We start from the raw sequence: 71,137 nt of genomic DNA on the forward strand, positions 1-71,137 counted from the left end.
CTCTGAGGTAAGGAAAAAAGGCAGAGCCACCTGCCAGAAAACATTACAGTAGCAATGAACTTTAAGACAGAGAAGGACATTCAGGGATGTTGGTTATCCATCCAGATAAAAGTGAGAAACATTATTCAAACACTGTTGCCCTAACTCCTATATCTTGGTGGTGTTTTGTTTCTGAATGATCCTTTCTCACATATGTTAGACACTGGAAAGCGTTCAGGCTGCTATGTGAAGAGGTGGCAGAGCCAAAATCCATGTGTGGACTTGTTTAGGGAGGTTGGGCTAAAGGTGGAATCCCAAAGTTCTGCCTAACTTCAGTTTGAACTGAAATTGTACACTGGCATTGAGAACTGATTCACCATGCAGGTGGAAGAACATGAAAAGGAAAGCTTCATCATGGTAAGACAAAGGAGGCTTCTTTTGGAAAAGATCCATCTCCTGTAAGTATGCTTTCCCTGAGGCCTGGGGGAAGCTAGCCTGTCCTAACTCCTAGTTTGGGCCTCTTCTGAAGCCATCTACTTGGGTTGTAGACCTGTCCTTGTCTCCAGCTCTACGGGTGCTGGGAAGATGCCAATGGGTCTGCAAAGTGTCACACCCAACCTGATCTCCAGTGGTCTATACCCACTCAAACATTGTGGATTCTCCTGTAGAAAGAAATGTTATGGAGTTCATTGCAACCAATCTGTTGCAATCATTGCAATCCATGTGAAACCAAGAAGCAGACCAAACATTTTGGTCTTACTGCTTCTGTTTTTCAGAAATACTTTTTTTTTTATTTTTAAGTCTGTGCTATGGGAAAAAGCAGCAAAACTTCTAAATAACTAATTTATCAGCTGTAAGTTTCTCTTGAAGATTGCTACAGGTTGTAAAGTCTAATGTTTTAAAGTGTCAGCCTTATATCACTGTGGTAGAGAGCTCATTCGCTAGAGGTTGCATTTCCGAAGCTTTGCTATGTTTACTCGATCAAAGGAATTGCTGCATTTTTAACACAGCATTATTTCTTTTTTTTTTTTTAGTACCTCATATTTGCAAAAAATATTTAATGTTACTTTCATGTAAACATTATCAGAATTGAATCTGGTTTGTTTTTATGATGTATATGTACAGAAGTTCAGTTAGTCAAGCAGGAGTTGACATAACTGAGGTCTGCAGATCTCAGGTATATGTTTAAGTGGTCTTTTGAACTGCAGCCCATGTTCTCTGTGAACATAACTTTTCAGAGCTCTTGTGATTCTCCTCCTTCCCAAGACTGTTGAATTGCAGTATAAGGTCAGGACTGTGGTCAGTCTCTTCTGACACTCGCAGGCTAGGTGTAAGTGCTTCTGAAATGGGGAATCACTTAGAGGGCTAATTCAGTATAGAGCTGTGTAAATTGTTTTGCTTATTTGGGTGGTTTCAAGAAATATGATCCATGTGTCTAAAACAGCAGATAAATCTCATCTGCTCAGAAATCTGACTTTGGCAATAGCTGCTAAATTCACCGTGTGCGGCTGTAGGCTTTGGTATGGCCTGATCCTGCCCTCCGTGTGGGGTTCTGACTGCCACGTGGCTTAATCACCCTCTTTTCTTTTTTGTTTTTGGTTTTTCTTCCTCCTGTCAGCTGAAAGATAAAATAAAAAAAACATATTAACCTCCCTGATGAAGCTTTGTAATTCCCAACACTGAAACATTAACCAACTCCTTAATTAAGAGAGACTGAAAGTAGAAGAATGCTTTTATGTCATTAGCTGGTTTTTGCTCCAGTCATCTGCCTCATTCAAGCATGGGATAATATGAAACCTCACGGGTCTGCTGAAGGCCTGACTTAAGTATATTGCAGGCTTCCTTTGCAATTTAATAAGGGCCGCACGTTGTTCTTAAGAAACTTGATTTTCTTTTGCTTGTGCTCAAGACTAGCAAAATAAAAGGAAGAGCAGCTAGACAGTGAGAGCCAGAGGTCTGAGCCCTATCCTTGCTTCAGCACATGGATGTTTTTCCTTCCTGTGGCCTCTTTCCTCCCACACCAGGAGTACCGGGAATTTGTACTACAGCAAAAGCTCTCCTGGGCAGAGAACAGCTGCTCTTTTATCTGCATTTCTGCAGTATTGAGCACAGTGACTTCCCAGTGCTGCCTGGACAGAGCGCACAGTAATGGAGTGGGCAATGTTAGTGATACCTAGTACCTCGGTGGCTGCAGGCATGGTCCTCCCCTGCTGGAGCTCTGCCTGTGCACTGTGCTGCAGAGGCTGGAGGTGCGGCAGCTGAGGCTGGATCCCTGTTCTGCTACTGCCTGGGTCAGTGTTCCCAGTTGCTCCCTGTGGCACCCGTTGTCTGTAAGCACTGTAACCCGCTGCTCCTCTGTGCGGTCACTGGGGACTAACAAATGGAAGCATGGTAAAATCTTTGTATGGTGTTTCCATCCCACTGGGTGAAGGAGGCTTGGAAGTTACTCAGAGCTGTGCTCGCTTGTTTGAAAGGACTGGCTGAACAGATCCAATGGAAAACCATTCAGCATAGTGCTTTGCCACACTACCTGAAGTGAGGGCCTTTATACTGGGATTCATCCCTTGTTAAGGCTATAAACCCCAAATCCATGTAGATATAATGTTAGGATTACAGCAAACTGCAGAACGTGTGTTTGGGAATGGAATGGAAAAGGTTTTGTTGTTCTTTGCATTATTTTTCTTCCCTTGTGTGACGCTCCCTCATGCGCGTGCACATGTGCAAATTTGCCTCTTGCTTTTCCCCTCCACCTCTTTTTCATCTCCAGTGACCACATCTCTCTCAATTCAAGTGTGAACAGCACTTCTTAAGAATGGTACCAAAGTCAACATCTGTTCCTTCAGTTTCTTCCCGTTTCACCCTTGGCATCCCAACAGTGACCTTGAGCTCCAGTGCACACAGACAAATACCTGCTGCTCGGTAGGTCTGTGCGTAGGTGAAGCTATAAGCAAAGCTCAGCATAGGACTCTACAGCTGCACACTCAGATCCTGAGGCTGTGGCTCTGTGTCCAAACTCTTCGGCCATGGGAGCAAAGGAATGGGCTCAAGGACCTTGGGTACAGTCAGAAACATGCAGACACACAACGCTTTGTTGGGAGGGAAAATAAAAATGGGTTAATTGAGTTAGAGTTCCTGTGGGTGCCGTGTGTACCATAGACTGGAAATGGGGTTTGTCGTGTTACGAGGTTGTAGGCATTTTTATCCTTATATGTGTGTATTACAGACAGAGGTACTGCGCTAATGAAAACAACTTTACGTCCCCAGACCTATCTATGCTCACAATGCAGCAGAGCCAGTTTGTTTGCTGATCTTTGTGGTGCTGTTTGTGGGGAGAAGAGCAGCTCCGTGTGCTGGCTGCCCACGGCCCCACCTGGGTTCTCAGTGTACGAGGTGTGCTTTGGGTGAGTGGGGAGGGCTGCCAACTGAGCAAGTGTAATCACAGCTGTCTTGACGTGGGGGAACGTGACGATGGGGAACTGGGGAGGTTCCCAAGAGGAGACGCAGCATTTTCTCCTCTGAAACTCACCAAACATGCTCTGTCTCCCCTGAAGGGGGACCAGCCTGAACAAGATACAAAAAAAGGCAGCACTGGGGGGGTGGGGGGAGAGGAGGAAGGAAATGGGGTAGGAATAAAAGCAAATAGATGAGCTGAGCTAATATCAGTTTCCTGATATATAAAGCCAAATGGACTAATGGATTGGCTCATGCATTGCCTAAGGAAACAAAAAGAAAATCTTCAATACTTCTGCACACGTTGAGGACGTGAACAATATAGGTCTTTACAAAGTAAAAAACCTAATTTGGGGGAATCAATTACTATTCCTTTTTCTTCCTCCCCCCCCCCCCCTGCACCCCCCTTTTCTTTTAACTGAAAGGAGGGTCATGCAGAGGTAAAATTTGGGTAACGTACAAGCCATAAGCCATGTGTCTCAGATGCTATAGTGATGGTCGATCTCAGTCTGCATCAGTCTTGCCCAGGCTCTTTTTAGCATTCCAGCTTCAGCTAATGGAAATCAAGCCCATTATGGTAAATGTAGGAAGCAAGTACATTAATAGTGGGCACTGACATTAATTCAAATGGTAAACAATTCAGAACCGTTCCCAGTACATACTAGATTATGTATCATCTTACTGGCTGCAGCAGAGGGCCATTTCTTTCACTGGTTTCTAAAGTACAGAAGATTGTCTGCCGCGCACTTTTCTGCTTTGATAAACAAAACTATTTGTGAATCCTGCTTTGCTGCCCATCACTCCTATGTACTTTGTGCCGTTGGGGTCTGGCTGCCACCACTGTGATGCAGAGCTGCTCCCTACTTTAAAATAAATTAAAAAAAAAAAAAAAAAAAAAAGGGAGGAAAGGGGGGAGAAGAGATTATTTTAGTGGAAGGAGATGTGGGGAACAGTCTGATGCAAAAGGTAGAAAGAAAATAGAGCTTATTTGTACAGTAACACGTGCGTTAGAGGAATGCCTCCCTCCCCGGCTGGGCGCTCCCCCATTTTCTCTCTCACACACGTATATACACACACACTTTAACTGTGCTTTTGTGTTTTGTCAGAATTAATGAGAAAAGTTCCCTTGCCCTAGGGGTAATTAGTGTCCTTGGAGTTAAATAAGCTAATACTTAGACACCTCTGGCACAGGCAATTATGTTTGTGTATTGAATAATTGATTCAAAGAGGGGGGGAAGGGGCTGCTAATCAGATCTGAGCATAATGAATTGATTTAATTAACAGGGGAATCTGAGGGTCCCTGGGAAATGTGTGCATTTATTCAGCAGTAGGAGAGAGCGCAGAGCACATAAATTGAGAGAGAGAGCGAGCGGGCGGGAGGCAGGCGGCAAGTGCCTCTGCTTTCCGTGATAGGTTCGCAGCTTTCCTCCCTCCCGCCCCCCCGCCTTTGAATATAATTTTAGATTTAGAGTGAAATCGAGAGAAAAGCACTTTAGAAGCCGGGAAAGCTCTCGCGGCCGCAGCAGCGAAGCGGGAAGAGGTTGCGAGCCGCCGCCTGCGACCGCACCGCGGCGATTTCTGACAGCGCGGGTTGCGAGAGGACGGAGCCGGGCCGCAGCGCTCCGCACCGAGCCCCACACCTAAGCTGGCCGCCGAGCCGCGCCGGCCCGCTTCTCTGGCCGCTCCCAGCGCGCGTCCCGGGGCAGCGCCCGCCGCCCGCGCCCTTCAGCCCGGCCCGGAGCCGCCCCGGAGCTCCCCAGCCAGCCGGAGCGGCGGCGGCCGCCCCCGGCGCCCGGACGATGGTGCTGGACAAGGAAGACGGTAGGTGGGCCGGGCCGCGGGGAGGGAGGCGGGAGGGAGCGGGCCGTCCCGCAGCCTCACGAAGGGCCCCGGGGCGGCCGGGTACCGCCGGGCGTTCGCCGGCTGCGGCGCGTCCCGGCCCCGCTGGCCGCGGGGGCGGCGGCCCCGGAGCGTCCCCGCCCGGCCGGGAAGCGGCTGTGCGCCGGGTGCGGGGCTCCAACTCGGCAAAAGTGAGTACGGGGCGGCGGGCGGGAGCGCCTTCGCTCGCGGTTCCTCCGCGGGTTTCCCTCTCTCTCCCGTTCTCCGCTTTGCTTTGGACGTGGAGTCTCTGCCTCGGGGAGGTTCGAGCCCGTCCGCCGCGGAGCCGCCGGCAACCGGGGAGCGGCCGCGGGCTCCAGCGCTTCCCGAGCCGCGGCCCCGCACCGCCCGGCCCCGGGAGCCGCTGCGGCCGCCCCTCGGAGCCTTCCGTGTACGGCCGCGGCGCTGCAGCCGAACGCGTGCGTGGAGCAGAAGAGGGAGCGAACTTCCCCGGCCCGGCAGAGCGCCGAAGGACCCTCTGGTCCAACCGCCCCGGGCGGAAGGTAAAAGGGGGAAGCGACGGCCGAGGAGGACGGCCGGGGTAATTCCTTGCAGCTGCTGAGCGGAGCTTGCCTCTCGGGGGTCACCCCGCTCAGAACGGAGCGATGCAAGTTTCGCTCGCATGTTGCGCGGAGTGTTGGGGGAGGGGGAAGGCTCTCATCCGTCACTGTCCCCTAACCGTAACGCTGAGCGGGGCGATGCCTTCGTGCCAGCTGTTTCCGTGCCTGCCATGCGCTGCGGGGGTACAGGTGGGCTGCAGGGAACGGGGAACTCTGCAGGAGCTCCTAGCGGGGCTCTAACGCTCTCGTTAAACACGAGGAGCTCGGGGTTGGCGCTGTGAGGAGACGAAAGCAAGCCTGCCGATTATCCAGACAGTTCTCAGCAGCCTCCTTTCAGGAGTCCTCGGAGCGGCTGCATAGAAGGGGGTAACGGTGGCAGAGCCAAAGAGGAAATGAGTGCAGGGTGCGCCTAAGGGAGTGCAGTGGGCAGCAAACCTCTGAAGGGAGGGATGTGGGATGGCAGCACTCAGGAACCCCCTGTGCTGTTGGCCGAGCAGTTGTGTTTCAGGAGAAAGGGTACTCACTTCTAAAAGTGCTGGGGAAACAAGTAGGAGATGAGGTGGAGAGGAGAAACTCTTTATGAAGAGCTCATTTTGCCGTATCGCATTTCTTCCTACTTGATTCAAACGGGCTCCGTGTGCCCATCTGTGAGTGTTAAAAGGGGATCTGCATTACTCCCATAACCACCTCTATGTCTTATCACAGAGCGGTCTGATTTCTGCCACCTAAAAATTCTGCTGCTGTGGCCAGCATCCAGTTCTCCCCTTGGTTTGGAGAGGGGTTTGCCATGTGGGGTTTTTGGGGGCTGTTTCTTATGTGGTCCTTACCAGCAAGGTGGGGTTCACAGCTGTCGCTCTGTGGAGAGGGCAGGCTGTCAGAGATGGTTTCCCAACCATGCTGGTACATCACAAGGATGCTGGCCGACTTGTTGGTGGGGTCTGTAGCACGCTGCGCTCCCAGCGCTGTACAGCAAGCTGTGCTGGGGCTCAGAGGCAGCTGCCCACTCACCCAGCCTCTGGGTCCCATTGTAGCAGTGCTTTTGGGGCCGTGCAAGCCCTCGTGTGACAGCCACATCACCCGTGGAGTCTGACAGCCGCTGTACAGCTGCGTGAGTGAAAGCCTACCTTGGTGCCAAGGGAGGCAGCGGAGGCACTAACACCTTGCTGTGATCTTCACAGTCATCACTGGGGGCAAAGGGACAGGCTGAAAAAATAACAGCAGTAATAATGTTTCGGACTCGATGTGTCGTGACATCATGTCAAGTTGTGTCAGGGAGGTAACGTCGCTCCGTGTGTTGGAAGTGACATGGTGTAACCTGACTGATACAGCACGACTCAATATTAGAAACTACAGCCTTACCGTTTGGCAAACATAGTCCCAAAATACGAGCTGGAGGGAGAGAGCTGGGGAAAGAACAGAAAGGTGGAAAGCAAAAAAGCTTCCCCAAGGTTTGCGTTGCAGTCGGTTCCCCTGCGTTCATCGCTGCTGGGTTTGCTATGGGCAAGCCAGCCTACGCACCGCGTTCAGGGAGCTCAAGATAATGAGAGTTAAGATACTTCTCAAACACATAAATGTTTTGATTGCAAAGCCCAGATTTCTGCTTAAAAAAGTAAACTGACATGAGGCATCGTGATTAATTCCGACAGATTGTGTTAATTGTCGTTGGCTTTAATTGCGGTACAAATGCGTTGGGGGTTAGGAAACTTTTTTATTGTTGGTGTGTTAAATGAGTAAGCAGAGAAAGCACTTAGAAATAACCATTTTCAAAGGGAGTAGTGCAGTTTCTGTGATGCTATGAAGCAGCAAAGGATGAACACGTATGGGATCTGCACCGCATCAGCATACCGGTCTGCATTCCGCCCGTCAGTTCGCTCTGCCACAGAACTCAGCTGCAGTAGGCAGTGGGTAACTTTATTTTTATCAGAAAACTGCCCTTTTTTTGCCATTACTCAACAGTGTGATTGTGAATATGCCGTATGTTGTAGAACCAGCGTGTCCTCTTTGAAGGCGATGGGATTGAAACCTATGCGGACAATGATGGAATGTTTTTGGAGTTCACGGATCTCTGATGAAGGCTGGTCGTAACTTCAGAAGTATTGAGACGCTTCAAATGTAGAACAGCCCATGTTCTTGTTAGCTTATGCCCAATGCTTTCAACCATTAGCCTTAAACTTCGGGTGAACCCTCCTTCTTTTTGGGCCGTGATACTTGTTGGGTTGGTGGGATCAAGTGTTTGGAATGAAAGGGAAGGAAATGCCACCTCATCTGGGGATAAGGGATCTAACTAGCATTAGTACTGCAAATACGTAGCCTGAGCCTGGAGTGCATTGTACGGGTTGCGAAGGGAAGGAAGTTAAAATAGGAATATAGTGCTTTCTGTATCAAAAGCTGACCGAGGTGGTGCGGCTGGTGGCAGCGGAGCTCCTGACCCGGCAGTTGTGAAGCGCGGTCGGGGTGAGGGCTGTTGCGAAGCACAGGATCCGCACTTGTTGCTTTACGTTCGGTCGGCGATGGCATCTCTGACAGGTGGGGCGGACCTGCGAGAGCCGAGCTGATACATCAACTGTAATAGCGACCTAGCGAAAGTGGAGCTACAGTCTCCGGAGCGAGAAAGTTGCGACCAGCGGGCTGCCGCCGGGTACCGCCTCAGCTCGCTCTCCGGCGAGCCCGTGCGCTGCGCTGCGCTGCGACAAGGGGAGCGGCGGCCCCGAGCCCCTCGGGCCGCTCTCCGGGAGGCGCCGGGCCGGGCCGAGGCGCGCGGTGCGTCCTGCAGGGGGCGCTGCCGCGCCGCATCCCGCTGCCGGGGGCGGGCGCCCGCCTTCCCCGCTGCGCTCGGGGCCGCGGGCCGGCCTGCCGGGGTGACGGGCGCTGGGTTCAGCCGAAGCCAAAGCGAGACGCTTCATAAAGCTGAGAGCCGGCTTCTTGCGGCGGCCGGGGTTACGGGCCGTCGGAAGCGATTGCATTAAAATAGGTTGTGCGCTGTAAATTGAGCCGTTGAGGAGGTGAGAACCAGAGGAGCCGCTCCGATCGTCCTTCTTTCTAAATTGCAGTTTTAGTTCCTCGCAGTTCTGCGGCGCAGAAGTAGGTGAGCCCGCAGTCGATCCCGCAGAGCGCTTTATCCCCCGAGAGCCGCTGTGCCGGAGCGCGGTCTGTGTTAAACGCCGGACGGGCGGCTGTCGGCGCCCCGCGCCGGCACGAGGACTCCCCCGCTCCGGAGGTCCGCGCTGCCCGAGCGCAGCCCCGCGATGATGGTGCTGGAGCAGGACGACGGTAGGTGGGCGAGCGGCGCCGGGACGCGGCCGGGAACTGCGTGCCCACGCGTGTCATCTCCTGTCGGCGCGACCCGAGGGTTTACCTCGAGCTCTGTGTGCAGAAGCGGCTTAATTTTTATTTTTATTGTTACGTCTGTTTAGATTTTTCCTCCTCGAACTCACTCTGATACATCCATTTTAGCCCGTTTATTTTAACAGCTCTCAATGTAAACCTGATGTTGAGATGTTTTCCTTCCCGTTGCGTGTCTTTTGGGTCTCCTTAATGTACGCCCTTAATATGTATTTCTCGCAGCTTTTCTCCGTAGCTCTAACCGTGCTGATGATGAGCTAATAAGCTGCTCCGGCAGAAAAGCGGTGCCTTCTTGCCGGCTCTAGATAGAGATTAGCTGGGAGGTGATTGAATGAATGAAGCAGAAGTAGGACCTGACTTAATTTAGGACTTTGCAAACACTCACTCCATTAGGAGCAGCCCTTGCTGCGGGTGGCTGAGGGCTGTGTGCTGATGCTGGCACGCAGTGCTCAGTGGTACCAAACCCAACTGCCCGCTCGCCTGCTGTGCCCAGGACAGATGCAGTAAGTCCCATGCAAGTTCTCAATGAGAATGAGATGCTGCTATGTTGCAGTTTGAAAATTTACTTACAACTTGCACACTGCGAGCAAAGAAAGATTGAAGCAGTGGGAGCCATCTGTAGCCATCCCAATGGACTTCCCACGCTGGCAGTGCCGCTTCGTGTAGCGAAGGCAAGAGCTGCATCGTAACGCCCAGCACACCGCTGTAGCCATCATCTCCTTGCTCCATCTCACCTTTGTAAGTGAATGAAGGGCTGTGCTGATGGCTCTGTTGCTGGATTCTCTGCTTTTATTGTCATAGAATTCTCTTTCTGTGGTTAGAAAATAAAAGTAACCAGCAAGTTTACTTGGAAGAAGGAGAAAACAGTGAATACTTGCAGGCTGTAGACAGGAAGCAGCTTTTCACAGGGATCCAAAGTGCTTGGAGAAAATGGAATGTTCTGGCAGTAGGGTGGATTTTACTCGAATGTATGTATTACTTTTAGAAACATTTGAGGAAAATAACTTGCAATTCAAACTCTCTTGCTTTCCTGTAATTGTGCATTGTGAGCAGTGCTGAAAGCTTCCCTGTTGATAGGTTGGAGCAACATAATTTCTTTTTCCCAAACACCTATCTATTTTCTGGTGTTTCAAAGCCAAATTAATTCTGCGCTGGACCACAATCAGAAAAGAATACTTGACCATAATGGAAGCACTCACTTTTAACCAGTCTTGGACTGAAGCTCCTCTCTCTCCCAGTGTGGCACCCCAAGAAGTACTAAGGGGAAATACTATGCTTTGCATCTAGTATTTTGAGATCCTTCATCTCCTGACACCTTTGATTTGTAAAGTGATGCAGTGCTGACGTGTGTAGAGTTTGAGTCTTGTTTCTGGGATGGAATGTGGATTTTTGTCTCATTCAGGTGTGAAGTGCTTGGGACAGCGGACAAAATGTGCGTGGGCTTGGATGTTACACACCCAACATTTGTGACCAAGCAGAAGTGTGTCGTTGTCAGTGTCCTCTTTAAGCAGATTCTGATCAAATGTTGACTCAGTGTGGGGTCTCAGCACCCACATGTAAGTTCTCTTGCCCTTCTGAAGGGATTCTGCTCAATGAAGTTGGCATTCTAAAACTGTGAAATAATCTGCAGGTCAAAACACATAAAATCCCTGTCTTGATTTCAGTTCAGATCTCATAAGTCCCTTTGTTAACGCAGGAGAACTCTGAAAAAAAAGAGGTAGATGTGAAGCATCTGTTACACATCTTCTAGATCAGCTTTGCAGTTGACTGGACTGCGGATAAAAGACACACTAAGTGGTTGAGCATTGCTTATGCTGGGAAAACAAATGGAGCTAACAGGGTTTCAAAGGCTTTGAAGCAGTGTCGCTCTCAGAGGTGTTCGCTTGTTTTCTTTGGCAATACAAGTTGAAGCGAGCTAGTTTACTTTATTAGAGGCGTAAGGCTACTCTTGTAACCTTCCTCTGACTAAGATGAATTTGGCTGGATGACCTTATTTCTTACTGGACCACACGTGTTATGCTAGGCTTTGTTATTTTTTGCTTCCCCCCCCCCTTCTTAAGGCTCATCTCTTAAAGGACGGCAGCATTTTCCATATTTTGTTAAATCTTCTTTTTCAATTTGTGTTTCCCTATAGAGTTGTGTTCTGCTATGATGGAGCAATGCAAATCAAGTAGAATAGCCCAAATTAATTCTTCACATTGGCGGCAGCATGGTTGCCTGCATGGAATCAATAATGTGTCGTGGAGGGATCAAATTTTTGAGTATAATGTGTGAATAATGCTTGACACAAAACAAAAATTCAGTCATCATAATAGCAATTAGGAAAAAGCTGCAGCTTATCCCAGCTGTAATCTCTGCTAACAATGAAGCACAGCCTAGTAATCAGCATGTATGGTATGAAATGCACTAATAGAAATCACGGTTCTTTGTTATGTGTGGGGAGGGTGAAAGTTTCCTTTTAGCTAACTTGTACTGTGTTAACTAGACATCGTATCCTTGAACCAAATTATTGACTCTGCGTGCACTTGTAAAAGCCCTGATCAGCTGTGCATTTGTCCCAGTGCTTGCACAGACGTTAGCACCCCAAATCACGGGTCCTTTGTGTTTTGAAGTAGAACTCTGATTAAATAGACTGCAAGAGTGAATGATATTGGAAGGGACGTGTGCCAATACACAAACCTTAGTTTTAATTAAAAAAAGAAAAAAGAAAAAAGAAAAGAAAAAATAAAATCCATAGCTCTTGAAAACTGAAAAGAAAAATATGAATACCCAGTGGTTGAGTGCACCAGGGTTGGAGAACCTCCCGAGGTTGATGGGAGGCATTTAGGGCAATGAACATTTGGTAATTTGAAGTTGGATGAGTGGCAGCAGTTGAGTTCCCTGTTGCGTAAGTGCCCATCTCACTCTGCTCAGGAGGAAAGAAACAGCATTTTGGAGTCGGAAAAGTGGTGAAATTGATTCCGTAATTGCAGGCCACAAGTGTGCCCTAGCCAAGGAGCATGGCTGCAGGGTGGCCCTGGGAGTACATTCATGAGCAGCTGTGTGTGTGCACATGGGCATGTGGGCATGGAGGGAGACCTGCTGCCAGCCAGATAGGCCCTATGATCTGCTTCTGTTGGTAACAATCATGACACGTGCAAAAGTGAGGCAAGTGCTGGCTGCCCAGAAGCCCCATGAAAGTAGCACTGCATTGGAAGGAGAGTTCTACGTGTAGCTGGTATCTTTTGTTTTCATTTTAAGGCACCTTTCTCACACCTACCTACTGAAGAACTGTGCAAAGGGAGAGGAGGAGAAATGGCAGGCTGGCTGCTTTTCCCTCCCGTAAGACGGAATTTAATTTTTCTGTTTCCAGATACTCCCGGATGTTTTTTTTGTTTCTGTCTTCTGCACCTGTCTAAGACTTTCCCTATGATCCCTCATTGTCTAACTATCCATTTACAAAGAAATACTGTGGATCTTCCCAGGCAGTGGCTTATTTGAAGAATGGTTGATGCAGGACACTAAAGACCCTGTATTTCCCTATTTATTTGGGTTACCCAGTGGTTTGTTGGGGCAGCAATCTTGGCACACGTGCTCTTGGTGTAATTCAGAGGTTTGGCCTGTCTAGTCTTGTGACTCAAATGCACAGCTCTGGATTCGTGTATTTACGAAGAAACAACAGAAGGTTGTAAAAGCAGGAATCTGAAGAAGACCAGAAAAAATTCTGAAATGCTTCACCAAATCTGATTAAGGGCAGAGCTGGAGGTAGCCTTCCACAGGTGCCCTCTGCACCTGGGCATGGTGTACAGAGGCGTGAGCAACTGGGAGACTGAATTGCTTAAACCTTTTCAAGAAATGAAAGGTGCTGTAATTGGAGCCCATTTAATAGATCTCTATTAAATGAAAATAGTTGCTGTTCCTATGAGAAGAAGATGGGTGAAAGGAGTTAGCAGTCCCGATAGGAGCACACTGCTTTGTGTAGCTGTATTGCTGCCAGGCAATCAAATACTTTTAGTATCTGCCTCGATGAGATAGCTGAAAGATTCGGGGTAGGCATCTTTATAGGGGATCATCGTTCTTCATTCCCAGATGCTGGTGAGACATGCTGGTTGTCTGGTTGACATAAGTGCTCAAATGGCCTATGAATGTTTTTCAGCCCGGGTAACATGGCAGAAGAGGAAGCCGATTCTTGAAAATTAGTAGCACTGTAATTTTGGTTTAATATAGTAGAAAGGATGCTTGATACCCTGGCAGCAGAAACATCATTTGTCTTCTTTGGAGTTAGTGTTAAATTTTATTATCTTTAATAGCTACAACGTGAACGTGTCAGCCTGTTTGTCATAGCCATCCTGAAAATACTCTCTTATGGTAGAATCTTCGGAAAAATTCCTTTTAAGAGCAGTGCATTATTAATAAAGTAATCCATTAGGTCTGGTGATAAAGGGTCACAGCAGAGTCTGAGATATGTTTCTTAAATGGTTAAGAAATTTATCATGGTTGGAGGATTAATTGATTTCATTTGGAGGCTTTCTTGAGGTTTTCAGGCTTTGTGTTCGGATACAGTTTTCTTCCATCCGCAAATGCGCTTGCTGCTCCAAGTTTTGCTTCCCTGTCATTGGCATGAGCCGTTCCGTTCCTGCTAAAGGCAATCTGTTCTTACAGCATTATGACCAATTGCATCCGTGAGAAGTCTTACTTAGGGAGAGAACATGAAAGTTTATGGCAAATAAGGTGTTTCAATTGAAATCAATTCGGAATCAGAATGATGGTATCAAGCATTAAGCGTTGCGATGGAAGAATAAAAAAGGCGCTGCAGATGCTGCTAAATGCTGAACTATAAAACTCTAATGGGTCCATATCTTTTTAAAATTGGACAGAACTGTCACCATTTAGAATACATAGACATTGCTTTAAGCTGCATAGAAGGCACTGCCCCCAACTTCAGTAATGTGCGTAACTGTTGCCAGGGAATGATTTATTCAGTGAATGTAGAGCCTATTCACTGAAGACTTGGGGGCGGACGGAAGGGCGACTTAAAATGAAAGTTGCTCACTATTAGATTAACATAATTAAACCTATGGATGGTCTGGGATCAATTCACTGCAGCTACTGTTTTTAATTCTGGGTGTGTAAGCGTGTGTGCCTGTTTTCTCTGTTCTCCAACAGGACGACTCCCGAGCCTAAGTTTCCAAGAGTGATGTTGGGTGCTATCTGTGCAAGCAGATGCTCGGCTCTCCTTTCCACTGGATGTTCTCGCAAACATGTTCCTTCACACATTGCACATCAAAGCAGATAATGAAGGCAGTTGTCCAAATTTAGAGGGTTTTTAAATTTTGTTGAATATTTGAATTCTTTTCTCCAGCGTTCAGAGTTTCTTGCATGCTAATCGAGCTCTGAAAGGGTGATTTGGGTGGTGGAAGTAATATTTGCCTTCTTTTTAAACTATTGATTTCGACAGTTGTGTTTTTTCTTAAAGAAGAAGTGGATGACTGTTGCATATTCATGACTGAACTGCGGAGAACTTGGACCAGAATTAAACAATTAACCCTCTCGCCAATATAAACATCCATTTGAGTGGAAGCCAGGGATGTTCCTACTCGTTTTATTATGGATCTGAGATACAGAAATGTATTCTGGAGGACTGTGTTTCTAATAAATAAAAAGGCATAATGAGAATGTAACTGGGAAGGAAGACAAAAGCAGCCATGCTTTAAATTGTTAATGATGGTGCCAGTGGCTGCAGCTTTACCACAGCTGTTTAAATTGATCAGCTAGTGAAAATGTTTTGTTTTGGCATTTTCCCTGCATGTGCAAATCTTTTGGAGGGACTTCTGGAAGCTTTTCAAAGGAGAATCATGATCTTTTTCAGACCAGACGTAGAGCAGCAGAGTTTCCAGTGCTTTGGAATCCAGTATGTAAGAGTGCAGTTCAGTTTTTCTTTTGTGAAATTCTTGCCTGATTGCTTCCCCTAGGTCCCCTTTACCCCTCTGTTCATTTCATTCCTCCTCCAAAAGCACTGCAGATTGCTCCCTGCCCCAGTAGAGGTGGCAGCAGCATGCTCCTTCCCCTCCTTTCCACCCATCTCCTCACTTCCTGCTGTTGCTGAGCTTGGTCAGAAGAGCAGCGAGGAGCATGTCAGTTTGCTACGCATCTTTTGGTCAAGCAACCAGTGTGAAATTGTTCTGCAAAAGGTGCTTTGTCAGAGGGCTCTTGCTCCTGATTTGCTTCCTGGTTGGCTCAACCTTGCACTGACGTGGGTTAACCAACATCTCTGCTATGCTCGTGTCGTTCCCTGCTGTTCCAGAGAAATGGGTATACGTTTCTAAAGGATGCAATCCTTTCAAGTCAGCTGTAGGGGAGGGCCTTACTTCCCATGCAGGCAGGTGGAGGACCGCCATGCTCTGCTGCTTGGGATGCTGTGTGCAGCCCCTCCCTGGCACGCTTGGCAGCAGGTGACTTGTGGACAGGCCGTGCCGAGGAGAATGTTGAGCAACTTGGGTTCTGCCTGCTGTGCTCGCTGTGGGGGTGGGTATCGAGCATTATTCAGAATCCATTATATGTTTGTCTTTATCCTCCTTTGTAGAAAATGATTTCTGTAAGTACCCTGTTATGGTTATGAAAGCCTGAACCAAGCATCAGTCTCAAACCCTTTGACCTGTCTGCGCAGAATGGAGATCTGTTTTGAAAAGGACTCCTTTATATCTGTTTTTACTCCGTGCCCTTCCATTCATTTGCCTATACAAAGCAATAAAGGGTAAAACTAAAGTAACATAAATTGGTCTGTCTTCCTGAATCCATGTCTCGCTAATGTACCCAGATTAACTCAACTGTAAATTGTCTCCTTTGGATGTCGTGTCTTGCTAAAAGTTTCCTATATGATTCATGATTTGGATTGCTTTTAACAGCTATTGGCTAAGCAATATGGTAAATGTACAAGGTGATGCAATTGGCATTAGTGAGAGGATGCACAGGAGCATGTAATGCAGTCAATACTACATTAACTACTGATGCCCAATTACAGAAACTGGAAGAGTGGCTTTTAGGAGCATTAGGACTTGCAGAAGAGCTGAGATCACCTGCCGCTCCTTGCCTAAAAGCTTCACCCTTTATGCGCTGGGATCAAAGCAAACATTTAGTTGCAATTTTGTCATGTATAACAACGAAGGTATTTTTCCCCTTTTCTTTCCCAAAAAGTGTCACAGCGCTGCTTTTAGCACATGTAAAATCCTGTCTCCGTCTTTCAAGATTCCCTTTCCCTCTCCTGGGGCAAGGCTTTATTAGAATAAAAACTCTGTATTCACCCCAGAAGCTTGCTCCTTCCTCCATTTTAATTCCAAAGAGGTTCTCACTGCAATTCAGGGTGTCCTATTGCAGTGTGTCAGATGAGGCTCCCCTTCGCTCCCCCAGCTCCTGGGGGACTGAGAGTTTCCTAATCTCAATGTGATTGTTTGTGACCTCAGCTGTCTTGAAGTCTCTAGGAAAAGTGTTTTAAAATACAACCAGATACCACAGAAAACAGGATATTTGAGTGTGTGACCTCTCTGCAGGCCATGCTCAGATTAAGCACACATTGTTTCCACCGCTGCTTTTAGAACCCATTTGCAGTGGATGGCGGAGGACCACGCTTCGCTGAGAGGCAGTGCGTACTTCTGGATTGAGCTGAGTGTGATCGCAGCTGCGTTACTCTGCAAGCTGTCCCAGGCCAAACGCCCTTGAACAACTCTGTGTTCAGGCATCGTTTCCTGTTTTGCTCTGACTGGATGGAGCGTGTTGGTGTGCACCGGGCCCTGTGCAAGACGGGAGATCTGGGTGCTGCCATCCTTCCTTCTCCCCGTTGTGTTTTTCCAAGGAACTGAAGCTGGAACGTAGGGAGCTCAGACTACGCAAGGGTTTGAGTCGGTCTCTCTCATTCCCTTATCTCTCTTTAATTTGGATCAAATAAAACACCAAAGCTTGCATAATAAGGCTCCCTTAAAAACCTGCGTGCGTGCATACAATCGATCCATCGACTGGTCTTTTTGGGGGCTTTTAGGCATTCAGTCTAAGTGGGCTGCTCAGTGAAATTTGTACATTCATAAAATAGCTGATTGAAAAGCAATATTTCAGATAAATACAAGCCAGCGATCTATCAGCAGTTGTAATAAAAGCTGGGCTTCAGGCTGTGATTTTATTTTGAAATAATAAGAATTGCTTTATTCTTTTTACTTGAGTTACCATGGTAATTCTGTCGTGTAGCGGTGTTATATTGATTTAGAAAGTGGACAGTAATATTTCTTTTGTGTTATTCTGTTTCTAGGGGTTGATTTCTAATTTCCACTTGGAGATTACTTTTATAAATTTCTTAAGTCCTTCCACTTTTTTCTCTAGCAGTGTAATTTTCCTCTCACACATTGCTATTTTCTGAGCTTATTGGTTTGCTCTTATTTTAAATTAAACTTGCTGGTTTCAAATATTGAAATGACATCTTTGTCTGTGTCTGTACTTGGGTTTAGCAAAATATTACAGTCTGGTGTTTTATGCTTAATAATTTAAGGGAAGCTTTATGTCTGCCATCGGCGCTGGTTGGTAACTTACGACTGAACCAACACAGGGCTTAAACCTCTGACGCTTTAATAACGTGTAATGGTGCTTCCACCCTGCACACCTCTTTGAATCCGCCCTGATGAGGTGATACCGCTCCTCCTCTGTGCAGCTGAGGAGCATCAGGTTCCGTGAGAGCAAAACTTGGGTGGGCAGACGTGTGTGCATGTGAATGGCAAAGGGCAAAAAGTAACGAGCCGCTCAGCTCCGTGCTACCTTCCTACAGAGAGCTGCTTGGGGGTTGTGGCTGCTTTAAGGAATGACAGCCTGAACAAGGTGCAACTGTGCCTTGTGGTATCAGTTTCTGTATTAAGAAGTGGCAGTTGAGAAGCTAAAACCAATGCCATGAGTTCTGCTGTCAGACAGAGCCTATCCCGTTAATGAACCTGTGGTGCTGGTTGACCTCAAAAGGCGGTGGGGTATGATAGCTGAGGAAAAGGAAAGGCAATCCCAGCATGGAGTGAATGAGGAACTGCCAGCAGGTGAAGGGAGGTGATACTCCTCCTCTATTCTGCCCTGATGAGGCCACATTTTGACTACTGTGCCCAGATCTGGGCTCCCCAGTTCAAAAAGGACAGGGATCTCCTAGAAAGAGTCTGGAGGAGGGCCACGAAGATGATGAGGGGCCTGGAGCATCTCCTGTACGAGGAAAGGCTGAGAGACCTGGGGCTGTTCAGTCTGGGGAAAAGAAGACTGAGAGGGGTTCTGATAAATGTTTATAAACATCTAAAGGGAGTTGGGAGGCAAATGGACAAGGCCAGGTGGTTCTTGGTGGTGCGTAGCAGTAGGACAAGGAGTAATGGCTTAAGGGTGACAGAGCACTGGAGCAGGTTGCTCAAATGGAGATATTCAGGACCTGTCTGGGTGCCTACCGGTGTGACCTGTTGTAGGGTACTGCTTTAGCAGGGGGTTGGACTCAATGATCTCTTGAGGTCCCTTCCAACCCCTGCAATACTGTGATATTCTGTGCATTGCCGATCATGATGACTACCAGTGCTGGAGTGGCTATCAGTGCTGGAGAATGCACAGGCAGACCTCTGTGTCTGTAAGGGGTAAGCCGCAGGTCAGCTGAGGACAGTGAGTGAGTGAGAAAAGAGAGCGTACTCCTGAAGGGAGAGGGGTCTGTGCATGGGCTGGTCTAACTCTGCAAAGCAGAGGCTGGCCGCTCTGCCCTGCCTGGGGCCACAGGGAGGGGAAGCATCAGGGAGGGAGGAAAAGAGACTTTTTGCTCCCTAAGGATTTTATTGTCATTACCATAAGTGTTTGTAAATGGTGAGAATATTTCTAGGCTAGAAACAGGAAAGCTTCTAGTCTTCAGAAGGAATTTAGTGTTTAGGTCATCTCTCCCTGGGGAGCAGTGGAGGTGTGGGGCTGAACCGCTCTGGTTAGAGATTGAGGTGGTGTGGCAGCCTATGGCTGCAGGATGTGGGACTCACCCGTCCCTCCAGGTCCGCAGTCCATGTGGAGGCATTATATCACGTTGTATGAAGTTCTGTCAGTGTTTCCATATAAAATCCATATTTTCCTCAATGTTCCTTTATGGTGGAAGTCTGCACATAAGATCCTGCCCGAGGATACCTTTTTCTTTTCTATTAAAATTTTATAAACCCGTCACTTGGCTGGGATTTTTACTCCTCTGCGAAAGTAAAATAAAAGGGGGGCCCCAATGGAGAAGCAGGGAGAGGAGAGGGACATTCTCTTTCTTGATACTCCTTTAAAAAATAAGAAGAAAGAAAAAAGCCCATACTTACAGGTGAACTCCTTGGTAGGAATGGCAAATGCCACGTCTGCAGTTTCTGAACTTCCAGGGATCTGATGTGGCTTAATCTGAGTGTTAAAATCCATAAGCATCTGCTGTGGCAGAAGTGTTCCCTTGCTTTCCTGAAGATGTGTTGATGTGCAGGTGTTGCCCATGCTGCTCGGTGTGAGAGCAATGATCCACAAACCTTAAAACCTTCACACAGGTCTTGTCTTGTGAGGCTGTAATGGCCCTTGGAGCCTTCATGGCCCATCAGGTGATGTCTGTTACACATTACCCTGTAGTAGCTCCAGAATAAAGTACTTAATTCTTTTTTTTTTTTTTTAAGTCAGTAATTATATTTCTCTGCCATAGAGTGTGATGGTTCCTAATGCTAAAATGCAGTTTTAAAGTAATGCAACAAGAGACTGCTTAATATCTCTGGCAGTTTCTGGGCTGAGCAAAAGTCCTCTGCTCTTTCTCCAGCATTTTCTTTCTCGTGGCAAACTCAAATTACAGTATACTCCTGTTTCAGGAGCTGACATTTCTCCTGGGGTTCTCTGTGTTGCAGCAAACCCTTATTTGATATTATGGGTCTCCTCAAAATAATGCTTTGGTCTGTCCCCATCACACTTGCTTTTCAGGAAGAGCTTCAGCTGATAATTTGCACTCATCTTAGTAGGGCTCTGCACTCAAGAGAGCAATCTTGCCCTGGAAGGAGAAAGGACTGGGTGATTTAATACTTTTTTTTATAAGCTTTTCTCTCTCTACCTGATCTTTCCACAGGATGACTGCATCCTAAGTTGGGATTTGGGTTTGCTACCCCCTACCTAAAATATATTTTCTTTCCCTATGGTTCATTCAATTATAACTGTAGGATATATCTTCTGGGACTGAGTAATTGGCTAGGTCAGAAGTAATCTTTATTTTCACTAGAGAGATGTTTACAAACTGATGCTGCAGTATCTCTTTAAAACCCACTGAGAATCTGATTAAAGGCCTGAGGATCTTCTGCAAAGATTGCCTGCTCCCAGTTGACTTGAAAGGGTCAGCATGCTGTCACAGATTCGACTACTAAGAATTAACTTAAGGCTGATTCAGATGCCTCTCTCTATGCGTAGCATTGATTGGACTGCTTTCAGATGGGCAGAGGTAACTTTATACTGCAGCATGTGTGAACTCCATTTAGTTAAATAGGAAAGCTGAATGAATATAGTCGCTTGTGACATGGGAGCTCAAAGGTGAACGCATATTACCCCTTTGGCCCTGAATTAAGTACGTAGGGGAAAGTAGGAGAGAAACATAATTCCCGTGGTGGCTTACTTGGGATGCTGGCTGGTGCAGCTGTTCTTCACCAAGCGCAGCTCCTGGATTTTGTAGCATCTTTTCTGCTCCTTGTCCCCCACGCACACTGTGCCCTGAGATGAAATTGCTCATAGTGGAAACAGCAGCAGAGTGCTCTTTTGAATGGAGGAAAAAACAACCATCAGCAACAAAACAGGCCCAATAAAATGAGTCCCGATGACTTGCCTCCTGCAGTGCCTGGAAAACTAAAGGCCTTTCTGCTGATAAAGTCACAGCACCTGCACCCACAGGGGGGGCTTCAGAGATGCATCAGTGTCACCCACAAGTGAACAGCCTCAAAGATTTGGTGTATCTATATTAAACAATTTGGATTTCCTTGGGGACATTTTGTGGGGATTTGCCCTAGTGTTGTCTCAGAGTGAGGGTGACATACCTATAGACTGAGTTCTTAGGCTGACCTGAAGACTTGCTGTGTTTTTTGTTTTATTTTTATTTTTTATTTTCTCACCTGTTGTTGTTTTGGAACTGTTGTAGTAATTCCTGGTGAAAGACCTGCTGGAAACGCTGACAGCTCTGAGTAAGAGCAGCCAGAGGGGCCCTGCTATAGTAATGCACTGCTCAGCTCTAACTGTGCCCAGCGCAATTCCTGTGCTCCCTGTGGGCAGTTACTGCGCAGCGCTCTGGCGTGGTGGCTGCATTATGTCCGGAGTTGCAATTTGCCAGTGGTCACTCTCAGAAGAAAAATGTGTCCTAGCAGGATCCTGAGTGGGCTGAAGGCAATAACAACTGTGTGCTGGCCAAGATAGAGGGAAGGAGAACAGTTTTGATGTCTCCTTGTAGGTGTCCAACCAGAAGTTAGAGAGTTTTCTGTCTGCAAGACTTGAAAAACGACACGGGGGATTGATAGTCTCATCTCTTCTTCCTCTGTCTCATCTCCCAGGCTGGAGGAACCACTGCCCTGTGGTCCCCAAGGGGTATTTCACTGTACACAATTGAGTCCATTTTCTGTATGATAAACAAATTTCCGATTGCCTCCTATGCCAAATGCTATGACAGTATTTGTTGTTATAAATGTTTTCTTGCATGAAACAGAGCACTGAACTGAGAAGCTGTGGCCATGTTGCAGTAGCCCTTGTGCTACGCTGGATGGATGCTCAGTGTTTGCTTTTTTCTGTCTGGTTGTCTTTTTGCTTGGGATGGTTGGCTACTTCCCAATCACTGAGCAAGCTCTGTATGTCTGTCTCAAGCGATGCCTCATTCTGCCCCTCTGCACCCAACAAGGACCCAGATAAAAAACTGAGCTCAACAAAATCATTTCCAAATCCTGATGGGTACTCAGGTTCTCTCAGCATGTGTTCTATTATCTTGTAAACTTACAGTGGTGACTCTTTGAAGAGCATTCCTTGGTGATGCATTATCAAAGAAAACAAATGTTTCTTGGCTTGGCTTGAGTTTCCATTCAACCTAAAGAACAAGCAGGTTATGGACGTTATTGTGCTGGTTTCAGCTGCAGGACAGCCATGTGAGTTAGTCAACAGTACCAGCTGAGGACTGTGTGACAAGTCTCATTTTGTTTCAATTAAATTAATACTCTTAGAATGGTATTACACTAGCTTAAAATTTTGCTTATCAAGGCAAAATGCTTAAAACAAGCCGGTTAAGTGCATATTACTGTTTGAAGTTGTATGAGAACGCAAGAGGAGTTGCTAATTTTTCCTCTGCATATCACGATCAAGCGCTCAAGGCAACTTGAGCATCCAAGTGAGTTTGTCATTAAAGGAGCAGTGTTCATAGCAGGGCTGTGTTTACTCAGCATTTCCCTCTAAGCTCTCTGAGAGCTCCTTCCATGTAGGTGTTTACCTTGAGTTTAACAGGGATGCCTACCCCGTGAAGGTAAGGTCTTACACATCCTGTGGGTGCTGATTGACAGTGTGAATACTGAAGATGGTTTCTGTGTCCTGGAAGAATTTACTAAGACGTCACGTAAGAGAAATAAATAATAATAAAATAAAAATACATGACCCTATTTGTACTTATATTTATTTGGTGCTGTACTGTGTAAGGCAGTGTATGCATACAGAAGGGGAACAAATAATCACTGTATATTCCAATTTTTGAATTTTGAACTGAGCATCTGAAAAAAAAGTTGAGAAAGACAAAGAAAATCAATTAAGTTTCCCAAAATAGCACCATTTTGGTAACCTGTACTGAGGGTGCAATTCTGTTCTTCAAGTCTCAGGCCTGAACACTATATGCTGAATCGCAAGTAACATGTAAGTTCTTGTGATTCTTGTTTCAATACCATACCCAAGGGCAGATCAGCATGGGTGTTGGCTGTTTCCAGTTTGAGAGTGAAATTCTGTGTTTTACTGCTGTGTCAAATGTTAATCCGGCTACGGCTTTCTGTCTTGCTTACACAATTTAATATATGTCATCTTCATTTTCTTCCTCATTGGCTTCGCTGTTCTATGTAGCATGTACTGTGGGTTTTCCTCTGAACTACAGATACACAGTTTGGGAACGATGCGTGAACTTAGTAAAACATCTGCTCTACTGGAAGATCCCTGGAAATGCTGAAGAAAAGGGTGGACATCGCACCGAGGGACGTGATCTAGAGCAATCCAGGCATGGGTTGATGGTTGGACAGGATGATCTCAGTGGTCTCTCCAACCTCAATGATTCTTTGATTCTAAGATAGGTTGAAATCAAAGTTTTAAAGATATTAGCAGGGAGATTGCAAAATAAAACACATATGTATTTTTGGAAACATAAAATTTAAGAAACTCATCTTAAAATTAAGAACTCATTTAAGCAAACTGAGTCTTGTGTATGTATGGGAGGAGATGAGGTTTGGTCACCCAGTATGGTAAGAGGAGGAGAATGGTGCATATGGATTGGAAGAAAGACTCCTGCTTTGTGTGAGGTGGTGGGCATGGAGGCTGTGCTTCGCTCCTGCTTGGGAGCATGTGGCCAGGAGGCCTGCTTCAATGTGTGGGAACGAAGAGAGACGAAGGGGAAGTGGAGATTGGCCCAGGTGCTGTGGCAGAACCCTCCTTCCCTTTGCCCCCATGCTGGCTGCAGCAGCAGCCCCATCATCAACCATGCAACCGTTTGCCTCCTGCCCTGAGAAGCACATCCTGCTTAATACCTCCATCTTCACAGCTTCTTTCAGGCGTCCGCGTGGCTCTGCATTCATCCTGCCTCTTCAAAGATAGAAATCTTCATTTCTCCCTCCATTTTTGAAGAACTGAGATTCCTGAGTCCTTGAATCATTTGGCTTGCCCTTAGCTATGCTGCCTTTGCAGCATCCCTTTTATATAATCGCTGCTGCTCACAGTATTCTGTAATACATCCCCACTCCTCTCTCTAATAGACTGCTATGATGTCCATGACTTACATCCCTGAATTTTCATTACTGCTGCAAAGACTTTTATGCACTTTAAAAGGGAACAGATGGATTCTTCCCTATTTTGGAAGAGATCATTCGTGCCTGTCCACCTTCTCAAGTTCACCTATTTTCATTACTTTAACTTAAATGATTTGTGGAGTCTTCTGAGCTCTCAAAATTAAACTGAAGCCTGAATAAGATTTGAACCTAGATTTTCCTCATCTAGGCTAAAGTAGATGATAGCTTCAAGGGTGGACCTAGAGAATAGTTCATTTTGGTTATAGTTCAAAACAGTAGTCAGTCTGTGCTTTCCCACTGTGCTCTTTCAAAGTTTCACCAAGGAAGCTCACAAAGAGCCATTCTGAGATTGAAGTGGGAACAAAGTGTTAATTGTTAAATTATCTTTTGGCCCCTAAAAACCTAAGGGAATCCATCTGAAGGATGATAGTTGCATACAGAGTATCCTTGTCTCCGTCCACTGCTAAGTAGTCTGTTTTTTTAGAAACTGTTTTAGAAACCCTTTATGTTCTGTCCTTGACAGTCCTCAATGGGCTTTTGCGCTCAAACAATATGGACCCTAGCAGGTGGCATTTTTGGCAAATGACCTCTTCTCAATAGCAGGATGTTCAGAAGTTGGCCTTTCTCATCTTTTTTCAGAACTATTGAAATAGGAGGTGAGGGGCAGATGTACCGCTAATAGCATGAAGATGCACTGAGATCTTAGGCAGGAAGAAAAATCAAAATATCAGTTTCCAAAGAATTCGGTAACTGGTGAAGAGCGTGGCTTAGCAGCTGAGCAAGGTAACCAGCAGCACTTCTCTCTGGAAACAAACGATGTAAACTTCCAAGAGCGGGTCCTCTGCTGTGGCAGAGGTTAATGATACGAGTGGTTCTGCGACTTGCAGCTTTTTTCTCCTGTGCTCCGCTCACATTTGCCTCTCAGACGTGAACCGCAGTAATATGCACCATTTATGTGTCTCTGTCTGATTTTGGATAATTGTAGTAGTAATTACTAATTTCCAACCCTTGACCCGCTTTTTTAATCGCGTTTTTTAAAGCAATCTTTTGGTGCCGTTTTAAAATTTGATGTTTGGTTTTTAATTTAGATAAATTAAACCGAAGTGTTCTTGAGGGAGCTGCACGCTGAGGTCAGAAGCTTCATCTGCACAGTGCCCGTTTTCTTTAACCTATTTTAATAATTGCAGCTGCCTTCTTTAATGGCTGGCTTTTGTCTGAACAATGCTGAATTTGTCCTGTTTAGGCCATGCTGCTAGGGTTGAAGCAAAGCGCTGTGGGGTGGCACTGGGACTTAGGGATCAGCTTCTGGTTGGGTAGGTTCTGGGGCCAGGTTCCCTCCCTGCCCAGCAGTCTGGTCCTGGAGCTCCCCAAACTTGTTCCTTTGAAAAAGGCTGTTAGGCTTTGGCATTCGTTGGCCACACCGCCTTCGGCATCACAGCATCAGCTTTGGCTGGTTCTGGTAAACGGTGCCAGTTTTTAGGCTGGTCTTCTTACCTTCCTCTCCTCCTGTTCCTTCTCCTTTTGCTTTCAACTGGGAAAGCTTAATGGGGCGTGATGTTTTCGAACACGGAAACAGGTATTAAAGAGCAATTAGGTGGCCAACCTGAGTGGATAAAACAGAGAAAGTTTGCCAGAGATCTTCATGTCTTCAAACGTTTGTACAAATCTCTTGTCAAGTACAGAAATAATTGCCTTTTCCTCCCCTTCTTCTCCTTTCCCCTCAACCACTTTCAATCCCGCGTCTGGTTCAATATAACGGCTGTTTGCATGAATGGCTTAGTTAGCCAGGGTGGTAATAAAACACTTTAAATTTATTGTGACATTTGGATTTAATTAAAAAGTACACACTTAGAAAAGTAAAACATAATGTGGAGAGGGAGTGAGGAAGGTTTTTCTCCTTTTCTTCCAAAAAGCTAATTAGAGTTGTATTTTAAATTGTTTATGTGCTGCTAATCATTGTAATAAATCATTTATACTGGGAAAGACACACTCTAATGTGCTTGTGTAACTGTTTATGCTCTCAAGTTTCTATCACGAACAAATTGATCTGGAAGTGGATTTATTAACCACTAGGGAAGAAATCATTAGTGCTTTCTCTAAATATTCCCCAGGTACACTTTTATTATAGTAGTTTACTGTTTTAACTAAAAGTAACTTTATAGAGCCTCGGTTGTAATTATAATGCAAATTGACTTTCTATCACTTAAAAAGAAGGAAAACTGCCTTTTCTCTGGGAATATATAGCTCGCTGCTTCCAAAGACTTTGCCGAAAAGGAAATGTAAACTGCTTCTAGAGAAACACATCACAGGGACTTTATGGAAGTTCTAAAGTAAGCTAGCGGGAAGTTCCATCTCTTAAATCTACCTGGCCTTTGGCAGATGATTTTAAGCCAGGATAAATTTAGGTGATTACGTTAATTCTGCCGCACCCGGCAGCATGCTCACAAAATGACCTGGCGCATTCAGAGTGCTGGGGACCACTCCGAACCTGTATCAGATGATTGGTATTGCTGTTCCCCTGGGACTGGTGAAGACACCGATGCTCAGATTTGCACGCAGAAGATTGGCAGCAGAAGTGATAATACGAGCCCTTCTGGTCTGCGGCGCCGTCCTTAATCACAGCTGGGGAGCTGCTGGTGTCCCAGCCTTCGCCAGGCGTTTTGGAGGTGAGCTCGTCCTGGAAGTGCAGAGCAGGGTGCTGGGCTGAGTGCAAGGGGATTTGCAGCCCTGTGCTGGGCCTGAGGCCGAGCAGCAACTTTCATGCTCCAAGATGCTGCTGAATTAGCGCTCAACACACGTCCTTTCCCGTGATAGTAAATTGCTTTTCCCACCCTCCCTGTGAAACCAAATCCGAAAATCGAAAACTCCAGCAAACACCGGTAGGTTTTGTGGGTGCCTTTTAAATTTAGCTGCTCTTATTTGATGACTGAATTATTTATTTACAGGTCTAATGTAAGGCAACCAGATGGGAATACCTGCAGCATGTTGATTTATACAGTTGAGTAGATGGTTAGACGCTTTTATTTGAAGTCCTCGAAACAGTGAACTGCGGTGCAACTTGATGGGGAGGCTTCATCTTATACGGGATATTCTTAATTAAAAAACAAAAATACCAACTAAGCAGTGTCCAAATTAGTGGAAAACCCAAAGGCTGCTCGCTATTCACTTTCTCAGAAACCTCCTGTACATTGTTCTGCCACATTAGGCTTCCCTAATCCGTGGGACGATACAACCAAGATGTATGACATCCTCCATGCAATAGGCTGGGGACGTCTCCCATTCCATGCAGGTGCTGCAGTAGCTGTTCACTTTGCTGTCTGCAAATGTTCATGTCGATGTTAGGAGAGCCTTGCTGCACTAACCGGCTCTCAGAACTGTAAGGAATCAAAGGATGGCTTGTGTCTTCTACAAAATGTGGGTTTTTTTTTTTGTGTTCTTTAGATCCTTTTATGGCCGTTTTCAGAGTGAAATAAGAGGCCTTCAGTCACTTCATATTCTGCTGAATCTGACACTTAGAAATGTAAACGTGTCTATCAGTATGCCATTAATTGAGAATAATAAATGTCCCTTTATATGCAAAGTCTTTATATAGAGGTGACTCCTGCTGCGATTCCTGAAGGCATTTTTCTTTCAAAGCACAAAAATATCAGCACTTAAAGCAGCATTTGATATTGCCTCGCTGTTCCTGCAGCCCGAGCTCTGAGTTGCCAGGGCTTATTTCTCTTCTCTTGGCACTTCATAAGGTATGTCGTGTCCAAATGGGGACCTGCTCTGCAGAAGTCTAATGGGACTGTGAAAGAGCCAGTGGCAGTTGTATGGAAAGGGACAGAATTCCAAATTGGCATGTCTCGTGCCAAAGAGAGTAAAAGGGAAGGGACAAACACAGCCCCATAAATGCAGTCAGTGGAAGCAAAGCTGGTGCCCTCAGTGGGGGTGATGAGGATGAGCTGTTCTTTGTGTGCAGAAACTCCGCTCATAGAGTTCTGGGTTTGCAAGAAAGGATGAAAACATCACGAATGCTGCTACAAGCTGAAATATGTAGCTTGGAATACCAGGTCTGTAGGTGTTAGAGCTCTGCTGAAATTTCAGATTCAGGGCACATAATGACCTGGTAAGGTTTGGTACCTCATGTTTTAGCTACATTTTGTCCCTTGCTTTTACCTTCTTACCTTCTGGGGAGGGTGGCATGCAGTTATGCACACTACCTTGGACCATAGCAACATGGGATGTCATATTGCAGCCTAGTGGTAAAGCCACTCAGTGGAGCTGTGATGAATTTACCCATGAATTGCGTTCTGTAGCATTTATAATGCAGAGCATCTGCCTCAAATGCTAACTTCCAAAATGTTTATGTACACTGATAATGTGACACTAACCGTGGGATGCAAGTTTGTCATTTTCTACACAAATAGGAGCCTAGGTGGACTGGTACGATAGTGTGTTGGCATAAAGTATACTTTTTCCCTGTAAAAATAGACATTTCTCCCACCACAACTGGAGAATGGAGAGAGGATATTGTCTGCGGAGCTTTGCATATTGTACTGCAAGTGTATTTTGACACTAGAAACTGAAGAAATGGGAAACTAGATACGCCTGGGGAGTAACTACTGATCCAAGTGTCAGGTTTGATACTGGCAGACTCTGTGGAACCAGTAGCTCAGATCTCAGGAGGGCTGGCGGAGTCCTTGACCTTCGTAGCTGATGAACTGTTGTTACTGCTGTGGGCTGTCTTCAAAGAGAGGGATGGGCAAATCGTAAATACAGCAGTGGTGCCCATTCTGCAGAGATACAGGACGTCCTGGAGCGCTAATACAGGGGAAGTATTTTTCCTGATTTAAACTGTCTGTGTGACGTCTGTTGGCTTTGCTGCTCACTGGAGATGGAAGTGTGTCAGCCCTCCAGCTGTTTGTGGTTGCAATATGGAGAGGTTTCTAGGCAAAAGAAGCGTGATACCAGCATTGAAAGCACATTTTAAAAAATAAAAATTTCAGATTGCCCAGGCTCTAGGGATAGTTTGTGGTGGAGCTCATAAGAGAGTGGAGCAGGAGCTTGAGTTTGGGGACTCTTATTGGTCTTCCCCAGACTGATGAAGGAATTTGTGCCAGGAATTCCATTGGGAAAATAGCCTTCATCCCAGGTAGCTGTCAGCGGAGGTGAGACAGGGAATGGATGATGCCGCTGCAGTCATTGCCACACTGGGAGGAGAAACATGCTTTCAGCTTCCTGGGCCATGTTGGCTTTTGGTGCAGATATGCAGCTCCTCTTGCTCTGCCTTTTGTGGCTGGGGTCAGACTTACCTGTGTTGAGTTTGCGACTGAAGTGAAAATAAAGCTGAGCCTGCACAGAAAGTGAGAAGTCTCTGGGAAGTCTTCCTGCTGGTTAATTCTCTGAAAGGAGGGTGACAATTCCACACTCCACAGTTGCTGTAAATTTGCTGCTACAGATAACGGAGATGGGATACATGTACTTGGACTGTCAGGTGGTGGGATGCAGACGTCTATTCTTTTTCACCCGGTTCCTGTTGTAAGTGCTCAAAGACTCAGGATGGATCTTGTGTCTCACAAATTCTCCTTCATATGTTTCCATGAGGCTTGGATCAGGGGCAGATGTTGGTTTTTCTTTTTTCAGAGTTTTGGTTCTCTGTGAATCAGTATAACTACAATAACCGTATATAAAGATGAAGCAAAATGAATTAAGATATCTGTGTGTACTTTACCACTTCAAATGCCATTGGTATGCAGAAAGAAAAAAAAAAAAGGACCATGCAGCTCTAGAAACAACAGATTATTCATCTTAAACTCTGCTTGCTTTCCTCATCATGGCTCGCTTTAAAGTTGCTTTCCTTTCCCTGACTTAGGTAATGTAGGCACTCCTCTGAAAAGAGGCACCACGCGGAGTGCGGTAGAGTCGAAGTAAATTTGAGAAAAGGATTACATTTTCTATGTGGAAGCAATGAATGTAGGCTGCAGATAAACGACATGGGTTTAGAGCGATCATTGTTGCTACAGCTTGATTATTTTTCTCAGGGCCAGGCGCTAGCTTCCTCCTTTGAAGAACTACTGTACTCCTGCCTGTACTGTATTTTATATAACATTTGTGCTGTCTTCTCTTCTTCTATTTGCTGCTTGCTTCTCTTTCTCACCCAAAAATAGAATGCTGCAATCACGTAACTTCTGAGTTAGTGGCAACTGACTGCTACGAGAGGTTTGGACAAGAGCACCCCGTGGCCTGTGAATATCCCCATTGTGTACTTATGCGTCTGTAAGCATCTGCTCCAGAGCTTTAAAAATGAGAGCTGCAGAGAGGATGACATGATCTTGGGAGTGATCAGAGCTAGGAATAATGCAGGGCTGCCGAGAAGCTCTCTAGGTCAATAAGCAAATGTTTGTAGCTGTCTCTGCAGAAAGGTGTGCGGAGAGCAAGCTGCACATGGCAGGGCTGGCGGTGTGCTCTGGGAAACCTCTGCTGTCTGGTTCCCTCCCAGCTGGACGCCCAGTCGGAGCATATTCCTTGAGGACTACATCTGCTTTATGAAAAGAAGAGGCAGAGAAAGAAGGAATCTACTATATTTTGGAAGTAATAAGGTGAGTTTTGCACAGCCCTGTCCTTAACTACTAAGATTGCAGGAAACAAATGGATGAAGCCAGGCTCTTCTCGATAGGACAAGGAGTAATGATCTAAAACTTGAGCACAGGAATTTCCATACTAACATGCAGAAAAACTTCTTTATGGTAAGGGTGATGGAGCACTGGAGCAGGTTGCCCAGAGAGGTGGTGGAGTCTCCTTCTATGGAGATATTCAGGACCTGTCTGGATGCCTACCTGTGTGACCTGTTGTAGGGTACTGCTTTAGGGGGTTGGACTCAGTGATCTCTTGAGGTCCCTTCCAACCCCTGCAATTCTGTGATATTCTCACAAACCTGGCTTCCAGATACTTATAGTCTGTACACATCTTGAAATATCAAAATAATTGTGGCTTTTTTATTTCTTTCTTTAGGAGGGGGAATAAATTACCTGATCTTGTTTGATACCAGTGCACAAGTTGATAAAGAGCACATTTTCTTTAGTTTCAGTTTCTTGAACTCACAGGAGAATTGTGTAGCGCTGAAATGCCTGGAATGAATTCAAACAGCCAGTATGGGGTGAAGATGCACCCTCCACTCTCATGGGCAGTGGGGAAAAGCAGCTCTCCGGCTGCTCCCCAGCCCTGTGGCAGCCCAAATTCATTCCTTGGCCTTGGGGAAATGCGCCCTGAAGCGCTCAAAGTCCTAAAAGGAAATTAGGGTCTCTGAGGTTTCTGCACTGCTTGTGTTCATCTGAAGAACAAATCCTTAAATAAAGGATTTTTTTCAAGTTTTCCTAATTGCCACACGTTCTCTCTCTCCTGCCCTTTCAGTGGCTTTGGACAATTGCAGAACTTTGGCTTTAAATTTGTCTAATCTCTTGAGATATCTGGGAAGGAAAACTATTGTAACTGAAAATGGCTCCTTTTCTTTTTTTTCCTTTTTCTTCCATTTTAATAGATATGTTTAGTCTACTTTAAAAGCTTTCTGGAGAACCTTTTATAAATGGCTAATTTAAGCTTGTCAGGTTTTAATTATAATCTCTCTATACACAAGTTAAGATGCTTAATGCTAGTGAAAAGTTCTGAACACAAAGCAAACCTGTGTCAAGTTGCGGGGCACTCTCACCCGTCTTAATTGCTTTTGGTCTGAACTTTAACCTCAGCTCTCCCATCTGTCTTACACGCTCCCTTCTCTCATCACAACAACTTTCTTTCTGCAGAGTGCTGAGGCTCCGCCTTAATTCCACAGGGTTTCTGCTGTGGCAAAGTCCTGCTGTCCACCTGTGGATGTTTGACTCGTTCATCTTTCCCCTGCAGCAGTGCACATTCACGGAAAAGTGCCCTGGGTCCCAAATATAATGACAACTTCTGGTCTCAGTTAAAAATCTCTTCCCAGTGGTTTTTTATCTGCAGTTTTATGGATGTTGCCTTAGGTAGTTTATTCCTTTGCAGCACCGTTCTCTAATTTTTGAGCTGTGACCCAGCCTTTGTAGCAAGGGTTAGCGGTGTTTTTTTCCTTAGATAACAATGAGCTTTATTCAAGCTTAGAAAATTAGTCTTGAAAATACTCACTCAGTGCAGATTCTTTCTGGAGAGTGCATTTAAAAGTTTAAATCCAAAATTGATTTGGAAGTGCTCTAATCTAAAATAACCCTGATGTTAGCATTGTTGTCTGCCGCTCCTGCTAGCCCCGGTGTTCCACTACAGTGCATTGGCACACAGTTCCCTGATGCTGTGAAATTGAGTCTCATCTGGAGGTACAGGCTTTTCTGAAAAGGATTGCAAAGCACTTCAGACTCCTTATTTCATTAGTTCGGTGAAGGAGTTCATTTCAGCAGTCAGGAATCTCGCGGTGGGGTGGAGGACAACCAAGCCAACCAAGCAAGAGTCCCACCAAAACGGGGTGGAGGACAGGCTGCTAAGTCAGCTTCCTGGCCAGCAGGTTAGGATTTTAAAGCCATAAGTTGGTGATTTGGGAGTTCTCTTTAGCTTGAGGTTTGAGGCAAATCATAGGAAACCCGTCAGGAAGCCCTTGGTTCTGCATGCTGGACTAGGCCATGTGATTTTTTTCACTCTTTTAAACCAAGTGTGACCATCAGTTCTTCATGTATGTTGGTGAGAGTTAAATGGAGCATAGGTAAGTGCACTGAGGAGCAGAACTTCCACTTTAAGAGAATCAGTTGCTGCATGGAGCGGTGGTAATGATCCAGGGGAGCAGGAAAAGAGTAGTGCGAGTGCTATCCAAGGTGCAGGCAGCAGGTCATAAATTCTTGTAGTGGTGGTGGTCTGAAATTCAAGGAATAGGATTAGAGAGCTACTGCAGGTTAATGAAAATGACTCCCTTAGGATCAGCTTGAATGCAACTCAGCGGTCAGCCATAAGAGGAGGAATGCCTTGTGCAATTCCAGCTTCTCATCCATATTCTGAATACTGCGATGCCGGGCTCCTGAATGCTTAATAGAGTAGAATATGCTCTGTTACGCTATATTTCATATGACTTCTAAGATGCTTTAGCGCAAACTAAATGTCATGCTGACTTGCCCCAAACCCTTTAGAGCTCACTTTACTCTGGAATATATGGTGAATTGCAGCTGGGTTTTCCAAGCCTTTCTGGGGCATTTCACAAAAGGAGAGATGTTGTGCAGTCTTTTCCCCTTACGTGGGTCTCTTCTGTTGTTCAGGGTAATAGTGCTCAGCTCCCGTTTGTACATCACCACCAAGTGTACAATGTCTGAAGCCAAGGAAGCACTTTTAATTCTTATCAGTGTAGTTCCTTGTAAAGAAGGGTAATGTTAATAACAGCTGTGGATTGTAAGGTCTGACTTGGTTGGTTGTGACCAACAAAAATTGGTTGGAGACATATAGGAATGGCCAACTTAAGCTTTACAAATGTTTAATGAACAGCACTGTACTGGGATCTGCATACTTTTTCCTGTGAATGAAAGGAGAATGGCCAAGTAGCAGAGTTTCTCCGTCTTAGTTGTATTAGTGAAATGGGGTAGATTAAAAGCTGTTGGTGGGAGCAAGCTGTGACTCAGTAAGGCTAAATCCAGACCTCAATAACGAGAAGAACAGCAGCACTGTAAGCATTTAGCCTCTGCTTCTGCTGTCTTCTCTGTCTTCATGGCATTAGGAAAGATGGACAGAAGCTGTGGTTGGGCAGAACACACCCTTGTCCCCGTTCTGGCTGTGCTGGAGAGGGAAGTCAGAGGCAAGTCAGAGTGCTGTCCCTCTTGAACTCTGCCATGAGCACACAGGGAGTCTGGGGGGGTGGAGTGCAACCTTTAGGACCTTGTGCTAGGACTGCCAGGGTAAATTCAGGCTCCTGAAGATTGGCTGGACGTTGCTGTGACGGCTGCAGGTGTCATCCAGATAAATTCAGTGCTCTCTGTGCAGGTCTGAATGGTGTTTGACACCCATTCTGGTCTTACATTGCAGGAAAGGCATGCTGCTTCGAAATACTGGGGGAGGAAGGATGTTCTCTGCTACTTGGTTTTCCTCCACTGCTATCATGAGAAAAAATTCCAGTCTGCTTTATTTTTTAAGACAGCAAACTGATTATATATTGTAAAAGATCAGTGTTTTCGTGGGTGAGTAGTAATTACTGAGTAATGGCTTAAAACATTTCCTGAAGGAACATAAAGCTGTTTTTAAAAGTCAAGAGTACATTAAAAGGATTACCATGTAGATTTGATTTTTAGATAACACTAAAATGGATCCCAAATGGACTTATGAAAAGGGATGCTATCTCTTTAATGGAAAGTGCATGGTCTGACAGCTCAGCATGCAAATGGTCCTGGAAAAGGCTGTGTGTTGTGTTTTTTCCTTTCAACAAGAAGAGAAGGAAATAGCTTTCCTTCCTGCCCTGCTCCTTTCAACTTTTAATAGCAGACGGGTCGGTCCGCTGTCGGTAGGAAAGGGAGAGGAGCCCATGTTTCCAGGATAACTGCATCTTTCTGAGTCATTAGGGAGGTGTATTTCATGATTTCCCGAAGGTCGTCAGCAATTGTCTCCCTGACTTGGACTGCATTAAATGCAGGGATCCTCTCTGCGTTCCTTGCAGGTGAATCTTTCATCATCTCCTGGAATTGAAGAAAACATGCCAATAAATGTTTAGTCCTGGTGCATTTGTAGAGGTAAAGGTGCAGCTGTGCTAATGTTGTGCAGGGCATATAAGCATAAATGTTTCGCTTTGTGGTGAGTTTGGGTGGGAGACCAGTGCTTTCATATAGAATAACTTGCAGTCACCACAGCATTTGCTAGTTCAGAGTTGCCAGCACAACTTTCTAGTGATTGATGATGTAAAATATGCTTTTGGCCTGAGAATGGCTTCTTCTAGAAACATTCAAAGGAGTATATTCATATTTCATTAAATACGGAGCAGCAGGATTCCAAATTCTTTTGTGGTATTGCACAAATGATTATAGGCTCCAAAAGTCTTGAGAAATTTCTCTAAGCCTGCGAAAGCTTTAGATTGGGTAGTCATCATTGCCTGCATTAAGGGCTGTGACAGATTGCTTCATCAGTGTACACAGAGCAGAACATCAAATGGCCATTTGGCAGTGGGCACTGAAATTCTATTAAGGTTGCCGAAAGCTTAGGTTGACATTGTATATGTCTGCAAAGAGGCAGAAGAAAAGATGATGATGATTGTGCAATGATATAGTTCCATTCTCCTTAAAATATTCACAACTACAGTGTACTGAATCTCTCAGGGTGATGTTAATGTCTCCCTGCTAAGCCTCAGCTCTGCTACATTGCACGTCTTTGCATATCTACTGGAACCTCGATAGCAATTCGTTAAGCAGTGTGTTTTACCCAGGAGGTCAGAACTGTGGGGTGTTACATGTCTGCATGGAAATAATTGACTTGAGTTTTTGCTTCTCAAACACTCTTTGGGATTTTAAGTTGATACAAGGCTTTTCTATTTGATTTGTTTTCTTTTTTGGAAATGGGCAGGGAAGGGGACACCAGACTCTGCATTTAGCATTCACATATAGACATTCCTAAATGAGCTGAAAAGTGAGGGATGAGTTCTCACCTTTATGATCATTTGGCTCTGAGACTTGTCTTCTGCTGGTTTGCTTTGACTAAACTCTGTGAAGAGAAATTCTGGGACATCAGTGTCTCCTCAATGGTCTCTTGCAAAGCAGTGGAGTACTGAGGAGTATGGGAAGAGTTCCAGGCTCATCATCCCAAGTGAACACATCATCTGTGATATTACTCTTCCCCTGGGTGGATGGTTTGTGGGTACTCTCTCTGTTGCCAGACTTCATTCTACTACAGAAACTGAGTGAGGGAGCTGGCCACCAAAAATCAGGACCTTTGCTAGACTGTAGAGTGCTAAATGCTGAAGGTTTAAGGTACAAGAAATCTGCACATTCTTTTTTTTTTTTTACTGTTCCCAGGGCTTCAAACAGTAAAAATAAATTTTACTGAAACATTACATGTGCTAACAATAAGCTTTGGGCACATGCCAATTATGAAAAATTAAAGCTCAAACAGGTGTGTTTTGCGAGCACAGGGAAAATGTTGCTTACAAGAATGATTTATAGAAACTTTTGCAACAGTAGTTGCGTTCAGCCTGGTGCCTTGTATTCCCTTACAGCGACAGGCTGTCCTCAGGTGAGAGCAACTCTGCAATGAAGAGACTTAAACCAAGCACTGGAAGTCTCAGAACTCTGGGGGAAAATGGAAATTTAGATCCTAACTCTGAGCCTCGTGTCCTGAATCTGGGATCTGCTTTGGTACAGATTTCAGTGATGTGAATGGTCATTTGGGATATTGCTGAGCAAAGGACATGAAAACAGGGTCTGTCCATAGTGAGGTTGAAGCAGGAGGTAAGCCCTTGAGGAAAGCTGCTGTAGGAAATGAGAGTCTACAGTGCGCTTCACTCAGGCTCATTCAGAACTGGAGAGCCCCAAAGTTGCGATGCTACTAGGAGGAAGATTATAGCATAGTTAAAACAAAAATCCTGATCAAAACGTTGCTTCTCCTATTAAGCACACTCTCCAACTGTTTGGTTTTTGGTTGTTTTTTTCTTGCCTTGCTTGGGGAATTTATTTAGTAATGACACAGAAGAAAGAATACCACAAATGAATACTACGCCACTGTAGAAATCACCTACTATGTATTGCACCATGAAACTGAAAGTGAAAAAAGATTGTGGTTATTCATTGAATAATTTTGATGAATGGTCGAAGGCTCATTTGTGAGTGGTTAGTTGCAAGTACTCGGTGTTCCAAAGGTAACATTTTAATTGGATATACTGATGAAATGATGAGCTTCACCTTGCTGGCCATCATCCGTCAATGAAGGCGTCCTGGACAGCGTGCTCAGTTCAGGGGAAGTGCATGGTTTGCCTTCTTTCACAGGGCCTAATATTCATAGAAGGTGAGTAATACAACACTGGGAACACAAAGGGAGCTTCTTTTTAAGGGAATGAAAATTCACTGCATCTTTTTGGCAGCGGCTGTCTGCATTTACTTAAATGGGTGATGCAGGGCTCTAAAGCTTTTAAATGATACCAGATCCTCTGATAAAAGGCACAAGACTGCAGCTTATTTATTGCGATGAGACAGGAGTTAATAAGATTACTCCTACTCTTCAGTTACTTTTTCATCTTTTGCAGCCAAATGCTCTTTTTTTTTTTTTTTTTTTTTTTTTTGTTAGTAGGCAAAACGAGGTCAGCTCATTTACAGGGTGTTGTGCTAGAAATAAACATTTTTCCCTCAAGTGGAACTCTGAAACCTAGGCTTAAGTGCCCAGCTCCTGAAACACCGGTCTTGGAACCAGAAATGATCTTAGTGCTGGCATGCTGCATCCCTGTAAGGATAACTCCTGCAAGTTCTGTTAATTGTTAGTTCTCTGCTTTGTTTTTGAGCAGTCTTTTATGGGAAAGGTAGCTAATGAGAAGGAAACTTTAAACAACAAACAAACAAACAAAAACCCAAACCAGAACAAAGGAGAGAAAACTTGCTGAGGGAAAGAGTTAAAGCCATCTGCCGAAAGCATTGTGTGAAACTTGCACACAGTGTTGGGGAAATAAGCCAATTATGTGTGCTTCACAGGAGGTGGGGGACTGACCTTTGTGTATAATTAGTTCTTTTATTTAAAGCAAAGATTTGGAATAGAATAACTAATTAGCTGTCATAAATGGCAAATGGAGGACTCGGCCGACTCCCGGGGGAGCTGGGGGAGGTCCTCCTGCAGCTGAACTCCTGGGCTCTGCTCACTGGGTGCTCCTTTCTCCATCCCATCCCACAGAGGCGGTGGTGGCAGTGCTTCCTGCAGCCCCTTGGTACCAAAGTGGGCTGAGAAGTCCTGCTGGTGTCACCTGCTCTGCTCTTGCTTGCAGAAAGAACAGCAAGGCTGCAAAGCCTCCAGGTGCCTATCGTTAGCCAGCGGTCCCACATCGCTCTTCCAGACTAATTAACCTTTAGAGTTGCAATAAAGAAATCAGGTGGCGAGCTTCCATGCATTCAGAGGGACCAGTCACTTTCATGGAGATCAGAGCACTACAGAGATGTATGCCTTAGGACTATTGCAGATAACTGTTATTTAGAAGGTCCACCATTTATAAAAAAAGTTGCGGGGCTGTCTTGAAAACAAGGCTTTATGAGCAGTGCCCTTAGAGGAGTTGCAGCAGATTGCCGTGTTGAATAGAAACGTCAGTAAAACGGGCTAGAAAAACTTGGAGGTGTGCTTAGTGGGCGCTCATCTTACAAAGCCAGCAGAATGATTTTACAGGAAGACCCCAGCTGAGAAGATACGGGCTGATTACAGCTGGTTCACCCGCCTGTGAATGGAAGAAAGTTTAGATTACTGAATGCAGTAACTGCCTCTTTAGACACAGCCATAAATTTAAGTATGTCCAGAGGTGGCATCTATAATTTTTTAATGTGCATTGGAGCTCTGAGCACTCAGAATAGGTTTTGTTTTGTATTAACCAGCAGCAAGTCTATTAAGTTGTAAAGGGCAAAGAAGGGAGCGTAGGCAGCCAAGAATAGATTCATCCACCACTCTTAAGAAAAGATAGTGATGGAGGATGAGTGCCATGGACTTCAACTGATGGTCCTTTTAGAATGTAGTGACCGGCCAGCATTCCCCATCATCGTGTATGTCAGTGGATAAATGCCTGTCTGTCTCCCTAGCTCTGCACTGCTGCTCTTTGCCTTCTGAGTGCACATGGCTGGAGTGAGCCCTTCTTCCACGTTAGGGCACCCTGTTACCTCACTGGATGGGGGATCTTGATGGAAAAAAACAGCACAGAGGAACAAAGCAGCATTGTGGTTTTGCAGTGGGGAAATTTCCAGAAAGGAAGAGCAGCTCTGCAGGTGGTGGCTTCTTCCTGCAAAGTCTGGCTTGTTCGGGGTTTGCTGGGAGGAGGAAACGGGTTCAGCGCTGGCCGTGCCCTCTCTCCACACACCTCCAACTGCGAAAGGGGTTAAGCTTCTGAGATGCTGCTCTCTTGTTGCTTGGAAATGACATGGCAGGCATGCGAGGAGGCTGTGCTGATGGAGTTTGGCAGTTTTTGAAATTTTGTTTCACGCCTTGCCTGCTGTGTCAGCTCACCAGCTAATTGCAGCCGCCGCTTGGCCCGGTGTGTGTGCTCCGCGGCGCTGGGCCGGCGGAGGGAACCTCACAGACCAGGATGTAATTTCAAAACACTGAACCTGACCAGCAGAGGCTGACCTTGCTCGTTATTATCTGAGTGGGAATAGCAGCTTTGAACATCATATGATCTCTGAAATGGTACCTTTTTTTCATTAGAAAGCCCCCTGCTGAAAGCTGACCAAATACATTGCTTTTTTCCTTGCTTAAGGTACTGTTTAAAAATATATATATCTGTTCCTTTGCTAGTTATTAGAAAAAAATCAAAGTGGTACATTCCCCTTCTTGGCGGAAGCCTCTCGTAAGACAATGGAGTGCTTGGAGGAGCAGGGAACCGAAATGGCGGAGAGACAGGAGGGCTCAATGGTTCCAGTTATCCAGAACCAGCGTTTTGAAACCCCCATTTGTGTCATCCTGGCTTGCACGTCTGCTGCTCAAAAACAGGTTTAAGTTTTCATTTCATTATTGCATATTTGCCACTGACATCAGAAATTTGGCGGTGTTGACTTAGCCGGTGCTGCAGCGTCGAGCAGCAGGGCTCTATAAGTCTGGAGAGTTCTCCAATGTTACTTGACCCATCTCCGTGCTGCTGGGACCACTTTGATAACAACCAGATCGATGCCTCGCTGTTGGCGCGGAGGTGTCTTAAGTGCTATTGTCGTCTGCTCGCGGCTCTGACAAAGCAATTATTACCGTACGAGCAGTGGGTTTTACATGGGCTGCGCATTAGCCACCACCACCGGGTCAGCCTGGCTTTTAAGGAAAGCAGCAAATGTCACTTACTGCAATAGCACTGGCTTGTTCCATTCGGGCCAAGGGACTGTTAATAATTCCATTATCAAGCTGTTATTTTCTGGGACATCCAGCTTGCTACTGGAGCTGGCCTAACTTCAGGTAAGGGCATACAATCAGTGATGCTGTTACCCCAGTCACAACGTCTCATCTGCTTTGCGTTGGTTAAACCTGTGTCTCCAGTGGGGATTACAAAGGAGGAGAACCAGTGGCATGCCCCAGCTTTACACCCACACCTCTCCTTTCCTCGCAGCTGTATCTAGGCAAGGTGTTGAATGGGGCAGGGCAGGGATGCACACGTTTGGCCCTTCTGATTATTGCAATTGCAGCAGGTTGGTTCTGCTGCAAAATGTTGATAAATAATAATTTAAAAAAAAAAAAAAAACAACTTTTTTTTTGTGTCAGCCCTATCCTTGGGAAAAAACCCACATTCCTGCAGGTGTCACGTTCCTACCTACCCTGCAGCAGCAAATGAAGTTCCTCTGGCCACCACCTTCTTGCAGCATGAGCTCCTTGCAGTGGGAGCAGCAGCAGAATTTGCTCACGGATTGCACTGCTGCTCCCAGCGCTGCCCCAAGTGCAGGAAACCTGCTCAAGCTGTCTGAATGCCCTGTAACCCCGCTGTTTGGTTGTATTGCAGGTGTGCCGATGTTATCCGTCCAACCCAAGGGGAAGCAGAAGGGCTGTGCTGGCTGCAACCGGAAGATCAAGGACCGGTACCTGCTGAAGGCCCTGGATAAGTACTGGCACGAAGACTGCCTGAAGTGCGCCTGCTGCGACTGCCGTCTTGGAGAGGTTGGATCAACCCTTTACACAAAAGCAAATCTCATCCTTTGCCGCAGAGATTACCTGAGGTAAATAGAGGAATGTAGCATGGGCTCTTCCCAAGCGCCTCAGTTCGCTGCCAGCTGTTTGCCTTTCTAGCCCCTGCTGTGAAAATGTGTACGTGTGCACGATTGGGCCTGACCCAGAGGGGCTGGAGGTTCTTCCCTAACTGAGCATAGCCTTTGGTTTGCAGTTCATGTATTGCATAGTCAGGGAGGTATCATCCTATTTTTAGGTCAAGTTAGGAAGAGGACACGTCTTAACTCTACTGTTTTACCCCAACAAGAGCAAAAAGATCTTTCAGAGAAAGTAAAGAGGAGACTGTTAATTCTTCTTGAGTATCTATGATGTTATGCTCCTGCACAATGGCCGACATGCTATGATTCTGTGATCTGACCAAGCTTTTACCTTTTCCTTTTCGCTTTCAGCACTGGCTTTTAGATAGACTTTTGGTGCTTGTTTTCAGTGAGGCTCCTCCCGTGGGACTCCTGTCTCTTCGCTAAGTAAACAGAGCAAAACACTCCAAAATTACAAATCAACTTCAGAAATTTTCTTGTTCGTGAGGAAGTCTGCAGAGACCAACTCTTGAGCTGGAGCTACCCTGTCAGTATGTGTCTGCAATATGTAACAACAGAGCATTTTTTTGCCTGGTGTGTATGTTTTTTTTTTTTTACAAACTACTTCTGATAAACACAAATGAATTTTAAAAAGGCAGCAGCCCTAATGCAAACATTCTTATGAGGGTTGCACTGCAAAACACTCCAAGTTTTGCTTTGTTTTTCATCTGGAAGAGTGTACTTGATCTCTAGCCAATATGTTGTGTTTTTTTCGTAAAGGACTGATAACATTTCTTGAGCAAACTCAGCGAGAACAACACATACCACCACACTGGTTTCAGAAATGGAGGTGCATTGCTGGCTAACCTTCGGTGTGCAGAGGGTGCTTAGGTAGTCAGGTCCTTCACATATTCCTGAAAATCTTTCATAAATGTTTTCTCGGTAAAAGTTTTACAAGCGAGTTTCTCTCTCTAAAACAAGAAACTGAGCCAAATAGAAGACAGATATCTAATAGCTGCCATTTGGGAGCTGCCACCTTCACTTTCTTTGAGGCAATGTAAGAAACATCCTTCTCACACAAGGACTTTTGCTCACAGTTGGAATGCGTTCACAGGGACCCCCTAAGTCTTTCAGAAGAGCTTCTTCTAGAAATAGTTTTCCTTCCACAAGATACAGGCTGCGTTAGTTTCTGGAGTGTTTCTTTATAGATGGTTTTATTAAAACACTTATCTTGTTTGCACCCAGCCTGCCAAGCAGTCCTGGTCTCTCCATCAGTCATCCTCCTCTTCATTATTTATCACTTCTCCAGACTTTGTTGTAAATGTACTTGATAAACAATGTTGTTTTTTTTTTTAATCTGACCTGAAAGATAGATACTCAGTGTTGCTCTACGAATACTACTAGAAATTCTTCAGCTGGATGGTGATTCCATTTACATTTGCTTTCCAAGACCCACAGGCTACTCTGTGTCTCATCCATTTAATGAGCACCATATTGATTTTGGTTTTCTCTAGTTTCATAACAAAAATAATATGTATCATCAAATCAGACGCATTAGAGTGCCAAAATAGAGCACTATTGATGCTGTTAAACTTAGAAGAACTTTTTTATCACTGCAGTTGTGGGGCATCTTTCTTTTCTTGGTTTATCCTGAGAATACTGCTTGGAATTTAATCCGTGATCTTCTCTCTGGGCCATGGATGGCATGACTTCTTGGGACAAACCAGAATTCTGCGTTCAAGGTAGGAAAGAAGCCAGGATTGCAGACCCCAAGAGACATCCCACGTCCTGCTCTAAGTATTTTTCCCCTATCTGAATGCAATCTGTTAGAGCACTTTTGGCTGCTAGAAGTATTTTACTTTTGCTGTTGCTGCTGGGAGATGCGCTGTAATTGTTATAACCTAGGAAATTTAACCAAGATTTGGGTCGGAAGGAAGAGCATCAGTTCTGCAACACAGTAATTGGCTTGCATTCAGTGATTTGGCCAGCTTTACAGCTGTGATGGTTTGTGTTCTTGCTAATGAGCAAACTCAAGAGTGCTCACTTTGGAGGTTTCTTGTGCACCACTAGGTTCTGTCCTGCTTCTGTGGAACACATTCAGCAACAAGGGTCAATGCCATACAGTCCCACATTTTATCAAAGTATAAAACAGTTTTTTTAACTTAAAACATCTCCCGTTGTCTTCCACACATAGTGTTTCTTTCTCTATCAATTTAACTATTAGTTCTATTAATAGAAGGAACTAAAGTTGCTGTCATCATTCTCTTTACTGTCAGTTCACGGCTGGAAATTTGAATTTTTCTTCTTGGAGAATTACCCACTTCCATCATATTTAATTTCTTCCCTTTAATAGTTTTAGAGCATCAGCCCACATCTTTTTCACCTCACTAAACAACTCAAGATATTTGTTCTACTCGTCAAATTTTAGCAGAACTCATTGCTAAAAATAAGGTTTTGTTCTTCACACTGCACTCACTCCAAGAAGCAAGTACTTTGGAGGACAGCCAAAGGAACTGACTTCCTCTCCATCTCTTTGAATAATAGTGGTGTCACAGACTATGCTGCTGATTAGTATGTTGACCGTCACATGAAAAATAAATGGTTGGATTGATTTGGAGTCCATAAATGTAAACAGCTGCATCTTTCTTATCTGAAGTCCGAAAGGAGTTGTGTAATGGCCAGGAGAATGTTGGTGCTTCTTAGTCTCTTTGTAGACCAGTGTCTTTGCATTTGCCCATCAGCTAAGCATGCAGTTCAGGATCACGAGCTTTGCTATGCACAGAACATGCTTTCCCCACCCCGTGCTGGGGCTTGGCCTACACACCTGCAGCAGGCCAGCTCCTGCCCATGCCGTGACCCCCCAGCACAGGGCAGCACATCCCTTTCTTCAGCGCAGGGGCACCGAGGTGTAGGCACTCACACACAGGAATGCCTGGGCACATGTCCGAGCAGTGAGGGCATGCAGGCTTCTGGGAGAAGCCTGCCTGCTGTACTTCAGGAGTCGCTAGCAAAGTATGGCCTGATCATTTGTTTCAAAAGATAAACTGTCGTCATTGCTTGCGAAGGAACATTTGTTAACCTTCACATTTCATAAAACACTTTCTTGCTCATTTTTTAATCATGAAAGATGAAATTGGATCTCGAGTTGTTATCCTTGCGGTATCACCTCAGTCTCCAGCTGTGCCGAGATGTAGCTTTCGATACATTTCATCTGAGCAAATAGATTTACCATTTGTTTCATAATCACAGTTCCAGCATTCCTACCTCTAATTATTTCTGATAAGCAAATGCTGTCGAGGAGGCTGCTCTGGGACATGGTGTCACGTGCAGCTCAGGGGCTCCATGCATCTCTCTCTGGTTGCTGCTTCTGGTGCAATTCAGCACTCCCCAGCTCCACTCTGGGAGGTGTCAGTGCAGCGTGGTGAACGCGTGCTGTCTGCCCAGAGCCCACAGTGCTGCTAAACTGAAGTGCTGCTCTTGCATCACAACAGGGAGTGACTTACATGCTACATAGGGCACCCTCACTTGTGTGCCTGGTGTCTGTACAGATTAAGGAGAATTAATTAGGCTCAAAATACAATGTGTCTTGGCAGCATTGCTCTGCTTTGTGATGTTAAAGCACAGATTTTTATTTTTATTTTTCCGAGGTAGCTGGTCCAGGAGTTTCTCATAGCCCATGCTTTTCAGAATAAACAAGAAATGCTTGGTTTGTTTGCTTGCTTTTTTTTTTCCTTCCCCCTCCACAACCTGTCAGGGAGGTGAAAAGCTTATGGGGAATATTACTTCCCAGCTGTGGAACGCTGACGTGCCTCTTGGGCTTTGAAACTTGCAGATTGCTGATTGCTGCTTTCAAACTCCCCTACGAGGATGCTGTACCCCAGGTGTTCAGCAGTATAGGGGCAGACAAGATGGATTTTAGGGTGAGGGCATCAGTTTTAATATAAGAAGACAAGGACTTCTACCTGTTAGCTGTCCCGGTTAGTATGGTTACGAGAATACAGAGGAAGAGACAAAAGGAGGAAAAATAAGTGAACATCTATCTGCATTCTTCAGCTGGAAACATACACTCTTGAGCAACCTTGAAGTTTATGCCCAGTGATCTCAGAACTAGGGCGGTCACACAGCCAGAGGGCTGTGATACTGAGTGGTTCAGGTCCTCCCATTACGATGTCCATGAATGACAAACGCTTGGGCATGCAAGATGGAAGTTCCTTGAGGCTGAACTTGAAGGCATCACAGGAGGACAACTTGACCAGCTTCATTAGTATCAAAATGCACCTCCTCTGCCCCCTCTGCCATGACCTTCCACTGAGGCACTGGCAGCAATGTCCTGGAGAGGAGAGTGCCCCAGCTTATGGTATGTACTGTGCTGAAGTGCCCATTGTGAGAGCTTTTGCTGAGTGTTACACAAATTCTGATTACAGGAAAGTTGGAATCCTCACGTTTGAAGCTGCTTTTAAGGTTCATCTTTTTTATCTTGTCAAGTGATGTTCAGGCTTCCCTGCAATTACTGGTATATTCAGTACTCTGGTTAAATCAGGCTTCTTGCTCAGCATATTTTCAGTATCCTCAGACAAGAAAAATATTAATTGCAAGCTGCTAATGGCTATTTGTTGGTCTGTTTCAAATTGTAAGGTGGGAAATCCTCTTTTTCTAGCACTGAGTTTTGGGTCAGCCTTTTTCTTAGGTAACTTTGATAGGAAAAGAGGGAATGACGTCAGGTTGCACCAAAGGAGGTTCAAGCTGAATATTAGGAAAAATTTCTTCTCCAAAAGAGTGGTGAGGCACTGGCACAGCTGCCCAGGGAGGTGGTGGAGTCACCATCCCTGGAGGTGTTCAGGAAACGCGGAGCTGTGGCCCTGAGGGACATGGATAGTGGGCATGGTGGGTTTGGGTTGGTGGTTAGAATGGATGATCTTAGTGGTCTTTTCCTATCTTAGTGATTCTATAATACTTACATGTAAAAAATGAAAGGTACTTCTTTGTAGATAAGTGTTTAGACCTTTTTCAGTTCGTAATCGTTAGCTTTTTTGTTGACAAAGCCTATTGTTTTGGGGGAATTCTCAGTCTCAACTCAGCAGTTTAATTTTGAACTTGTGTTGCTTAAGAAAGAAATGTAAAAAAAATGGAAACCCCCAACACATCCATTGTGTACCATCCATTATTTACATTTGCCTGTCCTCATTCCTGTTTTTTTGTTTCCTTTATTGAAGTCACCAGCTCCAACATTTTCTCTCTGCACCGAGGGAAAATGTTCTCCCTCTTTCTTGATGGACTAGGTAGCAGCCACCAGGCCAGAGGGAAGATAAGGAGCAGGGACTCCCTCCTTGTAGCACAGATTGCTGTTTCTAGAGCTTCAGAAGTAGATAACAGAGTTCTTAGTTCAGCGTAGTGGCACAATTTGGCTTGAGAAGGAAGAAAGTCTGTAAAGAGGTGCCAAACTTAAAGTCATCTCATGAGGCATATTTTCCCATTTTTCTGCAATATGGAGTCTTTGCCATTCTGTTCTCCCCCCAAACCTGCAGGGTGCCAGTGACCTTAGTATGCTTGGAATCAAGTTCAGGTGTATTCTCACAGCTGGTGAAGTCTTGATGCAGAAGGCTACTCTTGAGCACAAACAAAACTTTACCTAAAAAGCACCCTTCAATCGTTGCATGCTGCTTCCAGGAGTGCTCCCCTCGTTTCCCATTAATTCATTTGCATTCACTGCTGCTCCTGTATGCCAATTAGCTTTAATTTTTACTATGCACACTGACATCAGCGGCCAATGAGAACAGTGCGTAGCGAGGTTTTTAGTGTGCCTATAAACTACAGAAAATTGTCCTTGGACAAACTCCTGCTTTTAGACTGGCTGACAACAATAGACGTGGTTAAGTTCAGGCTAAGAGCCATTAAACATAATTACTACCACAGGGTAAAAGTTTAATTGTGTTAAATTTTAAATCTGCATAGTCTGTGCTTATTTACAAGCTGGCTAGGTCTTCTTGTTATATAAAGGGGAATAAATAAATCTGTGCTTTAAAATCGTTGCCTTTTAACTTCAAAAAGGGAGATTAAAAAAAAAAAAAAAGTGTATTTAGAAGCAGCAAAACAGCTCCAGAGCGAAACCTTTCTGTATTTCCAGCTTCTTTTAAGCCATTGGCACCAAGCTGGTAAGTAGATGCTGAGCATCTCCTGACAGATTTTTTCTAAAGCGCTTGAACTTTGTGTATGTGAGCGTGTGAGAAAGCATCGCATCTGTTGTGAAGGTGCCTGGGGGACAGGCTGCAGATCAGTTTGTTCGTGTGGGGTTATTTGGAATTTACCCACAGATGGGGCTCGTGGTGGAGGAGTTTCATCCACTCCCTCTTTCAGCAACGGTAGGTTTTCCCCACCTTGGATTTCAGCTCCAGTTGGTGCTGGGTAAGGAGGGGTCAGAGGTGGCAGGCTTGTCACAAGCAAGAAAAAAAAAAAAAAAGGCAAAGTCCATGTTCATTTTGCTTTTCTTTGAGCAGATTAAAAAAAAAAAAGTTCATTTCTTGCTCATTGAGCTACAAACTGCAGCGTATTTTTAGAAGTGTGCTGAACACACAGGGTTCTAAATGGCTCTCTGGGAAGCAGATTCAAATCAGGGAGTGCTGGAATAAGTGTGAAATGCTCACCGATTGGGAAGGGCAGGGATGGAGGGCTGTGAAACTTGCTAGAAAAGGAAAAGATCAGCACATGGGCCGGCTGTGCATCAGGGCTACGTAGACATCGAAGGCGACGCGGTTTCAGCCGGACTGAACATAAGCTGTAGATCTTATGCAAACAGTCAGAGCTGTTTAACAATCGGTGCACCCCCAGCCCCCTGAAAGGAGACAGGTGAACACGATGCCAAATACATTTTTCATGTTTCTTAAGCTAACTGTTTAAATAGTTAAGTGAACATCTGTCCAAATTTCCCCATCATTTCCATTTAGAAAAGTCTCCTATTTGAAGGCTGAAGAAAAGCGCCTGCTTAACAATGCAAATGATGCTGTCTGGGGCCCCTTTATTTTGTTTAATCTAGATTGAGCTCCACACAACGGTGATGCTAATGAATAATGGATATTTTACACTTGTGCGCGTAGCAGCGCCGGGCACAGAGCAAATCTAGGATTAACCTCCCAGTCTCCCAGCCTAATGGATCGGGCTCATTTTTTTTGAGTTTGCTGTGACTTGGGCGCTCTAAAAACGCCTGGTTTTGTGACAGTGACAAAACCCCACAAAGCCGTCAGGTCTCGCCATGCTGAAGGGAGGCACTCGTGCAGGGGAGGGGGCAGGGGGCTGCACTGAGCCTGATTTGTGGACGGTGCTGGATGGGGGCCGAGCACTGCAGGGTGCAGAGCCGGGTGCGTCTCTGTGCAGCGTTTCCCAGCCTGCTGCTGCAGTGCTGGCCCATGGGAAGTAAAGTGCTCCCACAGCAGGTTGCATGGCTTGAGTTTGGCAGGGTAAGGCGGCTTTTAGAATTGTAGAGTTGAGGTTTTCCCCTCTCCTTCAGTCCTCGTATGATGGAGTCTCAGGGGAAGAGTATGGAGTTCTCCCATTGCAACTTTTCCATCCTGCAGCATGGTATCGTAGAAGATCCCAAGTTGGAAGGGACCCTTAAGGGTCACTGAGTCCAACTCCTGGCTCCATGCAAGTAGTGCAAGTGCTTCCTTTTGGTTTGCATTGTTTAAGTTTCGGGGAGAACATGCTGCTGCTTCAAGGAGCTTACAAGCAAGAGGTGGACCAAGTTTTTACACAGTCTGAGGGTGATAGGACAAAGGGGAAGATTTAGGTTGGATGTTAGGAAGGAGCTCTTTACTCAGAGTGCAGTGAGGCACTGGCAGAGCTGCCCAGAGAAGATGTGGATGCCCCATCCCTGGAGGTGCTCCAGGCCAGGCTGGATGGGTCCTGGGCAGCCTGAGCTTGTGGAAGGCAGCCCTGCCCATGGCAGGGGGTTAGAAACAGATGATCTTTGAGGTCTTCTCTAACCTAAGCCATTCTGTGATTCAAGACACTCTTGGGCTTCTTCCACCAGGTAGGATGAAAGGCCGCTGGTACCTGAAAACAAGGGTAGCTTTTTCTCTAGCTTGGGAGTAAGCGTGCTTTGGTTGCACGGCACAGTGCGGGTGGGAGTTATGTGAAGGTTTCTGTAACATTGCTGAGTGTTGTAATTCACAATTACTGGCCAGTAATAATTAATATTGATCAGCTTGGCAAATTGCATGTTTAGAAATTGGTTATAGATTTTCCTGGTCTGTGTGTTGTGGAATTGGCCAGAACCAATGGCTCGAAACGAGCCGGGAGCCTGCATCTGTCTGCAGGCAGCAGTGTGTGGCACACACAGGGCTAACAGGGTGCAGTAGCCATCCTGCCTCACTCTGAGGGTATTTGTCATCCCCAGAGCAAAGCAGCTGACCAAATGCAGACTGACCTGGTGCTGTCGGTCTGTTGATTGGCGCCATGGCTGGTCTGTGTGGCGGTGGTCTGTGGGTTGGCGGGGATGGCTCAGAGATGGGGCCGGGGGGAGGACATTGCTGTCTTGGCTGAGTCCCCGGCGGGAGCTGTAACAGCAGCAGACATCTGGAGAGACAGATAGTGAAAGGCAAGATGGAAATGGCAGAGCCTCCAGTGCTGAGGGGCTGTCCTCGAGGGCTGGGGAGCTGAAGTGGAACAGCAAAGCACGCTGGTCAGGGCTTGGTGTGGCGCTGAGCCACTCCCGGGAGGGATGCACAACCAGGGAGCAGGGCTCGCCCTCCTCCAGAAGCTTTGCAAACTGGTGCTGTATACCCATCACGAGGAAAAGCGTGCTGCTGTGCTTTCAGCATTGAGTGAGCAAGGTTCTTCCCCCAGCAGCGTGGTGGTGCTGCCTGCTGGGCTGGCAGAGCCGTGGGGGCAAGGAGAGCTTTTGACTGAAATTTTGTGAGCCCCAAAATTGTGCTGCGAGTGTTTAATGCTTTTCTCCATTAGACAGCAAATTAGCCCTGGGCGTGCAATCCAAATGAAGTTTTCGTCTGGATGATCGCAGCCCGCTCAGCAGGCAGCTTTAGCCCGAGCTCCTGCACACTGGTTGGTCAGCGAAATGGAGACCGCGACTTCTATTTATTGGTGCAATACAGTATTTGATACCGCTAATTACACTTAATTAGTCCTTCCACCATTTAATTAAAATGGCTTCTAATGATCGTGCTTCTTTGGCAGGCTCTTTGGTACCACCGGGAATTGCGCTGCCTGCAGTAAGCTGATCCCTGCCTTTGAGATGGTGATGAGGGCCAGAGATAATGTTTACCATTTGGACTGCTTCGCCTGTCAGCTCTGCAACCAGCGGTAAGGACGCGGTTATTGCACACACCAACACGGGCTCCGTTTCGGCCCTGCCACACAGCACCGAGGCGGTGCGGCCGGCTGCTGCCCGTGCCCGGCTCCCGGCGCGGCGGCGGCGGGCGGCACTGACCCCTAGCGGCTCCGGGGCCGTTCCTGCCCGCGGTTCCCGTGCCGTGGTCCCTGCTGGCTGCGATACAGGGAGCCCCGAGGGTGAGGGTTTGTCGCTAAACCCCTCTTTATTCTCGCATCCCTCCTACAAAGGCATAGTGCGACCGAGGTTCCATTTCCGGAGTGGGAGCTGCGTTCTTTTAGATGTCATCCTACAAACTTTTATGGCTTATCCTCTAGAGATTTCGGCCCCAAAGGGTGGTGTGGAAGTGTTCCTGTAACAGCAGCACGGGAAGCTGAAGCGAGAACCATGAGTTTAGGTCAACCTGGAATCAGAGCTGCAGAGGTGGGTGCCCAAGTACCTTTGGGATGGGGCACCCACCTCCTTCTCCAGCTATAAAAGGGTTTGGTGGTGAAGGCTCCTCTCCTCTAGCTCTCTTCCAGCCGTTGTGTCTGTGTACAGAGCATTAAATGCATCCGAGCAAAATCTAATATTGATACAGAGCATGCCGTGTTTTCGTTAGCCTCATTCTCCAAATCCAGGCTTGCAGGTACCAGGAGGCACACCCTTCCCTATGCAACCAGCCCCCTCCGAGGACATCAGGGCCCAGGGGACCCCTGGGCATTCCTGGCATGCCATGCACACCCCCAGCCCCTCAACACAGCAACCAGGTCTGGGAAGAGGCAGCCAGGGGGGCTGGTGGCAAGAGTCATTTCTACGTTTCTCTTTGGAGGCTTCTGTTAGGCTCAGGGTAACGGGGAGCAGCAGAATGCAGTCAGCTGTGTCTGTTCTTAGAGGGATTGAACTGCTGGTGGAGCATGTGGCTTTCAGAATTGTGTGCGCAGTACGGCTCTCAGCTTAAAAGCTGTTAATTCAAAGTGAGATTGATTTCTAGCTTTTTAATGCAGAAAAAAAAAAAAAGATGAATTTCAGAATTAGTAAAGCAGAGAGAGAGAGACAGAGAAGTGCGGCCTCAGAGCCCCCTCCAGTCATGGGGCTGGGACCCAGCACCTGGGGCTGTGGTGGGCTCTGAAGTGTCCTCGTCCCATTGGCATAGTGGACACAGCACCCCCTGAACCAGGCTCGAAGGGCATTATTTGTTATCTTAAGAAGAAAAGATGAGCTTCTAACTCTTCAGCAAGCAGACAGGGTGAAAAAGCTACGGGCTGTCAATTTATACCTCTCCGATATTATATGTCGAACTTTTTTGACCTTAATGGTCAAATAAAATTGTTAAATATCACAAGCCTTTCTGTCAACTTCAATACAAACAGAACAATTTACATGGTATATGGAGAGCGGTGCCCTTCGCTCAATGAAGATAAAGGTTAGGAGCCCAGCCATCAGGAAATTTCTATTTGTTGTTCAGCACTGTACACAAGGGGGTGAGGAAGGACTTAATAGCCAGTCCTTGCCTGGAAATGAGTGCAAATAACGCCTTACTGGGGGGAGCTGGGGAAGCACGGGACCAACACAGGCCTCATACAGGCTCTGTAACATCACCTGGAGCTCCATCTGCAGGGATGTCCCGCTCTGCTGCCTCAGCTCCAGCCTGCCCTGGTTGCCCTCTGCTCCAAGCAGCGTGTCCTTTCCTTCCGTAATAAATTCACGTTGCCAAAACTCCTGTGCATACTGAAACCGGTTAATTCTTTCTGTCTTCCAGGTTCTGTGTGGGAGACAAGTTTTTCCTGAAGAACAACATGATCTTGTGTCAGATGGACTATGAGGAAGGGCAGCTGAACGGGAGCTTCGAGTCCCAGGTTCAATAGCGATCCCTGCTTCGCTGGAGCACTGTGGATGGGCGCCCGGCCGCGCCAGCAGCCAGCCGTCTGTCAGCTTGCCTGCAATATTTTTTTAATTCTGGTCCAGAGAGGACTATATACATTGTAGTACTTTCCCCCCACCCCCAACACAAAGCAGTTACAATTTTAGATGTACAGTTGTGCCTGCTTAGCTGAGCACTGCATTGCCTGTATGTTTGTGAGTTTCCGGGGTCTGGGGGAGGGCTCTGTACAGTCTGTTTTCTGTATATAAACTGGAACATTTATTTTATGAAAAATGTAATGCAATTTTATTACTGGTGTGAATTAAAAATTATGAATGTTTCCTGGTCATCTTAGCTGTGGTTTGTTCATGTGGTGAAAGGCCATTTTTCCTAGGCTTGATGATAAGCAGGTTTTAAACACATACACAGATATTCCTGGGACCTGAGTAAATAAAGCAGGGGAGTCCCACGTGTGAACAGGCTGCACAGGGATGTGGTGGAGTCACTGTCCCCGGAGGTGTTCAACAAATGTGGAGATGTGGCACTTAAGGACGTGGGCATGGTGGGGGTGGGTTGGGGTTGGACTGGATGATCTTCATGGTCTTCTATCCTTAATGATTCTGTGATACTTACATGTAAAAATGTAGGTACTTCTTTGTAGGTAAGTGTTTAGACCTTTTTCAGTTTGCAACTGTTAGCTTTTTTGTTGACAAAGGGTGGATGTCACATGAGGAACATGGTATAGAATGGTCACAGGCATGGACTGGTGGTTGAACTGGATGATCTTAGTGGTCTTTCCAACCTTAAAGATTTTATGTGTCACTGAAACATTTATTTCATCGACAGCGTAGTGCCTGAGCTTTAAGATCAAACTTAAGGGAATCGACTTTGCTGGACAAAAGCTCCTCTAGGCCCAGGTTTCATTGGCCTGAGGTTAAGAATACTGAATATTTTTCCTTTTCTATTAGGCAAAAATATTTTGTTTTATGATTAACTGATGATGGAAGGATGATAAGGAGGAAGCAGGTTAGGATTAGGGTGCGCTGCAGAATAGTGATAGAAGTGGTTTGTTGTTTTTTTTCTTGATATGCAGCAATCTAAGAGGTTAAGCCAACCAACAACCAGGAGTGGGGAGAGGAGCAGAAGACAGTGCAAGAGAAAAGAATGGCTCATGGAGTGGTGACTGGGACGGGTGAGTTGAAACAACTACTAAGATCACATGTCAGTGGCTCCTATGGCACTGGCAGCATGGTGATGTGGTGTCGAGGAAGTTGGGGCTGGGGACATGAGAGCAGAGCACAGGGCATCATTGCCCAGGAAGGAATTCCTATCCTGAAAGGTTCAGTTAAATCCTGGCTCACACAAAATACAATGGAGAAGTCGTGCATCATCCCTGTCACCCTCTCCTGTCCTTGGGCTGCGGACACGGCCCACCTGCAGCAGCATGTGCCCTTGGGAGTGCTGGGAGTGCGAGTTCTTTAAAAATAAAACTCCCAGGAGGACGATGCAATCAGGATTTTTTGTCTGAATGCTGCAAATTTGCTTAATAGAAACAAGTGCTGGAGCGCAGACCTGCTGTTGAATAATCACTTCCACTCTAAAGAACAGAGCAGGAGAACCTTTTGATGGTGTTATAGTCATCACTTGGCATAAATATTCATTCAAGGAATCAGAGCAGAGTAAATGGCATTTTAGACTCTAATCACTTAGTATTAGCAGATAGCCTTTTTACTGCTAAAGATAACCACTGCTTAATCAGTTTAGTGACCACTGCCGTTCCGTGTGACATTTACGCCTCTGTCTCAGAGCCAGCGCTGGGGATGTGGCTCTGGGTGACTCCTCTGCCCACCCCACACACACACAGCTGGCTTCAGCCTCCAAATTAGCTGCTATTTGCCTCCTTAGCTCACATCAAAGCGATATTTTGAGTTCATACTGCAAATGTTGAAATCTGGGATCTTTTTTTTTTTTTGAATCAGGGCTAACATCTGATCGCAGCGCAGCCTGGTTCTGAGATTAAAAACAAGGCAGTATTTAAAGGCAATCAAAAATCTCAACCTTACTCTCTATCCATCTTTAATGCTGGTGTAATTGCTGCTCAGATTCTGGCTCTTCCTCCAGACTTAATTTTTGTGTGCGTGCATCTGTGTTTCAGATGGATGTTATACTTCCCCGAGCAGCATTAGCGTTATTGAACACTCCGCTATCGACAACCCAGCTCCTCTAATTTCATATCTTGCCAAACAAGTTAATCTAATATTAACAGCGGTTTGTAACCACGTTGTTAGCTTAATTTACTTTACAAGAAATGCTATATTTGCATTTCAGCCCACTTTTATTGGCTCACAGGCTGTTTCCCGACGCCAAGCAGAGCTCGCGTGTGCTGCTTTGTGCTGCTATGTGTGGCTGGGGGCATGGGGCGGGGGCATGGCCCCAGTGTGGGGCATGAGGGAAGGAGCATGTCCTGGAAATGCTGTATTCAGAACAGCACAAGTGCAGTCGTAGCTATTCCAGGAATACAGCTGAGCCGTAGACAGCAGTTTTCCCTGGTGGCCAGTCTATACAGGAAATGGCTTTAGTATGGAAATCATACAGTCACAGAATTGTAGGGGTTGGAAGGGACCTCAGGAGATCATCTAGTCCAACCTCCTGCCAAAGCAGGTTCCCTACAGCAGGTTGAGAAGGGTACTCCACAACCTCTGGGCAGCCTGTTCCAGTGCTCTGTCACCCTCACAGCAAAGCAGTTTTCCCTCATGTTCAGATGGAACTTCTGTGTGCCAGTTTGTCCCATTGCCCCTTGTTCTGTTGCTAGGCATCACTTAAGGGAGCCAGGCCCCATCCTCTTGACTCCCACACTGCAGATGTTTATAAGTATTTTTAACATCCCCTTTTAGCCTTCTCTCCTCCAGGCTGAACAGCCCCAGGTCTCTCAGCCTTTCCTCATTCAGGAGACACTCCAGGCCCCTCATCACCTTTGTGGCCCTCCGCTGGACTCTCTCTAGGAGATCCCTGTCTTTCTTGAACTGTGGAGCCCAGAATGGTACACAGCACTCCAGCTGTGGCCTCACCAGGGCAGAGTAGAGAGGGAGGATCACCCCCCTCCACCTGCTGGCCATGCTGTTTTTCATGCTCCCCAGGATATCATTGTCCTCCTTGGCCACAGGGGCACGCTGCTGGCTCATGGCCACCTGTTGTCCACCAGGACACACAGCTCCCTCTCTGCAGAGCTCCTCTCCAGCAGGTCAGCCCCTAACCTGTACAGATGCACATGGTTATTCCTCCAGCTAGACTTTGTACTGCTGATTACAGCCCTCTGAGGAATGTAACTGAACTTGAGACATCAGTTTTCCCTGGCAGGCTGTGTATACAGGAAATGGCTTTAGTATGGCAATGGGCAGATCCAGAGCCAGTGCCACTGGTCCCACACCTCAGCCTCTTGCACAAACAATAGGCCGTGTCCTGGCAGCACGGCACAGCCATGTCTGTGGGGAGACCGGGCCTATTCCTACTCACAATGCTTGGGAAGGGGGAAAGAGATAAATTAGCGTCAAAGTAACACCACGCAAAGTTATGAAGGACAATCTTTTTTGCTGTCAATATGCACAAAGAGAAAAAAATTGGAAGCTTTTGAGGAAAAGAAATGCGTCTGAACTTCTGAGTAAATGAGAAAGTATTGAAAAGCGCTGTATTTCTGAGCTCCTCTGAGGTAACTTCTGTGCTCTGAGAGAATATTTCAGAAGACATTTTATTCTTTAGAAGATGCCAAAAATGCAAGACTTGGCACTTTAACAAAACAGAAAAAGGAAAACACATAATCTTCTTAACTAGTAAGTCTTTGAGCCCAGGATCACATTGTTGCCATATAATAAAAAGGAATGTTATGCAGTAATTTGGGCAGTTAAGGATTCTGTGCATACTCAAAATCATGACATTTCAAGGACAATAAAGTTGGCTGGCTCTTGGCCATTGGCCATACGAAGAGAAAACACAAAATGGGATTGTCAGCTGGTTATTCATACCGCATTACAAAACAAGCCTCCCAACAGGCAAACACTCTTTATTGCTTGTGTTTTTGCTCCAGAAATATATTTTTTAATTAAAAAAAAAAAAAAAGAAAAAGTTTTTGCAGCATTCATCTTACAGATGTTAACCCCTTAGCAGACACGTCTGACATTCTTTGCCGCTGGCTTCTCTACTTTATGAACGTTCAACAATGAGAATAATCAGAAAGAAAACATTTATTTCTGGCATGGCACAAGCTGTTTCCTTTTGAGTAAAAAAAAAAAAAAAATAGATAAATAAATAAACTTGTACAGGATTAACTGTGGGGAATGCTTTGCTTTTGGGGGTGTCTGCATTGAAATAATGTCTCAGGAAAACCCCCGTGCAGCCCAAGGATGTGCACAGCCAGGGTGCCCCAAGCCCCCCACGCTCCTTTGCTTTCCTGGCTCTATGCTGACACAATTTAATTTCTCCCCAGATAGCTTTATTCTGGCTTTTAAATAAGGAATGAACTTTCTATTAAGTCCTCTTCTTGCAGAGCTGTTGTCCATTTCAGAAATGGCTGAAGTACCACAATTATTGAACTGCTGGATAAAATTGTGATTAAATTTTGTATTAAATCCTGCAAAACTTTTAGGACTACCAAGTGGGATGAGAGGAAAAAATCCTTCCCCAACTCCACAAAGGGCTGCAGGGTTGGATACTTGCAGCCTCTGGGCATATTGAAATGAGGGAGCTGGAGCAGGGGCTGAGTGAAGTGTCCATGCAGTAGCCCTAACAGATGACCTTCCCATAACGGGTTTATTGCCCTGGTTTCATGAGAAAGAGAGCTATCAGAGGCACAGCTGGCCCAACAGGCAGGAGAAATGATTGGTCAGCAACATTGTTGGGAGAATCTTGTTTACTCCACCCATCCGGTGAGCATGAAGTTCTCCTAATGATTGCTCTGCTCAGGGGGAAAGGCTCTGCAAACTGGGGTTGGGAGTTTGAGAAATTGCTTGAGTTTGTGGAAATGCATTGGGATAGATCCTAATCCATGGGGTTTGGCTCATTCCCATGCAGTCCCTGTATCTATTCCGTCCTCCAGGCCCCATAATTGGCTCCCTGCAATTTCAGTGGTTTGTCCTCTTTCCTGGCCCCAGGACCACCTTCCCTGCAGTTCTCATCCCTTGTGCTTCTCCTCTCCTCCCAGACACCTCACTGTTGCTATTCAAGATTCACCCCACCTTATCATTGGTTTGTGCCCCTAACCCCACAACCTCCCCTCTGGCTCTGCCTGTGCCTATTGTTCCCTGTATTTACCCTGTCCCGACTGCCAGTTCTCTGCAACAAAATGCAATTACCCCTTCTGCAGATAATTAACTTTCCAAGCTGCTCGCCAGCCAGCAGGGCAGCCCTCACTACTATGAACGGGCTCGATATGAGCTGCCCAAATTTGCATGAGGCGGCTGTGATTTGTTGTGAATCATTTTGCAATGCTTTTGCATGAGAGAAGCTGTTGAAAAATAAATTGTATTGTATCAGACTAATGGAGGCAAATAAATTCCATTGGCCTTTTAGCTTGAGATTCATCACTGTCGGGCACAGGGCGGGAGCCAGAGGGCATCCAGCCCCCAGTGCAGGGTCCAGAGCTCAGCTTGCCTGTACACTTGCTCATACAGTGCTGTCCCTACCACAGCTGCAGGGCTTTGTCCTCTCCGTCCTGCAGCCACCTTCCCCCATCACTTCTCCTTTCCCTTAGGTTCTGCACATCTTTCTTGCTGCTGCCATCCAGTTCTACAAGCAGCGCCTCTCCACGCTGCAGCCAGATGCGTGTGTGCAGAGAAAGAAATATCCTGAGTTTTGCTCAGCTCTGCGCAGGGGATAAATCTGTGCCCTTGGTGGAAGGGACGGATGCGGGTATCATTGCGCGGTAAATCATGCTGCTCAGCAGATTAATGTCCAGTCATCCTCGGCCTTCTAAAGGGCTCTCTTCAGGATTCAATTAACTATACACGTTAATGAGAGATTTCCTTATAAAAACGGAGCAAATTTCCTTCTGTGCCTGGAGTGGCATAAATAGGATATTTCACATACAGCTTCAGTGTCCTGGGACTGACTCATGGGTGTATATGGCTGCTTAGAAAGATAATAATTTACAGGTGATTGTTTGGAGGGCTTCAAATTACTACAACTCGTATATATGGATATATAAATAAAAAAATGAAGCTTCTCGGGAGATTCTGCATAAACAATTTTCTGGGGAAGAAAAAGGATTCTCAATAAAAAACAACAACAACAAAAAAAACCACCTAGTATTTCTTATATCTATGCCGCTGCATAAAATGCTGGTAGATTATTTCAGCCCTTCATTTCTATTTCAGCATTTCTGGGCCATTTCCTCTAACGTTTTATCTCTTTTCTTCCATCCTATAAATCCTCATCTACTGTACTCCTGCTGGAGTCAAACAAGTTGGCAGCCTGCAGGAAGAAGAGGGTCCTGGCACCCAAGCAGCCACTGTGGGAGTGCTTATGCCAGGAGAGATGGGGAAGGGGTGGATTAGCACCAGCTGTGTGATGTGTGAGCACTGTGGCTCCTGGGTTTCCCAGCTACTCACATATGAGGGGAGAGTTTGGGAGTGCACCGTCATAGTGCTGCCCCACTGCTCACAGTGTCTGCTCAACATTACCACGTGTTCCACCTTTCATGGAAGCACAGAATCACTAGGGGTGGGAAAGACCTCTGAGATCATCTAGTCTATCTTCCCACCTACTGCCAACAGGCTGTTGTGGTCGGTCAGCAGCAGGATGGAGCTTCCTTGAGAAACCCTTGAGAGACCACTTCTACCATGACTTTCTCCCGTTCCTTTTCTTGAACTCCCCAAAATTTTCATGCATCTTCTGTGTTTGCATGATTTTTTTTTTCAAAATTATAATCACTTTAATGCAAGTTCAGATTATGTGATCTGAAGGTAGATCAGTTAACACTCTTTCTCACCTATCAGAAAACAGGATTTTTCCCATCCTTGTACCTTTAAGCCAGCAGCGAAATCTGTCTTGAGCCACCAGCCTGCCTTTTCAATATAATTAAGGGGTTTAAGAATGAGCAGAACTTCTGTGGAGGAAAAGGGATATCTACGTAAGAAGAACATGCTTTTAATTGAGATTAGTTGATCCCTATTCCATTAGCAAAGCGCTGCCCGATAACCACATTCCCCGCAGCACCGCAGGATTTATGCATAGCCTCATGTGCTGCAGAGGGGAATTGCCTGGCTGCGCTCACCCAGGTGGCAGCAGGAGAGTGGGATGAGCTGCTGCTGTATATCACTGATCTCCTGCTCTCCAACTGATGATTCAGACCCACACAGAGATCTATAAAAGTCAATGGTTTATTACTGTCTTGTATTTCTGTATTAACCACCTCATTATCATCCCAAATGGAGTATAAATCCGACAGTATCCAGTTGTTCAAACCTGTGTGCTAGCATTTAGCCCCCTCACCACATAAATCTTGCCTCTACGCAACATCAGGGACCGCGCGATTTCCACTCTCGTGAGCGGTAGACATCTGTAAAGGGCAGTTTAGTCAGAATGGTTTGTCTTTGGGTTTGGGGCTCCCCACATGCATGGTGGTGGGCTGGCAGGTTTGTAATGAAGACAACAGGGACTCCTGAGTATGGGTGGTGTTAGCACATGTTGTTGGCACAATGTAAGCTTCTAAGTGGTTGGAAAATCACACAGCCATGCTCAGTGGCCCCAGGGCACACCTCCTGCTTTGGGCACACTGCATCCTGCTGCTGCCGTGAGGAGAGCCCAAATACATGAATAGGCCGAGCTAGATGAACCTCTCTGGGATGCCTGCAGTTGTTTGCTGTTTTGGAAAACCCTTAAGATGTGCAGTCACGGCCGCATGATGCATTGAAAAGTGCTTTTATGCTACATCCACAGTTCACTGCTTGTCACAGTCAGTTCATTACCAGAGGAGGCTGAGGATCTTCTGAGCTTCGTCATGTTCACAATGGCTCATCCCCAGGAGCAAGAACCCTAGCAGGGTCTGCTTTCTCTGCTAATTCCAAGATAGCAAACATGTTAATTGTGTCCATGAGGTACAATTTATTTAAATTTAATGATTGGAAAAAAAGTTATGCAGCCTTTGGACCAAGATCTCCTAGATGCAGTGGTTCTCTGTCCTCAATAGGGTGATGTGGGTGTGCATCAGCCAGGATGTTGGTCCCACAGATCAGATCTCTTGCATTTATTACTTGGCTGTAGACTTGGTAAGGACAGCCTGGCTTACACTGTTATGAATTTGGGTGACTCAGATGGAGCTAATGCAGATTGGCATCGCTGTTTTGTATTTTGTTTGTGTCTGGGGTCAGCACAGCAATTCCCTGCGTTTTACTAAATGAATCCTTTTCTCTGTCCTGTTTTCATTATGGAAGAATGAGCTCATTACTTAATGTCTCCAAAGTGCTTCAACACAGCCATCTCAAATCTGATGCAACTCTTTAGGATTACTTCTTAAAAATCCCTCTCTCCGTATGTAGCTTTTTCCTTTGCATTAGTGCTAACTGCTGAGAAACTTGTGTCTGAGCAGGAGTGCAGTCATTTGTCTTTCTGCCTATCTACCTGGTGCCTGCACGATTACAATGCAGTATGAAGGAATTTCCCCCATTATGGGTGGAGAATAACAACTCTGACTGCTTGGAATGCTGAAAAGAGTAGGGAGACCTTAAGAGCAACACTGGTGTTTGAATGTTGTTGCCTAATTTTGAAAATGAGAGATTGAAATCGCTGATGTTAAGATTTTATACATTTACATGATCTGTTACACAGGTCCTGGGCCAAGATGTGCTGCTTTTATCCAAGAGCTTTTCTTTTTTGTCCACTTCTGGTGGAAGGAGACCAGATGAATGACAGGGAGAGCAAACTTACAATTCTTTTCTATTTCTAATATAGGGCAGTTTTTGAGTAGCTGCCTCCTTTAAGATGCTCAAGCCATCACTGGCTATTTTTGCTGCAAGTTTGCCCAACATAAAGTGTTGAATTTCCCAGAATGTGATAAATTGCACTCCACCTTCACAAACCATTCTCCTTTAGTCTTGCAACACCTCTGCTCTTGACACGTGCTGAAGCAGGTGACAAGGTTTAGAACCTCATTTAATGCTCATGCCCACGAGTTGTGGAGTTTTCCATGTATTTTGGATGTCTGGCACATTTCTCATGCTATGTATGCATGATTTTCTTTATTAACTGCAAAGCTACTGCTCCTGAGGTGATTTATGCACCCAGGTCTATTGTAAAGCAAAGCTCCTGAGTGTGTGGAGAAACACAAGGGACAGAAGCAGTAATGAAGACTGATGTAATGCCAGGTGCTAAGGATGTGATGAGGAGCTGTGCCTCTCCTCTTCCTCCTCCTCCTCACCACTTGGCTGCTGAATATCTCTTGTCTTGCCTCCAATGCAAGGTCATCCCTCCTTTGCATTTTGTTGTGGGGTGAAGGAGAATCTAGTGGTTGCACCTATGTGCCTATTTTTTTTCCTGCATGTTTCTACTCACAGAAGATCATCTCATTTGGCACCTGAACTATGGGCTTCAGGCAGGTTTTTCCCTTGCTAAACCTTTTGAAGATACATTGGTAAAATGTTAGCATTTGTCATATAATGAGGATACAAAGTGCACACTTATTCCCGAGTTCATACCTCATCTATCTCTTTGTCTCACTGGGAGCCTCATAAAGATCAAATATGATGTTATGGATGGAGGTTATGCTCAGCAGTGCTCCTTTCCCTTCTGCTCCTACCCTTGTTTTTTATTTAGTTATTCCCTCCCCTGCAGTGGATGTAGAGATAACATTTAAGTGTTGTTTTTTGTTTGTTTGTTTGTTTGTTTGTTTCCTGTGGAGATGTATCTCAAAGTACACTGCTCCTTCATCTTTTTACAATAGCTTGATTGGTGAAGTGTTCATCTTGGGAAGACCTGTAAGGTTTCCTTCAAGGAATATAAAAAAGATATATGAAAGATAATACAAAACATAAAACGTGAGCATGACCTCAAATACATGGACATTTGCATGGAGTAGGAGGCAAAGGGCTCACATAGTTCATGCAAGCGGGTTTACAAGGCACTCTGACCCCACTGTCAGCACATAGTACAACCCAACATTTTAGCCTCCTGAAAACAATTAAGCACCAGGAGAGTCTGAGAAGAAAGAATTTAATCTGAAAGGTAGAAATTCCCCCAAGCATTCATCAGTCTTTTGGGTATTTGCTGGAGGATCCCCACCAGTACACTACACTCTGCTCTGCTCTGGTCACTACAGGCTCTTTTAGATGAAGACAGCTTACCCCAAATTTGGAGCCGCAGCATATGCTAAGCACTTAACAAATGCTTCTGAAATAAGAAAACCTCTGTAGCCCTCTCAACGTCATTCATCTTCAAACTGATAAGCTAAATACTGTACTCCAGCATAAACATTTCTCAGGGACAAAGTATAAACATTTCTAGTGGAGTGCACTTAATACGATTTTGTTTGCCAAGTGGCGCTGTCTCCTTCCCAGCCATGAGTATGAGAGGGTTTTATTTAAATGGAGATACAAATTAATTGCACTCAGCACAGCCTCTCATCCCAGTGCTCTCCTGTGTCCATTCCCTTGGACTATATTGAGGACAGGGCAGGTAAATTCTTGCTAAAATGCTGGAAGGACATCACCACAGCTGCTCTTCTGACTACTCAATCACAAGTTTATCTTATATACTATACAACTATTATATCCTATTAGAAAAATGTGACTGGATTCACAGTTAGACAGATGTAGGTGAAATCCTTGTGTATGTCTTTGCACTTTATCACAGCTTACTATTTGCAATTGTAAAGATGCCTGGGATCAGAGGTAGGTTTGGACTGACCATTTCTAGTGTTGGTATGCAACACTGGACTGCAGTGGCATATCCCTCAAATATCTCTTTGCGTATGCTGCAGACATCCCTAGCCACCAAACTGCCTCCCCTCTTCTCCAGGGATGCCTCTTACACCATAATCTTCAGTTTTTCATCCTCAGAGGGTGTGAGTCATTGCCACAATGACTATTACTGCGCAGAGCTTTCTAAATCAACATTTCTATTCTGCTAAATGCTTTTTGAGATCTGAGTATGGCATAGTCTCTTCCTTCCCGAGGGAAGGTTAATGCAGTGTGTTGCCACTTGGCTCTATGTTGATGGAAGCTACTGAGTCTTGGACTAGATTAGATTAATATACTTTGGATATTTTAATGTCTCAGTCAAGAGAAGAAAGCCTAATTTTAGACTTTAATTGAAAACCTACCTTCATAATAGCACAGTAAATTTCCTTTCAAAATTGGCAAAATTTAGGTGTTCACAATTTAAGTGTTGTCCCCATTTTCAAGAAGAGTAAGAAAGAAGACTCTTGTAATTATGGGCCTGTCAGTCTCACTTCAATACCTCCTAAAATTCTGGAGAAGACTATTCTGAGAGTTATTGAAAAATACCTGAAAGATGATGTTATTATTGGTCACAGCCAACCCAGGTTTGTGAGGGTAAAGTCCTGTTTAACAAAATTAATCTCCATTTATGACAAGTTTACCTATCCAGTTGATCAAAGGAAGCCAGCTGATGTAATTTTTTGGATTTCAGCAAAGCTTTTGATCGTGTTTCTCGCAGGATCCTTCTGGACAAATTGTCTACCATACGTCTGGGCAAAAACTTAAGGTGATGGGTTAAAAACTGGCTGTTGGGTTGGGCTCAAAGGGTTATGGTAAATGAAGTTACATCAGGCTGGGATCCAGCCACTAGTGGGGTTCAGCATGGCTGGCAAGGCAGACAGTTCTCTTTAATGTTCTTACGAATGATCTGGACTTTAATGCATACTAAGTAAATTTGTGAATGATGCTAAATTAGGAGGAGTTGTTGACTTCCTCAAGGGTAGGGAGGTCTTGCAAAGAGGTCTTGACAAAGTAGAGGGCTGGGCAATCACCAACTGCAGTTTGGGGCACCTTAATATAAGAAGGCCATAAAACTACTAGAGAAGCGAGGGAAGGCTGTGAAGATGATCGAGGATCTAGAGAGCGGGATGTATGAGGAGTTGCTGGGGTCTCTTGGTTTGCTCAGCCCAGAGCAGAGGAGCTGAGAGGGGGCCTCATGGTGGCTGCAGCCCCTCACAGGTAGCAGAGGAGCAACTCTGAACTCTGCTCTCAGGTGATAAGTGATGAAGCCCAAGGGAACTGCATGGAGCTGTGTCGGGGAAGGGTTAGGGAAAGGTTCTACACCAGAGGAGGTGGGCATGGAACAGGTCCATGGGGCACAAAGCCACTGGAGTTCAAATGGTCTCAGACATAAGATTTAGATTTTAGGTGGTCTTGTGTGGAGCCAAGAGTTGGATTCAATGATCCTTGTGGGTCCCTACCAACTTGGGATACTCTATGACTCTGTAATTCTATGACAGTGTCTTTAACAGGGCCCAGCTATGAACAAGTCTAAGCTTCCCAACAGCTATTTGTCTCTTCCCTAGCTAAATTCCGTAATTTACATGGAAATTGTGATAAGATTGGTGAAACCTAACTTACTTCAGATTCAACATCAGTTACGTGTTTTGCTTGCCTCTAAAATACTTTGAAAAAAAAATGAAGGGACCCCTGCTCTGTGAATGGAAATCAGTTTTGCACTCTAGACTAAAATGTGTTTCTCAGAGAACTTCCAAACCAAAATTGCAGTCAGGTGCAGTGTGCTGCTATGAAACCTTTCTTCTTAGGCTGCTCCCAAAGGAAAAAGGGCAGTCATTTAAGTCACTGACTTAACACTGGGGTGTTTTATTGTTTACTGTGACGTTCTGAAGTTCCTATGTGGATGATTTTGATAAAAAGATTTCCTACGTAGCAATTTGATCTACTCATCATGAAAGCGAAGGGGAAGGCTGGGGACTGAGGCTTCTGGCCAAGCGCTAGAGGCTCCTGTGGACCCTGGTCTGCTCGAGGCTCTTCCCTGCAAGGGGAAGCAATTTGTCAAGTCTGCTGCAGCAAACTTGTCCTCATAAAACATGCAGTAGTAATTTAACAGTGTGAGAGGAGAGACGTACAGTCTGGGTCTGACTGCTCTTCAGAAAAATGCCAGCTAGCTATTGTACAACTATTGTGTTCTTTCACTTTCTTTTTAATTTTTCTTTTCTTCTCCCTTTTTTCGACCTTTAAGATTAAAAACTTTCTGAAGAAGGCTCACAAGGTTTATGGCAAAAGTATACAAGTAGCAAATTAAAATTCCATAAATATATTTGTTGGCTAAAATTTATAGATCCTGTATTCCTCAGGTATCTAATTAGAAGCAAGAAGAAAATAGCCCTGCAAAGGATAGGCATTTTGTTCAAATAATTTTAAAAAATTGAGCTAAATAATGGCCATTTTATACTGCACACAATATAATTGTTCTTCTTGTATTGGGGAGCAGTTATAAATTATCTAGTATCCCATTCAGTCTTGTTGCCATGCCGAGTAGCAAACAATTGTGAATGTAGTTACTGGGCACGTAAATTCACGGCTTTCTGACAGCTATACCGTTATTGCTGCTCCTAACTAACCTTCTGCATAAAAAATGCAATCCCTAGGAAAGAACGAGCATTTATCTAAGTGCTGACATTGAAACATTCTGAATAACTCTTTGAATCATTTGTACTATTATGGGTAGAAAATGTAATTATTGTAATCAGCCTTGAGTCTGAGGCCATGTTGTTACAAAAAAAAAAAAAAAAAAAAAAAAAAAAAAAGGAGGGGGGGGAGAAACCAGATCTGCACAACGAAAATGAACCTTGATAATGGAGCAGCCTTGAATTCCACTTCATTTATCACACTAATGGATGTCAAGATGACCTCAATCAAACATTTTGTTTTTCCAGTTTTAAGCAATGGAAAATGCTTTCTTTTTTTTCTGGGGGGAAAAAAAAAAGTTATTTAAATTGTTCCTAGTAATTACATTAGAGTAGAAGGTCAGAGTCAGTATGAAATAATACCCACCAACCTTTTGATGAGTCTAGTCCAGGCTCCTTACTGACATAGTTCACATATCTCTATAATCCTAGCGCAAGCTTTATGCTTCTCCTTCCCTATTCCTTGTATTTTTATATGTAAGCAGAAATCACATCTCTGGGTGTTTTTCTTCATTTTCCTCTGAAGCTCAGGTAATATTTCATCTAAAATTTTAAAGTAAAATATCATGTGGTTTAAACAGTCTCTTCCTGGCTGGTGTATTTCAGAACAGGATATAGCTGTGAAAAAGGTAAATAAATAAATAAATAAATAAAAGAAGGCCACGTCAGCACTTCATTAAAACGCCTTGATACCCCCAGGCCATTCTTGTGAAGAACGCTGCATGGAACTCTTAATGGACTTCACTGAGGTCTTGTGTAGGTACCAATGTTCAAATGTATTATCTAAGGTGAGTCTTGGGCAAAATGTTGTGAATAAGAGATCTAGACCCAGATGTGAATATTTTCATTTAGTTTTCTCTCTGTGATGGGCAAAGCTGTCTGGACACAAGCATTTTTGCTCTCCATGACTGGTAGAACTGTTGTAATCAGGGCCCAGATTTGTCTCTGATGGCGTGTCTTCTGAATTGCTTATCTCAGTTCTGGATGTTGAATGAAGCAATGCCTCTCACAAATGTGGGATATGAAGAAATCCTATTTCTCTGTCATTGTGCAGTACGGTTTACAACCTCAGCCAGTCTTACCTGTAACACTGGAAAGAGACACCTGATAGATGTATTTTATTTTGTAGCACAGCATTTCTTTAAATTAACAGTGTCTTTTGTCACCAAAGTTTCCAGCATAACTGTGAGCTGTAGAAGTAGGAACTGTTTAGAAAATACTGATGAATTGTTTCACTGAGCACCTGCAGCTTCATCAAAAAGAAAAATAATAGAAAAATCATCAGTCCAAGGGAGAACTAAAGAGGAACTTCTGGGCCTTAATTTAGCTTGGACACATCTATATCTGAGGCAAGTAAAAGCTATCCTTCTTGAAGTCTCCTCTGTTAGTGGAGGAACAGGCAAGCGTGGCTTACTTCTCTAGATGCTAAAGAGTTTTTCAAATGCCCTTACAGGATAAGTCTTTATATTATTTTTAACTGTGATTTTAATACATAGCTGTCTGTGTGTTTACATGATGGTCAGAGAAAGAAGATGTACGCCCATAACAAAGTCACTGTTGCCATTCAAGCCGTACCTGCTATAATAGATATGTAAATCCTGGATTTAGACACAAAATGTAGCCTTAAGCCCAGGTGTACGGATTTAAGAGATCTGCATGTTCTCTTGCACCACATAAATGCCATACTTTCTGTTCTATAATGCAATATTATTTATCTCTTTTCTACTTCTGATGGGATAATGGTGTTATCCATTGAAATACTCCAATAAAAGCTACATGATATCTTCATTGTTAATTCTGGAGCATTAAGGACTGCTTATGTTAGTGTCTTTGGACGATACTAGAAAAAATAACACAGCCTATTTAAGAGACAGCTTGATTCTTCAAGAAAAGATATTATGCCATATAGGATATGTAAGAATGTGCAGTGGATTACCTGCCCTAATAACGGCATCACGTGAGTGACCGCTGTGGGTTATTGTGCAATTCAGCGTGATGCTCTTAAGAAGGTCTGTGCAAAACCAACTTATTTGAAATCATCCATATGTTGAAATGACATCTTATCTCTTTTTTTTACCAATAATTCAATATTTAGGAAAATACTTCGCATTCTCAGGATTCACCTGCAGAGACAAAAAATTGCTGAAGGAAAAGATTTGTGTTGGTTCACGCAAAAGAGCATTCTGCAGGAAGGACAGAGCCTGAAAGACAGAAAGCGGTTGTGTGGGGGAAAAGCCCAAGAACAGACAGGTAAGAAGAGAGGAAAGAATGTTGAAAACAGCGTATAGTGAGATGGGGAAGCAGACCTCGGTTTCTATCCCAGGAATAACAGCGCCCTGTGTAGTAACCTCAGGCTAAAAGATAGGCTGGTGAATCATAACAGAATTTTTAAAAAGTGTGGACGTTTTAAAGTTAAGCTTTTAAGAATAAATAAATCTGTAGACTGCGACATAAATCAGCTGCCTCTTTCCCACTCCCTCCCCAAGCACTAACTAAAGCGATTGGAAACGTTTGGGTCTGGAAAAAAAAGGTAAAGCTATAAGTGCTTTTTCTTTCTTTTTTTTGCCAAATCATGCAGAAGATGCTGGCAGCTGCAAAGATTCAATTATACACAATGCAAAAAATAATTTAAAAAAATAATGGCACTTGAAAAAAAATTGCCTCTCCAGAAATTGCGTGGAACAATAAATCTGTTAATTAGCTAATTAATATTCAATTGGGGTCAGTGGGCTTAATAGAACCTTTTTCTGAGACCCAAGAAATTTTCAAATCACAATGTTAAGTCTGCCCACTTTCATTATCATCTAAGTGCAGGCAGCCCTTATCTCGCCGCCAGGCGCCCAGGAACAATGCGGCACCATTATCACCCCGGCGCAGTGGGTGCGGATACTACATGTGGATGTTGCAGGCTGTGAAGTAAAAATGCTTGAGCATTTAGGGTAATTGATATATGGTTTCTGCTGTATTGTTTAGGGCTGTTTGTTTGCTCTACTGGTATTTAAGGCAGCGGAGCATCAGAAGATTGATTTTCATTGGTTGCCATTTTAAAATTTTTTTATTCTTTTACAAAATTGATGACAAGTTTTCAGTGTGGGACCCTGACCAATAGGCTGTGCCAAGTCGTCCCGACGGCGCAAGGTTCTCTTGGCAAAGCCACTGGCAGAGGTGCTGGGGCCACGTGCTCCTCATGCCTTCCTTTGGGTGCATTGCAGAAAGGCTCACCTCAGCTAGCCAGCCATTCAAACCAGCAGCACGAAAAAGACAGAATGCAAGAGCAGCACCAGTAATGGTGGTAGCTCACTTGTTCTCCAAGGGACTGCAGTTTTCTTGCTACCCATCTCTACCAAAGTACAGAAAGGGGGGCTGTTGTGTTTGGTCCCACCATTCCACACAGGTTAATTGCAATGCTTGGAATACACTGGACTGAGCACAGTTGTTCACAAATTCCACAATATTCTATAAAGTAGTCTGCAATCAGAGTTACTGTTTTTGTTTAGCTCGTAGTAAATTTCCAGGCTACCCAAGAAAGGGCACTCAAGTCCAAGCCGCTTGACACAGCCTCTTTAAATCACTGTCACAGGCCCCTGGCACGCACTATACTTTTTTCATGATAAGATTGTAAATGAAAAATACAGTCAGTGTTAACACTGCAGCACATGGACATGACCTGCAGGACCCACCTGTCTGTCTGTTGCTTCATCTCCACGTGGTGCTCTAAATGATACTCAAGAGTGGAAAAGTTGTCTGAACACTTGGCAGCTGGTGTAAGCTCTTCCAAAGAGTTCTTTGTCAAGGAGCAATACTTCTCCCTGTCTACACAAATTCCTCTCCAGCCTTGCATTGTCTCTTCCAGCTGAGCCAGAGGTTAAGTGATTTTTCTGGCAGTACATTTTGTGCGGGTGGCTCCTCCACCTGGTGCACCCAAGGATGTTTTCTCCCAGAACTGCTGCGAAGTGTAGGGGTGTCCCTCAGACAGGGAGGTTTTTGGAAGATACTAAAGGATACTGCACACAGGTGGCTCTGTGAGCCATCCCAAAGCCAGGATCCAGTTGCTTATATTTTACACTTTGCTGTGTTCGCTAGTTTTTTCATCCCAAAGTAATGAAGCTCGCACACTTTATTTTAGCGGCATGGGCTGGGGAAGGAAAATCTTTTTTTTTTCCTCCAACTTTCTTGCAAGTCTCCGGACTTGTGCCTTGATTTCCTGTGTAGACTCTGTGCAGTTCTTCTGATTAGATCCTGGCTGCCAACCCTCAGCTATAGCGCATGCGTACCCTGAACCTTAAAAGCAAAATAAAAGCTGCTATTTCATATTTACATAAATGAAAAGATGTTTCAAGTATTGGGAAACACTGAAAGAAATTCTGCAGTTTGAAGATACTTCAACTTAACTACTAATTGCAGAGGACCGGTGGGCGTAATTTTGGCACTATATTAGCTTTGCCACTCCATGAATAATTTGCATACAAAATGCTTTATTTTGGCAATCTATTAAAGAGCTATACAGTATTTGTGGCTTATCGCATTCACGCAGGAAGCAGGATCCTTGGCCATCTCGTTAAATTCTGTTGATGCATAACAATTTAAAGCATGGCACAAGCTGGTATGACATTTAAAGATGCCTTCACTTAATTATATTACACAAATATTGGGTTGTTTATCCTTGGGAATAAAGTCTTTTTGAAGTCAAAGTTGGCATGTGTATAAAGGAGTAAATTTTAACTGATCCCTCAAGTGGGCCTCCTAGCTGCAAATTGGGGTTCTTGCATTTTTTAAATTATTTGTGATAAGAAGCATTACACTTTGAATACAGCCACTGGAGTTTGTTTGGTACTCAGCCTGCCCCCTCTTCCTTTCCTATAATGGAGAATACGCTCTTTGGTACTAAATCATCACACGGAACTAGAGAGGTAAATGTAGGGTGTGGGAAGAAATGGGACAAACATAGCATTAGTGACAGAGTTCTTGGCTGAAAAACCCCTCACTTTTGTCTTCAAGGAGACGGAGAAGACATGCAACAATGTCTATCAAAGATCTGTAGAGATTGGGGAAAAAGAGGGTGAAAGAAAAATTGATGTTTTTATTGGTTTGCTTTCCCCCCCCCCCAGAAGAAAGATCAGCATGAAGCAAAAAATGGAGTTTGAGTTTCACTGTAGATAGTAAATAAGCTGCAAATCTAAAATTTACATTCTTCAGTTCTAGTGGGGTGATTCAGTTTTCTTCAGTGGTAGAAATCGTTTTATATATCATAGAG

General features: G+C 45.1%; 1 protein-coding gene across 4 annotated transcripts; it reads left to right on the top strand.

The window, feature by feature from the left end:
- The first annotated feature begins 4,888 nt into the window (after positions 1 to 4,888).
- LMO1 (LIM domain only 1) lies at positions 4,889 to 52,599 on the top strand. Of its 4 annotated transcripts, none has more exons than XM_085224183.1 (4): positions 4,889 to 5,250; positions 40,827 to 41,040; positions 50,254 to 50,379; positions 52,149 to 52,599. In XM_085224183.1, exons 1-4 carry the CDS (start codon positions 5,229 to 5,231, stop codon positions 52,252 to 52,254), a joined length of 468 nt encoding a protein of 155 aa, XP_085080309.1. In that variant the 5' UTR covers positions 4,889 to 5,228; the 3' UTR covers positions 52,255 to 52,599. The 4 variants fall into 4 exon arrangements, with proteins under 4 accessions (XP_085080309.1, XP_085080311.1, XP_085080310.1 ...); XM_085224185.1 differs by lacking the exon at positions 4,889 to 5,250 and adding an exon at positions 5,276 to 5,459; XM_085224184.1 differs by lacking the exon at positions 4,889 to 5,250 and adding an exon at positions 5,568 to 5,810.
- Positions 52,600 to 71,137: the final 18,538 nt, after the last annotated feature.

Source organism: Meleagris gallopavo, chromosome 5, assembly GCF_905368555.1.
Source record: "Meleagris gallopavo chromosome 5, MGAL_WU_HG_1.1, whole genome shotgun sequence".
NCBI classification, from domain to species: Eukaryota; Metazoa; Chordata; class Aves; order Galliformes; family Phasianidae; genus Meleagris; species Meleagris gallopavo.

What these genes read in the sequence shown, in the direction of transcription:
- LMO1 (XM_085224182.1), top strand. Translation starts at nt 9,113, where the DNA reads ATGATGGTGCTGGAGCAGGACGACG. An exon ending in GGTGCTGGAGCAGGACGACG is followed by an intron (nt 9,138 to 40,826) that starts GTAGGTGGGCGA and finishes GTTGTATTGCAG; the next exon opens with GTGTGCCGATGTTATCCGTC. An exon ending in TGCCGCAGAGATTACCTGAG is followed by an intron (nt 41,041 to 50,253) that starts GTAAATAGAGGA and finishes CTTCTTTGGCAG; the next exon opens with GCTCTTTGGTACCACCGGGA.